The sequence below is a fragment of the Bidens hawaiensis genome, unplaced genomic scaffold, assembly GCF_021521415.1.
Source record: "Bidens hawaiensis isolate Kalapana, Puna unplaced genomic scaffold, B.hawaiensis_p1.1 tig00028741_1, whole genome shotgun sequence".
Taxonomy (NCBI): domain Eukaryota; kingdom Viridiplantae; phylum Streptophyta; class Magnoliopsida; order Asterales; family Asteraceae; genus Bidens; species Bidens hawaiensis.
The window spans coordinates 202848-274936 of NW_027505130.1; the positions used below are offsets into that span (position 1 = coordinate 202848).

The 72089-nt window shown below is 35.5% G+C and overlaps 2 protein-coding genes, 1 long non-coding RNA gene and 2 pseudogenes across 11 annotated transcripts; 3 read left to right on the forward strand and 2 right to left on the reverse strand.

Annotated features, from left to right (window-relative positions):
* The window catches only part of LOC143610932 (pentatricopeptide repeat-containing protein At2g03880, mitochondrial-like), a 5600-nt pseudogene extending 1512 nt beyond the window's left edge, over positions 1-4088 (forward strand).
* Positions 4089-19770: 15682 nt separating this feature from the next.
* On the reverse strand, positions 19771-23700 carry LOC143610927 (uncharacterized). 8 transcript variants are annotated; one of them, XR_013149679.1, is made up of 4 exons: positions 21345-23700; positions 21145-21252; positions 20790-21059; positions 19771-20547 (listed from the first exon to the last, which is right to left on the reverse strand). It is a non-coding gene; the product is annotated as an uncharacterized LOC143610927 (long non-coding RNA). The 8 variants fall into 8 exon arrangements; XR_013149678.1 differs by having other exon boundaries at positions 21123-21252; XR_013149681.1 differs by having other exon boundaries at positions 19771-20151; positions 20262-20363; positions 20466-20547; positions 20790-23700.
* A 9857-nt stretch (positions 23701-33557) lies between these two features.
* LOC143610933 (uncharacterized) lies at positions 33558-34589 on the forward strand. The gene has a single exon (XM_077085275.1). It carries the CDS (start codon positions 33558-33560, stop codon positions 34587-34589), a length of 1032 nt encoding a protein of 343 aa, XP_076941390.1.
* A 2453-nt stretch (positions 34590-37042) lies between these two features.
* LOC143610923 (polyadenylate-binding protein RBP47B'-like) lies at positions 37043-42492 on the forward strand (annotated as a pseudogene). Its single transcript, XR_013149672.1, has 8 exons — positions 37043-37259; positions 38216-38695; positions 39799-39851; positions 39922-40052; positions 40902-40989; positions 41077-41238; positions 42010-42110; positions 42245-42492. The product of XR_013149672.1 is annotated as a polyadenylate-binding protein RBP47B'-like (transcript).
* A 1136-nt stretch (positions 42493-43628) lies between these two features.
* Positions 43629-47824, reverse strand: LOC143610934 (uncharacterized). The gene is made up of 12 exons (XM_077085276.1): positions 47090-47824; positions 46625-46821; positions 46350-46547; positions 46174-46245; positions 45999-46094; positions 45840-45919; positions 45644-45719; positions 45357-45567; positions 45068-45264; positions 44886-44985; positions 44588-44677; positions 43629-44476 (listed from the first exon to the last, which is right to left on the reverse strand). Exons 1-12 carry the CDS (start codon positions 47610-47612, stop codon positions 43776-43778), a joined length of 2541 nt encoding a protein of 846 aa, XP_076941391.1. The 5' UTR covers positions 47613-47824; the 3' UTR covers positions 43629-43775.
* Positions 47825-72089: the final 24265 nt, after the last annotated feature.

The following is a 72089-nucleotide window of genomic DNA, read 5'->3' on the forward strand; positions in this document are numbered from 1 at the left end:
TTATTAAAGAAAAATCAAATTATATTTAAAATGAATTATTAGAAAAGGAAAAGAAAAAAGAAAATAAAAATCAACCAACACACAAGTGACATGTGGAATCCACTTTTTTACAATCTAGTTTGCAACCATGGTTGGTGGAACGACCAGATTGTGAGTTTTTATTGATTATTTATTTATTTTATTTAAATTTAGTAATCCCAATGTACAATCAGGTTGCCAATAGGCATAGTCTAAGCATCCCTTTTCATTTTTGGCATTTTTTTCTAAAAAGTTTCATCATTCGACTTTATTTTATAACACGAGGGAGGGTTACATACAAATTACAAATGGTTAAAATCCTAGTCTCTTTTATCTCGTGGTTCTTGTCCTTGAATCTTCTCTTGGTCTACTTTCTCTTTTGCATGAGTCCCATTCAATAACTCGCATGGGTCTTTATCTCGTGATTAGATGTCTTGTTGAGAGTACTTGTACTTTCTAACTACATTAGTTGCTTCAATCCCTTTACTAGATATTATGGTTACTGAAGGGGTATGCACCCGCCTTAACATCGAGCGGGGCGGGTCAACCCACAAGATATAGACAAGAGGCTTGAAATCAGGATGTCACGAAGACACAAAGCCAAAACCTATGCGCGTGGCTCATATCACATATGCTCACGCATATCACATATGCTCACGCATCACATATGCTCACGCATATCACATCTGCGCTTGGCGCATATCACTTATGCTCACACATATCACATGCTCACGCATATCACATCTGCGCATGAAACATCTGCGCGTGAGAATAAAGAGAAGACCTTGCGCATCCCCGGAATAGGCGCATAAAGGACAACACAACAAATGAGACAATAGTCTAATCCAAATCAGGATAAGGACAACCATGATTGTACTCATCAGACAACCTTCCAGAAGGTATCTTTTAAGGAATAAAGAATGTGCTGATGTTGACAGCTGCCAATGAAGGGTGGACAACTCAGCAAAACCCATGTGCCACCACGTGATGGCACATGGGTCAGGTAAAATACCTTGGTCAGAGAATAATCAATGAAAAAGCACCAGGTGTCCTAAGTACAAGTGGCGCGAAGCAATAGGAGGAGGCCAAAAAGGCCCTAATTGGGTCTGAGCCCAATCATTGGAAACCCTAATACTATAAATACCACACCACCTCCACAGTTGGGGTCAGGGCAAGAAATATATTCTGAATCCTTTACTCATTTTCAGATTCTTATCTTCTCCTGCAATATCTTATTCTCACACTGGAGGGTTACCCCAAAGAGGACCCCTCTGTCCCTTTCTGAGGGGTAAGCTCACGGTGCTGTTCGTTTTGTAGGTGGAAGAACTCGTATCTCGGAAAACCATCGGTGATATAGCGCACTCATACCCGAGGAACGTAGATCGTATACAAGGTAAGTCGATCCACGCTTCTTCAGTTACCCTTTATTAGGCTTTGTCACACATATTTTGTGTCAGCTTATTATTATGGGACTATGACATGTTTCCATAGCATGCTCTATAGTTAAGACTCAAAATTTCAATACGACAATAATATTTGAAAACATGAAGTCATTCTATCAAGTTGTTGAGCTTCTTGTGGATTAATAATAGGTCACAGCTATTTGAGGAGAGTTGGGAGGGGGGGGGGATTATTTAAATTTGCTTTTGTGTTAACTCTTTTTTTGTTTCGATGGTGACGCCTTCGAGCTATCTGGAGATGCCATGCCTCTTTCTGTAGTGTTGTTGGATTGTTAATGAAGTTCTCTTTTCAAATATAAAAAATAAACAACGATTTCGAAACAAATAACATACAAATCTCCTCACAACCTTAAGCTCAATTTTTTTGCTAATTAAATTATTGCCATGTCGTTATTTCTCCTATAACCAAGCCTCGAAGGCCTCACTTAATTTCTCCTATAACCAAGCTTTACCGGTTATTGTGATCCTACCCAACCTGACTCAAAAACTCCTACTTCGGTTTGAACACCGCACAATACTAACATCGTTGAAAAAAATTACGAAATCCACCAATAATAAGAATTCATTTTAGGGGTGCAAACGAGCCGAGCTACTCGAGATCGGCTCGTTAGAAATCTCGATCGAGCCGAGCTTAATCGAGCCCGAGCTTGAGCTTAAAAGTAAGCTCGTTTAATAAACGTGCCCCAGCCTGAGCTTCACTTATCGAGCTAGAGCCGGTCATTTATATAATATTTTAAAATATATATTTATAATTATTAACTAATATGTATAATGTTCATGAAAAAGTAAACATAAATAATTAAGTAATATATATTATTTTATACATAAAATTATAATAAAAAAAATATATAAAAATAATTATAATTAAATAAAAAGTAATTGATAAATAATAAATGAGCCGAGCTCGAGCTTGAAAATCTACTCACGAGCCGAGCTTGAACTTTGAAAATAGAGTTCGAAACAAGCCGAGCATGGGCCAAGCTCGGCTCGGCTAGGCTCGTGTGTAAGTAAACACCTACCAATGCCTTACTACCTAAATTATCAAAGTAAGAAAGTAACCGAAAGCTGAACTCGAATCTAACATGTAGAAAGAGCTGACAGTTTTCTAGTTAAGTCACAATCCACTTCCTTTCCCTCCAAAACATGCGAATAAACCACCCTCTTCTTCCCCAAATCAAAGCCCTGATCCTCACACACCCTCAACACCCTACTCACAAACTCACACCCACAACACGCCTTCACTCTCTACACCCACAACCACTACACCTTCTACCTAGCCCTCACACACTCACTCACCCAACCCCACCTCATCCCACACCCACTTAACCAAAACCGGACATTTTTCCCACACTTACATCCTAAACACATTAATCCATTCCTACATCACCCAAAACGACATCGTTTCAGCTTATAACGTTTTTAATAATATTAATCACCCAAATGTGGTCTCGTGGACCTCGATTGTTTCCGGGTTCTCGAAATGCGGGTTTCATCGTAAGGCGATCGATATGTTTCGGTCCATGAATGCGAATGTAAACCCGAATGGGAATACGATTGTTAGTGTTTTGGCTGCTTGTGGTGGTGTGAATGGGTTAAATTGTGGGAAAGCTGTTCATGGGTATTGGTTGAGGAGGTTTGAGGATGAGAATGTTGTTGTGGATAATGCTTTGTCGTGTTTTTATTTGATAGTCGGGTCGGTGGAGACTGCGCGCCACGTGTTTGATGAAATGCCTAAACGAGACGTGGTGTCGTGGACCGCGATGATTGGTGGGTTTGTAAGAATAGGGGATTGTGGGAAGGCGGTTGAGGTGTTTGATGAGATGGTGAGAGGTGGAGTTAGGCCGAATGAGGCGACGGTGGTTAATGTGGCGATGGCGTGTGCGAGTATACGGGCGTTGAGTTTGTGCGAGTCGGTTGAGTTGTATGTTCGAGAAAGTAGTGATATCCCGGTTGAAGGAAACGTGGGAAAATGCGTTTATTAACATGTATGTGAAATGTGGTAGTGTAAGTAACGCGGTTCGTGTGTTTAAATCACTTAGATTTAAGGATACGATAGCTTGGAGTACGATGATTAACGGACTTGCATTGAACGGGCTTGGACATCGCGTGTTACCATTATTCGGGCTTATGTTGCTTCACGGGGTTGCACCGGATGATGTTACTTTAATAAGTTTGTTAACCGCGTGTAGCCATAGTGGATTAATAGATGAAGGGTTGATGTTGTTCAAAGGCATGGTTAAAAGTTATGGTGTTAGTATTAACGAGAAGCATTGTGCGTGCGTTGTGGACTTGTATGCACGAGCCGGGCAGTTAAAAGAAGCAGAGGAGTTTGTTAGGGGTATGGGTATAGAACTGGATGGGCCGGTTTGGGGTGCGTTGGTTACTGGTTGTAGGGTTCATGGGAACGAGGCGATGGTTAGAACCGTAGGCGAGAGCCTTGTGGACAAAGGTGCAAGTGGTGGGACTTTGAGTCTGGTGTCAAATAGTTATGCAAGTTCAAGTAGATGGGATGAATCAGTGGAGTTTAGAAATAGGATGAGTTGTTTAGGTTTGAAAAAGATGGCTGGTTGTAGTTGGATTGAGCTTGATGTATAGACCAATGCTTGTTATATGTCATCACGTTTCTAATGTATGCTAGTAAAATACTTGTTTTTAGTTTTTTACAGTAGTCCATGATGTTTAAAATTTGAAAGCTTGTCATATGAAATTTGGCTAATGGTTATTTAATAGTAACACACATAGTTTTATAAATAATATTTATACAAAAAGTTATACAAACTTTAAAAGATATAAAAAGTAGACGTATTGTCATCATAAACGACTACGACAAAAACTCCTAGGTTATGAGGTGTGGGAGAGTGGAAACTGGTCCAACATGACGGGAACCTATGCCATTGAACGCCACACTGTGTGTGTGTGGGACCACGAGCATGGTCGGTTGGTGTGCAAACTCCAAGGAAGTGGAGCTTTGTGTCACGGGTCTATATTTTTAACCTTTGTGTGACCTTAGAACTTGGTCTAAGTGAACTTTAGTAGTTGGTGGAGAAGTCTTTGAAAGATGGTGTCGGTTTGCGAGAGTGCAAGTGGTGCTTGAATTGCTATAAGAACAAATGCTTGTATTACTTAATAACTCGTACTCATTAACTTGTTTAAAAAATATTTGGTAATAATATTTGCGGCGCAGTTTGTTGCCCGCTTACCTGCCACTTCATTGTAAACCATTTGGATGTTTCTATGAAATATAAAAGGAGCATTTTTCCTTAATAACTTGTACTAATTAACTTGTTTAAAAAAATCTAAATATACAATGTTGTTTAATTTTATTTTTATTTTTTAAAAAATCCCGTATAAAGTTGTATTAAAAAACCGAATTGGTTTCAAAATTATTTATTTTTTTCTCTCATAAAATTCATCAAAACATACTTTAAATTAAAAAAATCTTTCGGGCCCACGCTGTAATAAAGCCAGTACCAAAGACCAAACCATCATTATCTTCCAACGTTAACATTTTCGACCGTTACACCACCTAGTCTATATAAACACACCACAACTCATCTCCATTTGCACCACACCAATTCTTCTCAATCTCTTAGGCTGAGGGGTGTGGGGGGCTCTAATGGGGGCGCGAGTGGGGGCTCTAGCCAATGATATTGTGACGTGTGGCAGAGAGAGAATTGGATAAGGGGGGTGTTGGAGCCCCCGCTGGAGCCCCTGGCCCTGGTGTGGAGTGGCTCCAGCAGGGGCTCCAGCGGATTTTTTTTTTTATTTTTTTATAAATATATTCAAAAAACGTATTATTAAAAAAACTCATAAATTATTAAAAAAACACACATTAAAAAAAACACATTAATATCTAAAAATAAAATAAAAATTAAAGTACTTAAAAAACATTATTCTTATTCTTCGGCTTGGTCTTCTTCGATCAACCTCTTTCGGATACGTTCCTTTTGCTTTTCCATCAGCATTTGATCGACCGGATTTAGGTTACTGAAGTCTCTTATAAGGAAGTCCAAATCTCTCATTCGACTTTTTTCCTTTTTGTCATTAGAGACCACCTCCATGGTTTTGTTGAATTTATTGAGGGATTCAACAAGATCGACGATGTTTACGGCTCCCCCCTCAGCCGGTTTTTTCCCCTTGGCGTCCCTTCCCAATGGCCGCCTCCTCGGCGGTGAAGACGTTTCCTCCCCCGCAATGTTTAGGTCGAATCCAACGCGGCAATCCGACCCGGCGGAAGTGCTATACGCTCCAGACGAACTAGTTTTAGTCCGTTTCGGCCCTACTTCCGCATCAAGGTCCGGCGCCACCAGCTCAACCCACTTGGAACACCTTTTCAACCTCTCCCACAACTTTAAATCGTCCCACGTCTTCACCATCCCATACCTCCGCAAACACTCCTGCCTCCACTCTTCGACAGTGAAATTGTAAACCGCCAAATCATCACTGCCACTTGGTCTCATACGACCGGCGTTCCTGTTGAAAAGATTAGTAAACAAGCCGACAAATTTTCTGATTTCGGACCACCGACCCGAAATCATATCGGCGTTTCGCTCTGTACTCCCAACGAGCGTATAGAACGTCTCCCTAACCTTTGTCCAAAAAACCTTGCTTTTTTGGTAGTCGGCTGCAAAATGAATAATTAAATTAGATTTCCAGTTAACTTTTTTATTTAACTTTTTTATTAAAAATCATTTTTAAAAACGTTAAAACAATTACCGCAACGCCAATCCTCAGAAATGACTGTCCAAGCCCGACACAAGGCTTCCTTCTCATCCGATGACCACGGAGTGGTTTTCCGTTTCGTCCTCGGAGTCGAAGCCGGTCCCGGCCCGTCCGTTGCAAGTTGTTTTTTCCGGTGGACGCGTCTTCTTGCTCCCGTAGCATCACCGTGTGATTCTTGTGTCTCTGGAACAACAAAGTTAGGAGACGGTTGTATGTTGGATGATTGAAAGCCGGATGTTTCTTGCGGCCCCGAATAATACATCGGTTGGTCTGGTGACGACCATAAATCGTCGTCAATATAATCTGAATCTAGGTTTTGGTACCAATTTCCAGACATTTTTGGGTATTATATAGGAGTTTGGGATATTATATAAGAGTTTGTAAGGTGAAATTGTGTTTTGATATTGTTGAAATGGGAGTAATTTGGGGTATTATAGAGGTTTTAAGGGTTTTTTTTAAAAAAATTCGGAGCTCCAACGGCTCTTTTGGGCGAGCTCAACGGCTCTTTCTCTCTCTTCTCCCGCGACCACACTCACGCCTGCCTGGGGGCTCGCGCTCGCGCCCCGTTCGCGCCCCGGTTCGCGCCCCGGTGGTGTGGGGTTAGCGCCTGGGGGCGCGAGCGGAGGGGCTCTCGCGCCCAGGTTAGCGCCCCACACCCCTCAGCCTTACATTATTATTACCATTCACTTTCTCTATACAAAAAATGGCCTCCACCGGTGCTCTAAGAGTTGCACTCATTGCTCTCATTGTTCTAGCCATCTCCTCCACCTCCGCCTTTGCTCGCGAATACATCGAGTTCTCACCCGTACCCGCTCCTGCCCCGATGGAGGCCGGTTCGGCTGTTTCGGTCACTCTTTCAATGATGTTTGTTGCAGCTTCGATTTTGGTTTCTGTTGTCGGTATTATGTTGCATTAGAGACATTGGACTGATGAAGTGATGAGAGTTGAGAATGATGAGTTGGATTTATAATGGTTTATTTATTTATTTATTTTTACTTTTGGCCCTAATATCTAATCAGGGTTTTTTTTTTTAATTTATTTTTGTGCTACTATTATTTGAAATTATTATGAATCAAATATATTTATTTATTTATTTGTTTGTTTGTCATCCGTGAGTGTGTAATTGAAAAAATTGAATCGACATTCAAATTAACCGACTTGATTAAACTGTAAGACATAACTGTAAACTGAATTTTTACGGTTTGGTTTTGCTTTTGTGTATTAAAGAAAATCGAAAAATAAACTTATTATCTGAAAAAACCATTTACGGTTGTGTATTAAAGGAATTATTTATAGGAAATTAATAAGTGGTGTATAAATATATTTAAACCAAAATACCGGTGATTGCCCGTCGTGTGGTTTATTGGAGGATGACCTTTGGTTATCAGAATCGGTTTGGCAAGCTATCTCATCTTGGTGTAACTCTCGTGATTGTTTGCGTTTTGTGTTCCCAGCATTGTCGAGCTGTATAAAATGTACCAAGTTCCTGGAGTAAAAAGGGTGTATGGTCGATGGTGGCTGTTGGTAGTGTTGTAAATAATGTAAAAATTCACAATTTTCTAGATTAAAAATAGGTCGGGTGGTGTGTCATTCTCGTGAACGGACGGGGGTAGATTTGTTACGTAGGGGTTTTGTGTTGGTTCCAGTTTTGGTGCTGTTTTTTCAGTGGTCGGGTGAGCTACGCCGACGGGTCATATTCGTGGTGGATTTTTAATTTATGCTTTTTTTGCCATTAAAAAAATGATAATTAATTATTCACTAGTTTAGGCTCAAAATTCATTAATACTGGATTCTTATTTTTTTTTTAAATTTAAGTTGAAATTACAAAACCAAAAATTTCAGGTGGAAAGGCTGAAAAAAACCACCGAATGATTTTTAGATACCGAAAATTAAATTTAAAACTGAATATTCGACTTAAATTCAGTTTAACTCAATTACTCAAAACCGACTTTTTGGTGTAAAAACCCCATCTCTTTCATATTATAAACAAGCTAGATTATTTATCATATATATTAGTTACGATAAAAGTAACACACTGTGACTCACTTAAATAATTATAAATATTTAAAAATAAACGAGCTTGAAATATAAAAATGGAGGCCGAAACAAGTTAAACATGTAATGCCCGAAGTTTATGAAAGAGTGGCACGCCCTAAACCCGAGGCGTGTTAGAAGTTGGTTTTACACATGCAAATTAGTTATTAAGCTTCATATTATCATTAATGCAACGAAATCACATACGTAGCCAAACTTGTCGTATACAATGTCTTTAAATGGGTAAACATGTCCAAGTGTTAGTTATTCAAATGAATGAATGTCCAAGTGTTATTGTCATTAATAAAACAGAGTTCAACTCCAATGAATGTCAGTCTTCAGCTAAGATAACATGTTCAAGTGTTAGTTATTCCTTACTCTTGTTTCAAACATACATGTTAACCTGATTTGCATACAAAAGTCAGCATCATTTTGTGAGTTTTAGTTTTACCACACTTATTAATTTTGTAGTTATTATAACGTATGTGGTCAAAATACAAAACATAATCATTAAAAGAAACTAATCACTGCATCTATGGATTCGTCTATAGAAAATAACTTTGAACGTAAACCAATCAATCTAATCCACCAATACTTTTAACTTTATTGTTTGTTTAAAGATATGACAATTTTTAAAAATGAAAATACTAGCTAGGATATTGACATATTGTTATTAAAACGTTTTCTAAATTTTTTAAAGAAAGCATATAAAGTTCTTTGTAAAGTAAGAAAAATGTTTTATTTAGTTTAATAAAACGTTTTTATATTTTTTAAATATAGTGTTTTTGAAATTATTTTTAAAGAAAACAGAGAGGCCAAAATAGCAATATTTACGTTTTGATGCAATATATTTATTTTTTTCTACTAACTTTCATCCATTCATCCATTCGTCTAGTGGAAGTTATACTCCATTATACATGTTAGGTATGTGAGTTGATCAGTTCTTCATGTTGGTAATGGAAAACATAAATAACATGATAAACCTATAACTAAAACATACATGTTACAACAGAGAGAGTAGCCATGGCTGATGAGTCAGATCCAGACGACAAGATTGTCAGCTTGGTCGAGTTCCCCTTTAGGATAATTAGTGATGGGGATTAGGGTTCTTGAGAAACCGAATAATATATGGAGAGAGAGGGTCACGAAAATATTAGGTGAGGTTTAGGGTTATGTTGTGTGATGTTAATTAGTCTCTCCATATATTTATATACACCCAAGAGGAAACCCTTGATTAGCAAGAAAGGGTAATTTGGTCCATCAACAATTACCTAGCTAATATAATTATAAGGTATAATTTAATATATTGATCTAATTATTATATAAATGATAATGATGGCCATATATAAATATAAATATCCATATATTTATTCTTACATTCTCCCACTTGGCCGAGTAATCATTTATTATGAGCATTAGATTAGTCTGCATATTTTTACACTCATTTTAGCTTTAAACTTAAACTGGAGCAGAAAAATATAGTCATTGAATTGAACATTAGCTCAAGACCCCCATTAATCATACTGCAGTCCTTATTTAAAACTTAAGTAGTTATGATCAAAATTTTATAAGTAAGCCCTTCAAATATTTGATTTGTATACTAATTTGTCTATATGTCATTACGCATGCAGAACATATTAAGAGACATACAAAATCAAAATTGATGAGGAAAGTTAATAATTAGTCATTCATCTAACGATATACAGTTACATGGTCATTAATAATCCCGTCTTTATTATAAGCGCTTTCATAAGACTTATGGATGACAGACCTTTGATTACATGATCCTTAAGCATATCATGAATGTATTCAATATGAAAATGTAGTTTCCTCAATTCGTTCATAAACGATTAATATATTTCAAATCTAAATTTAATGCAGCACCTCTCGAACTGTTACTGTTTGAGAAAACAGGGTAGCTGACTTTATCACAACAAGTCTTCAATATATAATTTATATGGAGTTAATAACTTGTGAGTCCAATGATAAATTTTCAACAAAATTTATTGACAATTGCGTTGTGATTTAACCAACATATTATGCCATTAAAATTTAGATTGTTGTTATCAGTTCATTATGACTCCTCCATGAGATAGATTTATCTGTTGACATAAGAATATATCCCGAAAATTGCATTATGTTATATTTGAATATAACAAAGTTTAAGAGTAATCAACCGGTTTGATTTCTCACTTATTCTTCTACATTATAGTCTTTCGTTTATTTTAAAGATATTTTAATACTCTTTTAAATGCTTCACATTAATCTAGACATATCTAGTGTGTTGTAATTTGAGTAATATCTAAACGAGTATAGACTTGAACTTATATAAGGCTTCTACTTGATGAAGCATAAGGAAATAATCTTTGTGATCCTATTATCCTCTAAAGTAGAGCAATAATGTTTGTTACATGTGTAAGGAATATCCCTGAGATCTATAATATCAAAGTATGTGTGAAAAATGCTTTGACTCATGTAACATATACCTGTCAGAAGAATGTCATTTATATAAGGACATGTTTGTTTTTAATTGCTCCCACTCATCTTGAGGTAGGTACATTAATCCACTTGTTTTTGATGAAAATAATTGTATAAAAATTTCATCATATTTTGATGTTTGCATTAACCTATATATAGATTTTATTGACTTATAGACTAAATGTTCTTTGACCTTCAGTTTATAACTTTTAGGTTGTTTTATGAACATATAAATATGTAAGCCGATTGTTAGAGAAAGTTCTTTTGATGTTCATCTAATATAGCTCTTAACTAGAACAACAATGATCCTTAAAGAAATCTTTTGTAATATAGGTAAGAAGATTCTTTGATAATTGGTTTATCCTTGAATATAACTTTTAACAATCAATCGTGCTTTTTATTGTCTTAACGTTTCGTATTGGGATTTAGTTTAGTTATGAACACTCTTAGGTGATTCAACCAAATCTCAAAACATTAGCCTGACTTATGGAGTCAATCATAATTGATGCTAATGGTTTAATTATAAGGGGTAGGATCATTAAACTTTCCAACATCCATTTCAAGTTTAGTTAGGGAGGTTACATAATCATCAGTGTTAGATGGTTTTAAAACCAGATGCCTCCTAAGTTGATTATTGGGTAATTTTAAAAGTCTTGGTTTTATGGATTAGCTCTTGGTTAGGTTGCTATCATTTTTAGGATTCTAAGTATGTAAGAGTTGGTGCAGTATGGTGTACAAGAGGTGCAATTGGAGTTTAAATATAGAGTAAAATCTATTGACTATCTCCCCTCCCCCCCCCCCTCCCCCCGTCTCTTGTACTTCTTACAAGTCAATATAAGGACTTTTATTGCTCCCACTGACCTTAGAAACATTTAGGAAAATTTACATGCTTAGGGTCAATATTTAAAGACCTATAGATTCTAATAGGAAAACGAGTTAATGATGTAAGTCCTCGAAGTTTCTCTTGTGAGGATTATTTCAGTAAGAAATCGGAGTATGCCCACATTTAAGAAACACCGAAACTTTTGTAAGAGTAGTAGTAAATTCTACAAAGATAAGTTTTGATGGAATAGTGTTGTGATGGAGCAGTGTCTTATACAAGATGTGTAATTAAGATAATATCAAGTTTTCACTCCCCCACCTCTTGCAAATATTGTAAGTTATGATTGAGACACTTAAGGCTCCCACTAATATTCGATATCTCTAGGAAAACTACATGAAAAGTTTCAATGATGTACGCGATGTGGGAATTTGTCATACATACGTTAGAGTTAATTTGATTTCCTTTGTGTGTCATAAGAAACTTAGGGACATATTTAGAAGAAATCATATTAAGTATATATGAATGAATCTATTTAAGACCATGAATGATAGAAGACATATTATATACAAGTAAATGGTCTTTTAAATGATACAATATTTATGTCTAAATATTCCTTTGAATAAGTTCCAATAATGTAAGTGAAATATAACTTTTGATAGACCCATACTTATTTCTTAAGTCAAACAATGTTTAGGGCATCTAACACATGATTTAAAATCACTAAGAATGAGATTATATGAAAAATCACCCTCATTAACCATGTCACTATTTCTCATGAAATTTGGTTTTAATGGATGAATTTTATATGTCTCATATGTCTTTTATTAAATTTTTATTTGCATGATAAAAAAAGTGGTGAAAGTATATAGTATCATCTAGTTGTATTTCATAAATGTTTTAATCCAAATATTGATAACAAATCATATGAGAGTTTAAGGTAGTAGTGACTTTATGTTGGCTATGCAAACCTTATAACTGTCATAATGTAGCTTAAATATTGATACTAAATTCTGATTAATCTCCAGAATATTTAAGGTATCATAAAGCGTAATTTGAATGCAGTTTATCATGGTTCCAATAACCTTAACATTTAAATTTGTCACTAACCCTCATGTTAGTTATTTGTTGATTTTGGGGTAAACATATAGAACTAGACTCAACCAATCATGTGTTAATGAGAATACTAAGATTAGCAGACTTAAATATCATTAATATACAACTATCAATTTAGCCGGTTGTTCTTTTGAATTATGGATAGTCTTGATGCTTATGTATAATCTAATTATATATATTTGCAGTGAGACTTCTCCTTAGAGAACTTAAAGCTGAAAGTAATATTTGTATTTTGTCCATGAACTTTAGTATTATTCTCTTTTAGGTTTTATTTAATGGAAGTGAGTTGAATAACATCTTACTTTCTAGTACCATGCATTTCTTTTCTTGTACATATGTCGTTGATCAACGCACTCATTTTCTTTTGGTACTTTTGAGTGGTATAGTTGATTCTTAAAGCATCAACTTGTACCATTGAAAATTTTAGTATATAATGTACTGAAAAATTGTACTTATTTTCATGTGTGAGTCCTTAATTTTGTGGGTCATGAAATTGTATATTATGACGTATTCGGTAATGTCATTTAACCTTATAGTTAGAATTTAGAAGTAATGCACACATCTTATGAGTTATTTTAATTATTTAATAGATATTAGATTAGTTTTAGGAAAAACTAAATCTAGAATAACTCTATTTGATAGCATGAGTTTGTTGATTATCATAAGAGATATTCTGGTTGACTCATCCCATTTTTCATGTTCTAGGTTTCTTCTTTATTACTATTATTAGAATGAGCAATGAGATGATCATGTCTTGAGGATAATAAAAAGATGAGAAGAGCTAAAAGTTAATTAAACTCTTTATGAAGCAAAAACATATTAGGTTTGAGATTATAGTGGATGATTTGAATGAGATGTAATTTATAGGAAAAAAATTATAGTGAGTAATGTAACGAGATATTAAAGCAAGACAGATTAAATTTTATGATCATTAGATTAATGAAGGATCATTAATGTGATGATCATTATATTTTATTGAAGATGTGAAATGTTTATTATTAACATCAAACTAATAGACTATATTAATTAAAAGGTTCTACTTAAATAAAGAATAAATTACCTTTGGACAGGATTAAAATTTATTTAAGTATAGATGTAACACATCACCTTTGGGCAGAAGTGTACATCAAAAAATTCATTCCAGTTAAGCTTAAAATGTTTTATATGTTTACAAAACATTTAATTAGTTAATAGAAAACCAATTGTTAGCACGAACCGAACTTGAGTTTTTTGGTTTGATGTGTTTTCGGGATTTAGTGTTTTAGGAAACTTAGTATTTTCCATAAACTATTTTAACCGTAAACACATACACATAAGTCCATAAACAGTTACGTGACAAGTTTTGACCCAAATTCTTAAAGATTATAAATTTATTCAAGATTTATTTATATTTGAAAATAATTCTTTCAAAAAAATATATGACAAACGTATCAAAATTTAATTTAATGTATATCTATAAATAACTCCATCAACAATCTCGTAAATTTGACTTATTGCCTGTGAGTTAACAAATATTTGTTTCTTGGGGTCTACGTCGTTCCCAATTAAAGAACATACCATATTATTATAATGACATTTACTGTATTCAATTGTTTACAATCTTGTGAAGGCTATATAGATTTAGTTTTCAATATATAAAACTTAATTAATAATAAAATCGAAAATTAACTTTGGGTTTATCAGATTTTATTCCATGTCTTCCGGTTTAGATCCTGAGTTAATGGAAAACATGAAGAACTGATTTATCAGCATCGCTCTTGATACCAGATGTTAATCAGTACTTCACGTTGGTAATGGAAAACATGAATAATATGATAAACCTATAACTAAAACATACATGTTACAACAGAGAGAGTAGCCATGGCTGATGAGTCAGATCCAGACGACAAGATTGTCAGCTTGGTTGAGTTCCCCTTTAGGATGTATATTAGTGATGGGGATTAGGGTTCTTGAGAAACCGAATAATATATGGAGAGAGAGGTTCACGAAAATATTAGGTGAGGTTTAGGGTTATGTTGTGTGATGTTAATTAGCCTCTCCATATATTTATATACACCCAAAGGGAAACCCTTGATTAGCAAGAAAGGATAATTTGGTCCATCAACAATTACAATTATAAGATATAATTTAATATTTTGATCTAATTATTATATAAATGATAATGATGACCATATATAAATATATATATATCCATATATTTATTCTTACACTGTGTTTATATCCTTACAAATATAAGCCTTCTAAATGTTACATCATTTAGGATTATAGAAGTTTAACCTTGACTTTCAATTTTGCATTTCAACAACCTAATTACTTCTTCGAAGTAAGAATGACCAGATGTAAACTAAAGTGAAATTTTGTTGTAAAAAATTGGTCAAAGCTACCTTTTAAAAAAACATGTTTACTTAAACCATGTGTAATAGATGGAGTCCTTATAACTTATAAGGGCGTTATGCGACATGTGACGTCACATCAGCATATGAGTTTTTTGGTTAAAATAAGTGTAATTGATGGAGTCCATTTAAATCATTACCTTATTTTTATTTTATTATTATATTTTATTAACAAAATAAACAAAAAAACAAACCCACTAGTCATATTCGATCGCCCCGCCCCACACCTGGATCTGTGTAGGAAGCGTTCACCCCCTCCAAAGTGTTCATAACGGGGCGGGGGGTGGGGGGGGGGGGTGTTTATGGCGCTTTGGGGCGCCCACTATAGTGGGTCTTACCATGGCATGATGAAGTCTTTAAATTAAGTTACAAATCATTAATTATAATTAAAGCCTTCTTTTTAACATCAATTAAATGCAGCCTATAAAACTAAAACTGAAAGAAGCATTCAATTAATGTATTTAACTTGGTGGAATCTAAGATACTCCTTTATGATTTTTTTTACGGACCAACTAAGTAACGACGTGTACTTTGTACGCGGTTCTCATTAGCTAAAGGTAGCCTGAGCCGACCACTAGTTCGGACGGACGGAGCCACTAGCGGTCCACCTATTGAGGGATTCCCCGGATAAAACCCGACCCCCACACCCGCCAAAGGCACGACGATTAGGGGCCGGTAAAACCGGGTGAGATCAGGACATATCTCCCATATAAATTGGTGATAGTGAGGTATGAACCCCTCATGTGTCACTAACAAAGTAAGTGCTCTACCATTAAGCTACATTCAATTTAAAATAATAGTATTAGAAAAAACTGAAAATATATATTCTTTTTTAATTTTTTATGTGATAATTGATAAGTTATCTAACGTTTAGGTAATAATTAATGATAAAAATCAATTATTTTCTATTTTTTACATTTGCGTTTATTAGATAACTAGGATTTTACCCGACGCGTTGCGTTAGGCAAATCGGTAAAATTTGGATGGTGGTATTGAAACTAAAATTAAAAAGGCGGTGACTTTACGCGAATTTGGTTGGTTTCCTTTTCGTTCGTTACGGTATCGGAACAAAAAGAAAAAGAAAATTGGCATCCGGTCGGTTTTCATTATGGTACTGGAACTAAACAAAAAAAAACAAATGACATCAAAACCCTAACATTGTCAGTTCCGGACGTTGATGTAGTGAGTTTACACGAATCCAGTCTGTATTCGTTACGTAAACAAAAATTGACGTTAGGTCGGTTCTCCTTACGTTCGTTATGCTTACATTCGTTATGCTACCAATACTTAAAAAGAAATCAAAATGGTATGGACATGTTTAGTGCCGCCACTTGGCTAGCGACACCAAACTTCTCTTTTATATTATATAATAATTACTTTTCTAACAAAAAAGTGGTAATGAAGTTATATTATATTTGGTCATAAATATATGGCATGTGGTACATTAATTTTGTAATTATGATTTGACCTTTAGCTCATAAATTTAATTTTGGTTTGTAAATTATGAATAACTAAAAATGATTTGTTACGAAGATTTATTTATTCTAAAAGAATTATACAATGCTTAAACTCTTTGTGATCTTCGTTCTCATCTTCATCTCAACATTTTGTTGTGCAAGTTCAACTAATTTTTCATCACTGGATTGTATTTTGACTCCTGACTGGCATATGTTTGTGAAGAATGGCCTCCCAAATGATGACATCGTAGCTCATATTCGAGATACTGCTCCTTGGCATGAACCGATATGTGACCATTGTAAACTATCACCTGGGATTTCTTTCGATTGGTACTTTTGTCCAGGTGCTGACAGGTATTACGGCGACTTCACTTGGGGTTCAAAACAAAAAAATGTGTCATTGTATAGTAGCCACATTATAAGATTTTGTGGACATAAGTTTCTGTCGGGTACAGAGCATTGTTATTGGTTAGTTAAACCAGACGGATTTTATGTAGCTAAAAAAGACTTGCCGATAGACGATCCAAATTGGAGTTATGAAAGCCCTTGGATCTAAATATTGCATGAGTATTTTGATTGTTTAAAGAGGTTTCATATAAACTTGAATTGTAAGGGTTCTTAATAAAAACATCGATTATAATAAACACATGAAACTTATTTGCAGCAAAGAACTTGTCGATCACTTCCTCACTCCCCACTCATCTCCATTTGCACCACACCAATTCTTCTCAGTTTATTATTATTATTATTATTATTATTATTATTATTATTATTATTATTATTATTATTATTATTAGGGATGTGATCCTCCCACACCACCACCACATGCCTATACGGCTCGTATAGGCCTATACGGCCGTATAGGGTACACATGCCTGACAAGGGGACAAAAAAACAGCTTTTTGCAGCCTATACGACCGTATAGGTATTAAATGTCTCGTATTGCATTCAGAAAAAACCATAAAAGCTATACGGTCGTATAGGGCTATACGACCGTATAAAAAACATTTGCAGAAACATTCAGAGTGCCTTAATCGCTGCCGGAAAACGATTTAAAAAAACCTCAAATTTTGGGGTGCATTTTTATTTTAATGTATGTTGACTAGATGTTAAAAAAACCTCAAATTTTTATTATATGTAAACAACAAATATGCCTTGACAGTCTTGAGCTTTTGACGAGCTAAGCTTGAGCTCAACATTTAAACCCGTTAAGATAAATGAACCAAATACGATCCATATAAATCACATATATTGTATATATGGTCATCATTTTTTTAAAAAAAAAAGTGTCTATAAACGAGCCAAATACGACCCGTATAAATCACATATATTGTATACTAACTTTTAGCTCGCGTGTTACGCAGGTTTATTCAGATTTATATGTATATTATTGTAAATATGTAAATCTTGGCTAATGCTTTGTTTAGGTTTCAACGTAAGCATAAATTTTGAGTTGCAGATTTTGTATCTTAAATGTTTTTGTTTATGCGTTTTTCACGTTATCCATACTCAATGTTCTTAATTTTTTTATGATTTTTGATTCACTGATAATTTGATTTTTCATAGAATTCTATGTTAATATTTGAACTTCCACATAAACTTTGATGTGTTTCTTATTAAAAGTAAAGTGTACATGAACATAACCACTTATGTGTTGTTAATGAAAGTTAAGAGATTACACGTTATAATTTATTAACGAAAGTTTTACGATCATACGCAAAAATGTATTGTTTCTGATGTTATCACCCGTATAAAGTATAAATGGGTCAAAACCGGGCTAAATGAATTAGAGCTCACCATTTAAGAATGAAGCAATCTGGTGACTCAAGAGGGGCTGGGGAGTGACCAGAACGCGACACGTAGGATTTAGAGGTTTCGTTTATATAAATTATAGTTTTTGGCCCATTGTTATGGGGGTTTATTAGGTTTTTGTTTTTAATCATTTTCCTGTTTTTATTTTTTGTAGTGACTTGTTTTACTTTGTTTTGATTTAGTAGAATTAGTTTGCAATGTTCATTATATTTTAATGTTTGAGCTATTTCAATTGTGATAAGTAGTTTCTTTAGATTTTTAACAAACAATCGAACACGAACACGAACACATCCATTTATAAATGAACAAACATGAACACAAATATTTATCTTATGAAATGCATGTCTCGTTTTTGTCCTTAATCACATGCTTTATCATTCGTTTATTAACATAAATGATTCTAGTGTCACGTAATGAGTTGGGAGAGGTGTAATAGGTTTTAGAAAATTGAAATCATGTTCATCCTAAAATGATGAAGATTGTGAATGGTTGGTGAAAGGGGGTCATAAGTGTTGTTGACCCATATGATTGCCTTCAAGCGGATCATAACATAACCATTACATCAATAATGAGATATATCACCATAACTAAAAATTGACCAACCAATCCTTTAACATTTTAATATTCGTTTATCCTCAAACAAACAAACAAAAAACCTGACTAATGAAATGCATACTCTAAGGCTCTAAGTCATGACATCACTTGTTGTTGTACGAATTATTTAAAATAAAGCTGTAGCAAAGCATAGAACACTCAGATACTAACCAATACTTTAGTTCAATTTTTGGTGTCATTTTCATAATTTCATCATATCACGAACTCGAGTCTCATTTGATTTTTCAAACTCTTTTATTCTCTCACTCAGCTCATATCAAAGTCCACTACTTCATATTCATCTCTTCATCCTTGTCTCTCAAGTATGATAATTCCTTTTAGCTTTTTTCTAATTCCTCTTGAAGCCTTTTCATGTTTAGAATCATTTCCACAATTCAGGTTCAATATAATTTCAGTTCAGCGTAACTTTGTTCATTCTGGCTCTCAAATTGTCAAATTAATCATCAAGGATCTAAAACACACATCAAAGTACTCCAATCCCACACTTACTAATAATCATGCAATAATTATCTAGCTTTTATTCATACACGTCATATTCGCATACCTACATATAACGTTTATGTATCTTACGTTTATAGAACAATAATATCTGCAAGCAACAAACTGAATAAGAAACAGAAAAAACGACGCATTTAGGGGTGTTTGGATGCGTCTCAAATCTAATTAGGTAGTAATCAAGTTTTAGTGTTGTTTAAAACTAAAAATGAAACTTAACTGACTCTATGATTTCTAACATAAAATTAGACGAATAGCATATAATAACTTTTAAAGGCATATATCTCCCAATTTTTTATAAACAATTTTTTTAAAAGAACAACTTACTCTATTTTAATATGAGTCTCCCACCTATATTGTCCACCTCAAAATCTCTCAAGCACCTACATGTGCAATGAGTCCCTAACTATATAAAAATTGGGTTTGAAAACATTCTAAAGGAGTGACAAACATAGCATATAAAAAAACTATATACAATTATTTTAATAACTTTATGTCACATGTAGGCAAACCTCCCTAAACAAATTTCCATGTAATTTTGAAAGCTTGTGCCTCGGTATTCTAGAATGTAGATAAAAGCTATCCACATTCTGCATAGAACAATTTCAAAATATATGAAACACAATTACAATTTTCACAAAACAAAAACACAAAATTGATTGTAACTTGGCTAATAACAAACTTCAAAATACCATCCAATTCAACCAAATCGATATGAGTAACACTTGGTGCTACATGATGAAAGGGCAACACGGCTTTAGCCACACTTCTAATCCAACAAAAAAAATCACATAAACATACTATATAAATTCATGATCAAGTGTATAAAGCAGCAGCAAACCTCATGAGACGGAAAGTGTCTAGCATACTCGCTATGCATAAACTCACAAAGTGAGGTCTTCCTTCGTTCCATTGGTGCAGGCGTAGAAACAACTTTATTATCCTATATATGAGGCATACATGCATACATACTTTTAGTATAGTTCTTATTACTACACGAAAAACTATATATAATTACACAATCATCAAATCAAGTGTAACTAACCTCTTCCTCAACCCTTAATCGGAAATCGTTCAATAAGCCTATAGGATACTCGATTTTTGTTTTATCTTCAAACATTTGGAAGCTGCAAATTTTACAAAACTGATTAATTCCTACATCTATCAAGTCAAATAAGTCAAACCTAATTCAATTTTAGGCAACTTGTATACATATAAATCGAGGATAAAATTGCATAGATAGAGTATAATAATCGATATATCAGAGACACGTCTATAAAGCGCATACCTCATATGGAGAGCGGCAAGTACTAACCACATCGTTCTCATTAAATACGGGAATAACCTTATAAGACAATCAAGAATCCACCGTTTCAGTGAGTTATTTTCTAGACTCTAGACTTCGAAAGTCGTTATCAGTCACGAAAAACTGAGCTGATATCACATCCAACTGCAAACACAATATTAAGTGTCTCATTTAAACAAAAGTTAAAGACGTGGTGACATGAATTAAATGAAAATAAAGAAATAAATCGAACCTGACTGAACAATGTGTTGTAAAGTGCCATAAGACCGTTTTGTAGAAACCGCTGCAGCCTTACCGTCAAGCTCAACTTGCGGTTTCTGAAGATTCGCAAAGCTTCAAGACAATAAACAATTATTAATATTTTAAACCAGATAATATAATTTATGATTTAGTTACATCATGTAAATAACGAATAAACCCGCTGTGGACTAATTTTCTGTATCTAAGTCGTTGTCGCACAGCACCAACAACACCTGATGAGACCAAGATAACTTTGAATCCTTGATATTTTAGCGTTTGAAGTTGCCTTTAGAATATAATAACATAACTTAATCATAATAAGAATTCAAGATGTTACATAAATATTTATTTTTTCGAACGGGTTCTGATAAACTATACCTGCTCACAGAGAGCTCCCAGCCGTACAAGCGCGAGTCTTCCGTCCTCTCGGGTGACGACAACTATCCCTACCTTTTAATATATGATTTATCAGTTCATAATTGTCATTATATTTTCCATTTTTATCCAATACTGGAAATTATAACAAATATATCTACCCATTCATTATACCTATTACTACTTGGCATTGCATAAAGAGTAATGGTAATTTTATATTCTTTTTAAAGTAATTTTGTATAAAATTCCCTAATTCATTAAGATTTATAAACATCCAGAAACAATAACAAAAGTAAATTCATTAATATTGCTAATTAAAATTAGAAATTGCATAAATATTAATATTATTTTTCAATCCTCATCATATTGTGATCGCTGTTAACCGACCCATTTCAAAACCAAGCATTTCCCACCAATAGCTATAACATCCTATGGCACCCTGGCACCCTGGGTGAATAAGATGCATATAAGTTAGTGAGTAATCTAAAGGATCAAAATAAATGAAATAATATACAGCAATAGAGCCCAACAATAATTAGCAAAAGTGAACCATCACATTTGATTTGTATAATTAATTGTTTATGGCAATTGGATCTCCGTTACAATCGATCACAAAAGTGTCTTTGCTTCGATTCTCCTTTGTTCCATCATCTCTTTATTTCACCAGGTATTTATTAGATTTCTTTCTAGATTATATGTTATTATTCATCATCACTAGCACCTGAGACATAAAATTAGATGCAAATTCAGTTATTAACTGAATATAAAACAAATTAATAATCAATCAATATGAGAGACCATTTAATAATCAGTAAGTGGTTAATGAGGGTGCAAATAAGAAAACTTAAATGTACCGTTTAATGGGGTAAATATGAACCATTTATATGAAATTAAAAGTTGACCCGTTAACTGGGTAGTTGTGACTTGTTTATGCAGGAATGCAACCATTTACCAGTCGTTAATTATGAACATTATTTTGACCCGTAACACATTAACAATAAAAAAAATTAACCCGTTTTCGGGATAACTTTGACCTATTAATAACAAATTGTGTTTCCATCAGTAGTTTTATTGTTAGTTTATACCATTATTTATTATCTTACGCATTTACATACTTGAATAATGGACCAGAAAAGTTAACATCTTGTTGCTGCAAAGAATATTAACCAACGGCCCATTTATGTACATATGAATTTTCATGAAAACTCATAATACAGTTAGACATTCTATTCAAAGGCCAGGACAAATAAAACATATATTGTTCAATGCTAAAAGGAAACTTTCACAGATGCATTTCATCGAGCACTTTATTTTTAAAATTGTGATTTGTTCGACTTTAAACCCACAGATTTGTTCTAATTTTGTTTCATGATACATAATGACTTTTAATTTTCAGATTTTGATTTTGTTGAAATGAATATGAAATCTCATGCTCATGTGTTCACGTCTACATGTGATTCCAGTCATGGTTTAGGTCTTATTTTCTTCAATTCGAATTGATTCAGTCTACCACGAAAGAAAAGTTTGTGTTGCATGTAAATGAACGAACGAAAAATAGCGTTCATGGTTGTTTGTTTAACCCATCCACCGTACATGAATTTGGAAATTTGACACGAAGTCGAACAAATTTATACTAAATAATTGATCTTAAATAATTTGACTAAATAATATAATGATAATGGTAAATCATGATGATGATCCCGTCCCGACCTGAACACGTACATAGGCATAAACATACAGAGCTCAGTTCGTGTTTGGGTTGGTTGTCGAGTATATGTCGGGTTGGACCTGCAAACATTAGGCCATATCTATCACTTGATAGACAAAACAAAAGCTACGAACAAAGAACAAAAATTTAACTCGCTTCAAACAAAAACACTAACAAAACAAAACGAACTCAGACATTTCCTAAAAGCCACCTAAGTATGAAGAATATAACACAACTGAAACATCCAAACACAACTCAAGTAATAAGAAATACATTCACACCGAAGGTTTAAAAATAGATAATTAAATAATGCATTACCTAAGTATGAAGAATCTTATAGTAGGTGAAAGACAATGGACATCATATGGCATGCAAAAATAAAACCAAATTCAAAACAGAAAAAAAAAAAAAAAAAAAAAACTGGACGTGGTTTACTCGAATTGTCTAAACTGTCTGAAACAAAAACGATGAAAGTCAATAATCAATTACTTGGTATCTACATAAGTATAAAATTACACATCCTTAAATAAAACAGGTTATCTATTTGACCATCTTAACAATTACAAAGATTTTTGAGTGTCTAATGGGTACTTGCAACTAACAATCGATAATCAATAATCAATTACTTGATAAAACCAGAACAATAATTAAAATAGGTTCTGACCTCAACACACCGATCGAAGCTAGTTACCATTCAATCACCATCTATTTTGAAGGACCAGCTGTGCGATAAAATGAGTGGCTAGGGTTTTGAGAGATGGGGGATTTGAAACACGAATTAGTATGGGGAAAAGGATGAACGGGCTATATGTTATTTGATAGCAGTTGGTTATCCTATTTGAGATGTTATCACCCGACACATGCCATCGATGGTTGCCTTTTAATTGATACAAAGTTTGGAGAGAGGATGGTTTTTGAGAGTGGGAAGAGATGAACGTAGTTTGGTTTAAAATTTTATAGATAGATAGATAGATATGGTCATCATTTTTTTTTTTTAAAAATGTCTATATACGAGGCACAATAAACGGTGGCAGACAACCTCTGACACGATTCAGGTCCTATACGACCGTATAGCCCTATACGAACCGTATAGGACAAAAAATGGGGGTGTTGTGGGAGGATCCCTTGCCTATTATTATTATTATACTCACTTTCTCTATACAAAAATGGCCTCAAACGGTGCTCTAAGAGTTGCACTCGTTGCTCTTTGTGTTCTAGCCATCTCCTCCACCTCCGCCTTTGCTCGCGAATATATCGAGTTCTCACCCGCACCCGCTCCTGCCCCGATGGAGGCCGGTTCGGCTGTTTCAGTTACTCTTTCAATAGTGTTTGTTGCAGCTTCGATTTTGGTTTCTGTTGCTGGTATTATGCTGCATTAGAGAAAGTGAACTGATAAGAGTTGAGAATGATGATTTGGTTTTTTAATGGCTTATTTATTTATTTACTTTTGGCCCTAATATCTAATCAGGGTTTTTTTTTCTTTAATTTATTTTTGTGCTACTATTATTGAAATTATTATGGATCAAATATATTTATTTGTTTGTTTGTCATCGGTGTGTGCAATTGAAAAAATTGAATTAAATTCAAATTAAGCGACTTAATCGAATTGAAAAGACGTAATTGTACCAAAAAAAACCGACGGTTGGGTTTTGTAATATATGTAAGCTGAAATTTTACGGTTTGGTTTTGCTTTTTTGTTTTAAAGAAAATCGAAAAATAAACTTATTAAGTGTAAAAACAAACCATTTATAATGTTGGTTTGGTTGTTAAAAGGAATTATTTTTAGGAAAGTAATAAGTGGTGTAGAAATATTTAACCAAAATACCGGTGATTGCCCGGCATGTGGTTTATTGGAGGACGACCTCATATTTTTGCTTCGTGCGGGTTATCACAATCGGTTTGGCAAGCTATCTCAACTTGGAGTAAAGTCTCGCGATTGTTTGCGTTTTGTGTTCACAACATTGTCGAGCTTTATAAATGTAAGGCCCCGTTCCTGGTAGCCCTATTTTAGCGTCGGATTTACTCATAAACACAGTTCTACAAATAAGAGTTTATTAAAACTTTCGCGGAATATAAACTTTAACCGTTTATTAGATAACATTTAATCTTTTCTTTAAAACCATAACATAAATCATCATATTAAAACATCATTTCTTCCATCTTCAAATGCCAGCCGTTCGATCCATGTCATGTGCCAACCTCATGCCAGCTCTTTAATCATATTCACCTGCGTGCATACTAAAAGTCAGCTACGCTAAGTGAGTTCTAGTTAATCAGACGACATACAATACATACACATATCTTACATACATACATATCTTATCCTTGTATAAATATCCATAAGAGAACGTCACATAATATCTATTAAAAGAACTATTACTATTTCCCCTACTATTTGTATTCTCCATAGAAGGACACACACTCTCTCTCTCTCTCTCTCTCTCTATATATATATATATATATATTCTCCATAGAAGGAGCATCCTATATACTTCCATAGAATGAACACTATGCTTTCCATTAAAGAAACGCCAGGCTTTCCATCAAAGAAACGCTGGGCTTTCCATTAAAGGAACACTATGCTTTCCATTAAAGGAACACTGGGCTTTCCATTAAAGGAACACTATACTTTCCATTTAAGGAACACTCTATATATTATCCGTAGAGGGAACTCTATATATAAGCTATCGTTTAATATCCATATAAGGAGACAATCATCGCTATTCTTGGCAATATATGCAATATCCGAAGATCGTTCACGTATCAACAAGTAATCATCCCTGCATTACATACAATATCCATATCTTTATTTATAACCTAACGGTTCATGCAATATCCGAAGATCGTTCACGTACCGACAAGCAATCAATCGTATCTAACACATATATCATACATGGCATACACTTATCATTTAAGTTAAGTGTATTAACTGTCACATCGAGTATGCACACAGCCCCGAAAACATAACAAGGAAGTGGAGCTAGAAACTCACCTGAACTCGGTTACTTCTTCCGTTAATGGTTACTCCTTTCTTGACTGTGCACGGCTAGCTGTATAACAATTATGCGTATTGATTAGTATCACTTTCCATATCGCGTTTCTAGTTTAATTATTACCCTCAACGTATGGGGGTCCGGGGGCAGCGCCCCTGGCAGCGGGGTCTAGGGGCGGCAGCCCCTAGCAGGGTCCAAGGGGCAGAGCCCCTGGCTGGGGTCGAGCTGTCTTAACACATTTTCCATTAGAAAATTAAATTATTATTTAATTCGCTAACTAAATCTCTATAACGAATTAAGCCTAATTCGCTATTCTGATTCGTTATCTCATCATAACTTGATTCGCCGTCTGGTTCGTTATCCTCACATAACGAATTGGCAAGTAACGAATCACCTGATTCGTTACTTGATTCGTTATGCTAATTCGTTATCTGAACATCATCTGATTCGTTACTGAAGAGGTAGGTCCCAGCAGAGCCCAGTTGGACCCGCAGGACTCACCTTAAAGAGAGACGTCTGCGCAGAAACCAACTGGATCCGCAGGACCCACCATGCTCAGAGACGTGACGTCCTTACGCGCAGTACGCAAGCTGTTCCCGCAGGAAATGCCTCCCAATGGTGAAGTACTCCGCCTGTTCCCGCAGCTACGGATACAAGCCATCAGGGAAGGCCACCCGCGCAGCAAGGCTACACGCACAAGGCACTTAGCTCTCAATAATTCAGTAGTCACCTGAAGGAATGAGCAAAGCCGGGAACAATCCCGCACAAAGGCGGGAGGGGGAATACTCCCGCCCAAATAAGCCAGTCCGTACTATACTGTAAGATCTTTTGTACCGTACCTGACGAGGTATGGGCAAAAGATCTGACCAGAGATACGACAGCCCATTGACAACAGTATGGCGAGCAGCATGCTCTTGTACTGTATGTCACTATTAGCCGCTACCTACTCACCAACTCTTGTCATAACACGTGCATAGCCTGCAGTTGGTGGAAAAGGAATAGTACACAGCAGGCCTGGTCATTGTCAGCCGCTGCCTACCCACCAACTGCCAGCATGGCACGTGCGTAGGCCACAGTTGGTAGAACAGGAATACTATTCAGCCGGCTATACCCTCTTGGAAACCTACCTTCGGCTATAAATACCCCAAATGGTATGATCATCTCATCTTATCTTGTATCTTACATCATATACTTGATATCTGCTCTAGCAATCTCTTAATATACATTTATATTCAAGAGCAATCTAGTCTGATTCTCACGCCGGAGGGTGGTCACAAGGAGGAACCCCCCCTTCTCAGTGACGAGCTTACGGTGTCTGTTTTGCAGGTTATCAGAAGAACCATCTTTGCCGGATCTAACCCCTCGTGGGAAACATCTATTTAACCTCCAGATTATCCGTAATCTGCCCGGGGTCGATTAGTGTTTCTTCAGTTACCTTAGCATAGCGATTGAGCATATAACGAATTACCAGATTCGTTATCTTATCTAACGAATGGATAGATAACGAACTAAGAGCTCATTCGTTATCAAGTCTCACGAATTGGATCCCATTCGTTATGAACGCGTAACGAATTAGTCAATCATAACGAATCACCTCTGTTCTTATCCAGACTTTGACTACAGGGTCAAAGTCAAAATCACCAAGAACGTAAACATTCAACCTATCTCAAATCTGTAATTAAATCTTCGTTTCTTAACGAAATAACATGATTTAGGTACCGTTGGAATCGCCTATGCAACGCCTACAAACCCCAAGGGTCCAATCATCCAGATATTCGTGTTTGTAGGGTGCGATTTAAGCATCTATAATACGGGTTATTTAGGTTAACAATTAACCTATCAAACGTTAATCAATTTCAGTAAGTTTGGCTTTGTTGGATTATTTTTTACCATACTAAAACAGATCTATGATTTCTAGACTAAAACCGAACTTTACGCACAAGTTCTTGATATAAACATACCTTAAACGAGTCGGTTAAACGAACACGGTCTAGTCTTGATGTTGTTTTGGTTCTTCACGACGATCTAGCACCAAAGGGTTCGGGTTTCCACCTTAGAATCTTGGCTCGGGTCATAGGATGGTGTTTGTGTGTGTTTATCAAGGTGCAGGCTATGGTGTGGATTTGGATAAAAATGGAAAGGATTAGGGTTTAAGGGGTATTTATACTCCCTTAAGCTCATGGACCTAAGGCCCATCTTTCCCTTTTGGTCCATAATTAATTCCATCTAAAAGTCTTCTTATCCTATCATATTTTATTATTCTTATTATTAACCGAACGGAAAAATTGAGATGTTACAATAAATGTACCAAGTTCCCGAAAAAAAAGGCGACGTTGTTCCATATCATGGTGCTTGTGAAAGCTTAAAAATGATAAGGTGCATGGTCAATGGTGGCTGTTGGTAGTGCTGTGGAGAACGTACAAATTCTCATATTCTTTGATTAACAATAGGTTGGGTGGTGTGTCATTCTCGTGGACGGGCTGGGGTAGATTTGTTATGTAGTGGTTTTGTGTTGGTTTCAGTTTTGGTGCATTTTTCTTTAGTGGTCGGGTGAGCTGCTTGCTACGCCGACGAGTCGTATTATTGGTGAATTTTTTAATTTATACTTTTGTTTGGCATTAAAAAAATAATAATTACTTAATTTATCATTAACTAACAAAAGCGCTTAGGCTCAAAGCCTCAAAATTCATTAATATTGAATTCTTATTTTTTAATTTATTTTAAGTTGAAATGACAAAACCAAAAAAATTAAGTAGAAAAGCTGGAAAAAAAAACCGAGTGATTTTTAGAAACCAAAAATTTAATTTAAAACTGAATATTCGACTTTGTTTCAGTTCAACTCAAAGCCGACTTTTTGGTGTAACAACCCCACCTCTTTCATCTATACTATATATAAAGCATGAGTTAAGAATCTTTTAAATTTTAGGAGGTCCATAGCACAAGGTATAACATACAATGCATAAATCTATGAGATTTTAGGGGTAATATGGACTTTTCAATATTTTCTACGATTGACAAACGACAAACGGCATATGATACAAAAATATTTATAAGTATAATCCTTTAATTTCAATCACATTTTGTTAATATATATAATAGTTACACATTTACCCTTTATTTTAAATTAATTACCCCTACGACTTTTAAACGACCATAACTTTTTTCACGTTAATATTTTTCAAAAAAATAATACACCATAAAAACGAGCATTTTATGCTCTTTAATTTGAGTATCATATTGCTATATTTTTTTAATTTTAACAGCTTAACATGTTATATGATTACCATTTAGACCGGGAAATGGGCCCCGTCGAGGGGGTTCGGGTCATGGGTCAAAAATGGTTATGAACAAAACACGTGATACCCCGCGATATCGTAGGGGCGCCCGGTTACTTATAAATCACATAGTATAAGCTTAAAGAGGGGTAAAAGGATCATTGATATACGTGTCTTTCCATTTTATATAAATTAGTTACAATTTTTACCATTTAACTTTTACAACCTTATATAAATTTATAAAATTATTACGTGATTGCCCCCCATCATCTTTAACCCACTATTTGACAACTGTTTTTAAAGTTCTTGTTATATCCATATTTTATAATACATTACGATATATAAAAAAACCGACTTACCATTGCGACGCACATGTTTTTTGTCAACGTTATGTTGAGTCTGACTTGCTATACATGTACCACATGGTCTCTTGTACGAACTAATATTGTTCGCTTTGCTAATTTTCACCCAACACAAAAAAGATAGAAAAACTCGTATCTTGTACAAGATTATGGAGGTCATTTGATGCTTACTGTGAAATCCGAGTCGGGATTTGTTGTCGTGCTGACATGTGCCTAGTGTTTCTTAGCTGTTCCCGAGCTTAGATTCGAGCCCTAACACATAAATAAACCCGTTAGAAGATGACCCAAGGAGTGAAGCCTTGAGAGCACTGTCCAGTGCTCAAGTCAACGAGTTATAGCGACATACACATTTACATAAATCCACAATATATAAACTTGTAATGTACAAACAGACTAGACAAATTGTTCTATTGTCTCGTGATGTAAAACTTTCAGTTTGAATATGTAGAGTTCTGTTTTATTAGTGGCTTTGGATTGGATTTGGATTCACATCACATAGTCGACTCCAACGACTTCATACGACTCCTTAGGAAGTATTTAATAATATAAATAAATTGAAATAAATAAAAAGAAAAAATACAACATGAGTCCTTGGTGTTGCAGAATGCAGATTGAAATGTTTGTAGAAACGAATCTTGTTAAACTAGTGGATGATTTCCATACATGGAAAGCAATAAACGATGAATAAGTGAAGAAACACTAAGTGACCCGGTGCAGATTATAGATAATCTGGGGGTTAAGTAATGTTTCCCACGAGAATGAGGTCCAACAGAGACGGTTGTTCTTCAGGGGACCTGCAAAACAAACACCGTAAGCTCGTCACTGAGAAGGGGGGGGTTCCTCCTTGTGACCACCCTCCGGCGTGAGAATCAGACTAGATTGCTCTGAATATAAGTGTATATTAAGAGATTGCTAGATAACAGGATCGCAGATGATCTTACCATTCCAAGATGTTGGAGTATTTATAGCCGAAGGTAGGTTTCCTAGAAGGTACAGCCGGCTGAATAGTATTCCTGTTCTACCAACAGTGGACTATGCACAGGCCATACTGGTTGGTGGATAGGTTACGACCAACAGTAACAAAGTCGGCTGCACTATTCCACCAACTGTAGATTATGCACGTCCCACCTACTGTGGATTATACGCAGGCCATGCTGGTTGGTGAATAGGTTACGGCCAACAGTAACACTATTCTACCAACTGTAGGCTGCGGACGCCCCTCAGTAAGAGTTGGTGAGTAGGCAGCGGCTAACAGTGACAAACAGTACTAGAGGGTGCTCCTCCTCGTACTGTTGTCGGTGAGCTGTCACCCTGTGATTGGCTCATGGGCTGTTCTGGTCAGATTGTCTGTCCTATCCATACCTTGGTAGGTATAGTACAAAAGATCTTTCAGAATCATACGGACTGGCTCATTTTGGCGGGATTGTTCCCGCCTTGCTCATTCCTTCATGTGACTACTGAAGTAGCTATTGTCTTGTGCGTGTAGCCCTGCTGTCTGCGGGTAGCCTTCCCTGATGGCTTGTATCCGCAACTGCGGGAACAGGCGGGGTACTTCACCATTGGGAGGCTTTCCCTGCGTGTACAGCTTGCGTACTGCGCGTAAGGTTCTCTGAGCATGGTGGGTCCTGCGGGAGCAGATGGCCTTTGCGCAGACGTCCCTGTTCAAGGTGAGTCTTGCGGGACCAACTGGGCTCTGCTGGGACCTACCTCTTCAATAAGAAAGCTATGAGAGTTGAAATAGGAAAGCAAAAGATATAGAAGAAGAAAGAATTTTAGACTAAATTTGTTATACAAAATATGCAAACATTAAAATAATTTAAAATCATGAATGGTTACCCCTAAAATTTTACATCTTCGCGTAACGTGTCAAGTTTTTGTTTAAATATGAAATGTTCGCCTTCGTGTTAACACGTCACAAAGGACTTCCTAAACATGGAATGACGTAAAAAGACACTTTCGTATCCATGTCATGCATTAATTTATCGGTTACATTTACTAAGGAGCCGTTTATTGTTAGAAAAATGAATTCCTCATATTTATGTCATGTGTCAATCTTTCTACACGTTACATTTATTTAGAAATCGTTTATTTTCAAATAAATTTTAATGTGTTAATGTGACAAATCCATAGTGGGGAGGGGGAAATCGCCTCCTTCTGAACCCATCACCTTCCAACTTCAACGTCTTCTCCACATAGCTTGGAGACATTTTGGGACTCAAAACGCCCCCAAAACTCTAGGGGGTGGTATTCCCGATGTTTTGGGTGTGCTTTCCCTTCCGAAACGGCCCACTACGGGTGGCCTAAGTTAAAAGTGTTTATTAGGGTGATTGATTATAGAATAGTCAAAAAGTTAATAAATTAATTTATTAATTCACATTTTTATTCACCTAGACTAGACTAGGCGCGGTCTTGGGGGGGGGGGGGGGGCAACACTGAGGAGGAGAGGTGGGCCATGTGCTTCTCTCTCTCTCTCACACACACACACAAATACACAATATGTATGTATATAATGAGCGGTAATGGAGCTTTAAACCGCGACACGACTTTATGGAGAGGGGTTTTGAAGCCTCGTTTTCAACGTGGCAGTGACGTGTTGGAATATGATTTTCTCTCGAATATCTGTACGTCTATTCGTTACGACTACCTAGATTTACTGATTTTAGGCACGGGTACTTTCGAGTACATGTACGGTATTACGGGTTCACGGTACCTGTTTGAAATATATATGGTTTTTTATTGAGATTTCCAAAACTCATAACCCTAACGTGTTTTTTTTTAAGATATTCTCAATGCTTCAAGCGGAAATTTCAAAACCATTGATAATAATATTAAGTAATCAATAACAATTCTAATCAAACCAATTAAACCCTAGTTCTCTCCTTCTTCTTCAAACCAATTCCAATTAAACCAACAATCAATAACTGTTAACAATCACCATCAAACATGTGGCTACACAATTTTTTTTAGTTTTGGTATTATGTTTTGGTTGTGCTATTACGGGTTTGGTATTATAGATAACTAATTGTTGATAAGGTACCAGTATCAATACCAAGTTAAATAGAGATTTAAAAAAATTAACAAAGTGGTACCAACGAGTACCGTATCTAAAGTACCCATGCTCATACCAAGGGCCGACCTCAGGGTATGGCAGGGTAGTCGATGCTAGGCCTGAATTTTTTTTATTTTTTTTTTAAAATTATATGTATTCTTATGAACAAAATATGTATAATCAATATTTCAACACAATTACATAACCACTAGCTTGGTCTATTGGCAAAGTGGTATGACAACTAAAATATTGTGGGTTCTAGTCTTATTTAAGACATTTTTAAGCTTATTATTATAAATAAATTTTTTATACAACTTAAATCATAATCAAATAAGTTCATTTAGAATTAAATTGTTTAAACCTAACAAAATGTTTATTCTAATTAAGGCTCAAAAAAGTTTTTGCAATTGGCCTATAGAAATTTTCGTCTTTTCAAAACCGGCCCTACTTATACCCGTACTATAAAATTCGGTACCCATGTTTAGTGATTTTCAGTACTAAGCACTTCCGTATACACATGCAGTAAATATTAGCCCCTAGTTACCTGGACGGGCAACGAAGCCGTTCCACAAAAGAATGGTCTAATTGACATTTTTGTCGTCCTTAAACCTGATACTAGATTACGTCAACGACATTCAGACCGACCGAACCTCTTCAGATTTGCTTCCAACTACTTCAGACCAAAACCCCCTTCCACTTTTAGGTAATAATCTTTCACTCTTTCCTCTATGTAATTGATAATCATTTAGCTTTACCAGTACCAATTTCAGATCCATTTAATTGCATATTCATCTCTATTAATTGTAACCCAATGAATTTAACCAATCGAATGGATGAAGAACACCAATCTCTAACCTTTATGGAAACCGAAATCCTAAACCCTAACCCCAATTCATCCTTTCTAACCTTCGGCAAAGCCGGAGAAACCGACGAAGAAGACGAACCCGCTTTCGACGAAAACTCGAACACCAGACCCAAGGGCAGAAAGGTCAATTCACCCTGGCCCCGAATGAAATGGTCCGATACCCGAGTCCGGTTGTTAATTCAGGTTGTAGCCTGTGTCGGAGACGATGATGTTAATAATGTCGGTGATGCTGCGGGTTCGAGTCGAAAATGTATACATAAGAAGGGGAAATGGAAGACGGTGTCGAAGATCATGGTAACGAAAGGTTGTAAAGTGTCGCCGCAGCAGTGCGAGGATAAGTTTAATGATTTGAATAAGCGGTTTAAGCGGTTGAATGATATTTTGGGCCGAGGGGTGTCGTGTCGAGTGGTGGAGAATCCGGTGTTGATGGATTCGATGCCGAGGTTAACGGTTAAGATGAAGGAAGATGTGAAGAAGATTTTGAGTTCGAAGCATTTGTTTTATCCGGAGATGTGTGCGTATCATAACGGCCAACGGATCCCGAATTGTGACGAGGTGGATGTTAGTATTGGTCAACGCGGGTTGAAAGAGAGCGTCGTGGTTCATAGCTCGGATACTGATGATGATGATCATGATCATGATGATCATGACCACGATGACGACGACGATGATGATGATCATGATGACGGTGAACGGGTGACGGTGAAGAATAGGTTTCGTGATGAGATGAATGAGTTTTTTGAGGATGTTAATAACTCGAAGGCGCAGAAGAAAGAGTGGGTTAGGAAACGAATGTTGGAGTTATGTGAGCAGCGAGTCGGGATTGAGAGTGAAGGGTTTGAGATGGAGCAACGGAGGTTTAAGTGGGAAAGGTTTTGTGACCGGAAGGATCGAGAGCTTGAGGTTGCGAGGTTGGAGAATGAACGGTCGATGTTGGAGAACGAGCGGACGGTGTTGCAGCTAAAGCATAGGAATCAGGTTGTTGAGTGTGATTGATATAAACATGTATTATGAAATGCTTATAAGTTTGTATCATTTTTGTTGTTCACTTAACTATAGCTTATATGAACCTTTAATACTAATGGGACTGTTTTTGTATGATGTATAATATATCTCATTCATGTATTGTATTTGTGGTGACAACCTGCATTTGGAGATCTCTATTTACCTTAATGAAATCACAGACCAACTCGCCAGGATGGCAAGAAACAAGTACAAGTTATCGGATTGACCAAGAAACCATTCACAAGATTGCAGTTGCGGGTTGTAAAAACAAGAGATCAGAAAACCAAGAAACCTATAAATTAGAGACCAATTGAATTTCCAAGAAATAGCGGATTGCGAAAGCATGTATTTGAATGACCAAGACTTGTAATAGGGGAATGATTACGACGTCCGGTTTGTGGGGGAGTTTGAATAGAATAGGCAAACTAAGGTGTCTGGTTTGTGGGGGAGTTTGTCGAAACCATTGATCATGTTTTTGTGTCGTGCAGACTTGCTCAAGCCACTTGGCATGCTATTTCCACTTGGTGTAAGATCCCTTCGGTGTATCCGTCAGTGTTTGGGATCTAATAGAGCTTTATAAATATATATTATTTTCGAAGAAGAAAGCTAAGGTGTTTCACGCCATTTGTCTCATTACGTTTTGGTTTTGGTGCATATGGAAGGAGAGAAATGATATGGTTTAAATAGTAAGCCGGTTGTGGCAGCTAGTGTGATGTGTGATATTAAGGCTTTCGGGTTTTTGTGGGTTAAGAACCGATCTAATATGCATAATTTGTCTTGGAAGGATTGACGAGGGTTTAAGGTGTAAGCGTGGGTGTGGTGTCGGTTTTATGTTTTTGGGTGTAGATTGTTGTAAGTATTTTGGCAGACTTTGTCCTCGCGGGTGTTTATAATACCTTTTTGGTTGGTTGTTCAAAAGAAATAGGATGACAAACGAAAATTTGAAAATGAACCCAAAGAAATACCATATGTTCAAAACATCTAGAACACGTAATGAAACATGCAATAAACATCTACCCGGACCATACCCGTAAACATTTAAAAAGTGCTAACTTGTAACTTGTACACATACATATATATTCTGAAGCTGAAAAGACAAAGACAAAGATAATAATGTATAATTTGTCTCGGGAGGATTGACGAGGTTTAAGGTGTAAGTGTGTGTGTGGTGTCGGTTTTATCTTTTGGGTGTAGATGGTTGTTAGTATTTCAGCGGACTTCTCCTTGCCGGTGTTTAGACCATCCTCTATGATGGGGGGCATTGAAGCCCCTTCATAGTGCCAAGTAAGCACCCGGGGGGGGGGGGGGGATCGAAACCCCAGCCAATAATGCCCCGCTATGGTTTAAAGCCTATTGGCGCCCCTATATATACATATATATACACACACACACACACACACACATATGGTTGGGAGAGAAAGGCGCCCGACGTTGGTGGTGTTGAGTGTGGAGCCCCTTGGTGGTGTTGAGCGCCCAACGGCGCCGACCAACCCTCTTTTTAGCGCCCCATAGCATGTTGTTTTATAAAAAAAGGATGGCAAACGAAAACGAACCCAAAGAAAATACCATACGTTCGAAACATCCCGAACACGTAATTAAACATGTAACAAACATCTACCCAAACCATACCCGTAAACATTTTAAACAACGCTTACGCCTTGTTCTTGAGTTTTTTAACTAATGAAAGAAAAGGAAAGGAGATGGAAGGATAAGAAAGGAAAGAGAACGGAGGAATTTATTTTTAATTAGGTGTGTCCTTGAGTTGGAAGGAAATTAGATGAAAGGAAAGGATAACTATGTTAAAAAATAGTTATCCTTAGTAATCATCCCATTTTTGAGAGGATTAACTTCTTCTACTATTTTCCTTTCCATCATAAAAAAACTCAAAAACACCCGTTTTTAACTATCCTTGGTTTTCTTTACCTCCTTTAAAAAAAGGAATATCTCATAGAATAGTAACCAACTTTCAAAAGTGTTTCAATTAGGTCACTCATGCATATTTTTCTCAAATCGGGTCACTAAATCTTCAAATCGAGTCTCACCAATTTTTTTGTTTGTTAAAAAAGAAATGGAAGATAAGATGTGGGTGTCGGAATTTGCAATATATGTAGTTATATTTTTAAAAAATTGAAAAACGTTAATTATATTAAAATTCAAAAATAAAAAAATATAATCCACGTCGCCATTCAACGTCAACATAAAAAAAAGATAAAAAGATTTCCTATGTGAAACAAAAAATAAAAACGTTAAAAAAACATGTTAAAACCTTTAATTTAATCAAATATGAAAATTGAATGACTTAATTGAAACAATTTTTAAAGTTAAATGGCTTTAATTGAAACACTTTTAAAACTTGTTAAATAATATATGAAATTGACGCTTTCAAAAAAAACTCAAACTTGTACACATGCATAAACTTCTTAAGCTGCAAAAACAACAACAATAATAATAATAACAATGGAAGCTCAAGGTGTGCAACAGCAATGGATGATGACCGCACAACCCCAACCACAGTACGCCTACGGTGCGCCGCCGCCGCCACCGTCACAACCCTACCACCAGCCTACAATTCACGAAGAAATCCGTACGCTATGGATCGGTGACTTACCTTACTGGGCCGACCAGTCTTACCTTCATTCATGGTTCGCAGCCACTAATGAGGTTACTAATTGCACAAATTATAGCTTATGTTTATTTCTATTGTATGTATATTTGTATCATCTAGGGTTTCCTACTCACAGAAATTATTAATAATAATAATAACATGATACTGGAAAAATTGGAAGAATTAGGGTTTGGAATCAAATGTACCAAAATTTGAAATTTAGGGTTTTAAAATATTGTAAACGAGCTAGGCTTGTTTAACTTATCGAGAGCTTCAGCTTGGCTCGTTTCGAGCTCTATTTCTAAAGCTCAAGCTCGGCTCGTGAGTAGTTCTTAAAGCTTGGTTTTGGCTCGGCTCGTTTTTAACCTGTATATTTTTTTAAAATTATTTGTTACATAATATATAATATTTGAACATAGTAAATTATTAAAAAATTGTTTTCAGGAACTAATATAATGCCAAAGTTGATCAAGTTGGCCGACTAGATCGATTCTGGCTGAGGTTGACTGATTATGAGTAATATTGACCTGATTGACCAAGTTTTACAAAACTGCTATATATTAATATTCATTTTTTAATCATAATTTTTATATAACGATAGTTAATAAATTAATAGACATTAAATTAAAATTATATAAATAAAAGGCTTGTTTAGGCTCGCGAGCAGGCTCGAGCTCAAGAGCTCAGACTCCTATATTGAACAAACTTATTTTTAGGCTCGAGCTCCTTTAAGCTCGGCTCGATTCGAGCTTTTTGTGAGCCAATCTCGAGTAGCTCGCGAGCAGCTTGGCTTTTTAAAACCCCTATTCGTTACTCAGTTATTGCAGAAATTAACCACGGAAACACGCTACTGAAAACGTCAATTATAAGGATCTCATAATTAGCAGTATAAATTGCTCTTATTGTTTAAAACCATATTAGTTTTGAATTTCGAAAGAATTAGGGTTTGAAATCAAATGTAGCAAAGTTTGAAAATCCAGTCTTGATTATGGCATTTATGATGCAATTACAGGTGCTTTCAATAAAGGTAATTCGTAACAAAGCAACAGGGCTTCCAGAAGGTTATGGATTTGTAGAATTTGCTTCACATGCAACAGCAGAAACTGTTCTTCAAACATACAACGGAACACAAGTTCCTGGAACCGAGTTAACATTTAGGTTAAATTGGGCATCTTCAGGGATTGGAGAAAGACGACCTGATGCTCCGGACCATTCTATATTTGTAGGCGATTTAGCACCCGATGTTACAGATCATTTATTGCAAGAACTTTTAGGACTCAATATCCATCTGTTAGAGGTGCCAAAGTTGTGACTGATGCAAACACGGGTCGTTCAAAAGGGTATGGGTTTGTTAAGTTTGCGGATGAGATGGAAAGAAATCGAGCAATGACTGAAATGAACGGGATTTATTGCTCGACTCGACCTATGAGAATTAGTGCAGCTACACCAAAGAAGCCTACTGCTTTTCAACCGCAATATGTTGCACCAAAAGGTATGTATTATCATTTGAATGTGTTTTATTGTAGGTTAGAATATGTTACATAAAATGATAAAGAGAGAGGATGAGTTGCTTAGGTAGAATGGGATTGGAGTAAATGTGTGTGTTAACAACTTAACATATGACCCGTAGGCCCAAGTTAGGTTTCTCTAGGGTTCTGGTTTCTTTACTGTATGGATTGAGGATTCACCTAAGGGTATGGATAGGCTGGTTTTTTGGCTCAAACTGAACCAAAAACTGAGAATTTTGTTTTTATGTTTTTCAAAGTCGTTCATGTTCAGCATGGTTTGGTTTTTTCGGTTTTTCCAGTTTGGCTTGAAAATTTTGGGCCGAAAAAATTGTCCCAAAATATTGAATTTGGTTTTAAACATTTTTTGTTAATTAGTAATTAATTGATTTTGGTTAAAGTATTTGGGTAATATTTTTTATTAAATTTTTATAAACTATTTAAAATTAAAAAATGAAAATCCATATGTTCGGTTTGGCGTTTTTGGGTTTAGTTATGTTACTTACATGCAAAATGGAAACCGAACCAAATGTTTGGTTTTTTCTAAAACATAAAACCAAACCATCCGTTTTTAGTTGGGTTCGGTTTTTTCTATATTTTGGTTCCGTCTTTCAGTTTCCTGTACACCTTCACTTTTCTTCGTCCTAATTGATTCAGTTAAACATGTACTAACGTTTACACTTTATAACTTTACTATAATTTACTGGGATATTTAAAGTCACATTATTTTAAATGTTTGAATATAATGACTTTGTATGTCTGGTTATTTAGGGGTCAAATAATTGGTATGAATGATCAGCTTCACACTTAGGAAGAACCATGATTACTTGTTACCCTATATGCTATTCATTTTAAAGACTTTCCACCACATTTTCATTTTTAGTATTGCTAGCAAGAAAAAAACTATAATCGTTGAAATTATATATGCTTAGCTTTTTTGATGTATTAAATTAGTTATAAAAAGTATTAGATAGTTGATCATATAGAGAATATTTTGGTCACTCTTTTACACCTTAATGGATGCTAAAATCTGCAAATTTGAGTTGAAGATGATGATTAATACACAATGCATTGTTGTATTTATTGGCAGGGTTATATCCAGCTTCTAGTATTCCTATGGACACTGATCCAACTAACACAACAGTAAGTTATCTGTATTAAAATATGGTTTTGTATCTATTTGTGTTCTTTATTTGCATTGTTTTTATTGCAGGTTTATATCGGCAATCTTGACCCTGCTATTACAGAGGATGAATTGAGGCCGATATTCTTGCAGTTTGGGGAAATAGTTTATGTCAAGATCCCTGCAGCCAAAGGATGCGGTTTTGTGCAGTTTACAAATAGGTCAGTCTTTAATGTCAAAAAAACTGTTTTCGCTCATGTGTCGGCCTGTTTACCTGTATTTGGGCTGAAATGGGTTATCTTTTATCTTCAATGTGCCAAATTAAAATTTTATTTATAAGGGATATGGGTGAAATGGGTCTAATAGGCTTGTAAACGAACCGAACAAACATGAATGGCGCATGTTCTTTCTTTTGACTTTAACCTAACAAATGATTGAACACGAACAATAAATGAATAAGGTTTTCTTGTTTGTGTTAGTTCATTAAGAAAACAAATGTGTTCACGTAAACGAAGAAACATAACTGAACATTGATTAACAAACATAAACGAACATAATTGAGTGAAAACCATGTAAAAGTAAACTTGACTAATTGTAATGAAAATAAAAATGTGGAAAAATACATAAGTGAACATAAACAAACGTGAACTAGCGAACATAAATGAACATGGATTTAAATGAGTGAACGTAAACGAACGTTCATGAACATAAATGAACGAACAATGTGTTTATGTTAGTTCGTTTAACTAAATGAGCAAACATTGTTGTTCGTGGTCGTTCATTTATTAAACATATGAACATAAACAGACTTCTTGTCAAATGGTTCACAAACAGTTCATTGAATGTTCGGTTCGTTTACCGGCCTAGGTCAAAGTTGGCCAATGTTTAATTCAAATGCATAAAACCTTGTAAATAGTTTAGTTTGAAAATTTTGATCAATATAATAATAAAAAACTCTGTAACCATGAATTATTCAATCTTTTTGTAACTATCTCTTTATGATTAATAAGATTATATCTGTCTCATTCCATGTTGGATATCGTGTCATTGTATATTTGTATGGTATGCAGGACATCTGCTGAAGAAGCAATTCAAAAGATGCATGGAAGTCAGATTGGTCAACTTGTTGTCCACCTTTCTTGGGGAAAAAGCAAGCAGGTCAAACATTATGGTCAACAAAATTTAAAATTTCAAAGCCTATAGGATTTAATATGCACTTTTACCCAAAAATATTTTATGCTGTAGGACCCAGCTGGAATGTGGGCCCCATAACCCGATCCAACTCAATGGAGCAGTGCATATTATGGTTATGGACAAGGTTATGATGCTTATGCTTATGGAGCAACTCAAGATCCATCATTATATACATGTGGTGCTTATGGTGGTTATGTGCAGTATCCTCAACAGGCAAGCCATTTTTTCTATTGTTATTGTATATCATTTCGCATTTCCTTAAAAATAAGTTAAAAACTTCAATATAACTTTTATTCGATATGATATGATATTTAATTATTTATAAGATGTGATTGATTTCGCGATTAAGAAACGTTGTGTTTCGCGAGAGATTAGGGGTGGCGAACATAGCAGACAAGATAAGAGAGGGGAGATTGAGATGGTTTGGACATGTAAAGAGAAGACAGACGACGAATTCTATTAGATCCGTAGAAAACATTACTATAGAGGGGAGGAGGGGTAGAGGACGACCGAAATTGACTTGGGATGAGAGGATTAGGCATGATTTGATAGACCTGAACCTCTCCGAGGACATGGTTGAGGATAGGAATTCGTGGAGAAGTAGAATTAAAGTTAAGGATTTTTAGAGAGAATTGAATACCTTAGGGCTTAGACTTAACTTATTATGGTCACATACCATAATGGTATTTCCCTTACATATATTATTATTATTATTATAATTATTATTAGCTTTTATATAGCTGTTAAACTGTGATCTTATTATTAATATTATTATAATTAGTAGTAGTTTTTATATAACTGTTAAACTTTGATTTCCTTTATTTTGCTTCATACACATGTACTTAGAGCCGAGGGTCTCTCTGGAAGCCACCTCTTTATTCCTTTGGATAGAGGTACGGTGTGCCTACATTCCACCCTCCCCAGACCCTACTTATAGCTTTGCTGTCGGTGGGATTTTACTGGGCATGATTGATTGATTTCCAGGGTGAAGGTGAACAGGATATGGGTGCAGTGGCGGGAGTTGCACCGCCTGTGGAACATAGGGAGGAAATATATGATCCCTTGGCCATACCAGATGTTGACAAGTGAGTTTCTTCTTACTAATTTTATTATTATTATTATTATTATTATTATTATTATTATTATTATTATTACTGTCATCGTCATCATTAATATTCTTATTCAAATAAACTCATTTTTGTGCATTTAATTTTTGTAGGTTGAATTCTATGTATCTTGCTACACATGGAAGCGCGATCTTGGGTCGTCCTATGTGGCAGAAAACATCATCTTTCTCGTTACAATCGTAATTATGATTTTGTTCAATGAAAGAAAACCGAGCTAGTTGCTAGTTCATAAGAGTTTGACAATACTAATGCTGCAATTATGTAGTGGAGATTGTAGATTCAAGCTGATTTATAAAATTCGGATTTTTATAGATATGGGGTTTGGTTTACTTGCTAATGTGTTATGAAATGTTTAATTCATTCAAGACATTTAGGGATTTACATATTTGAAGATCAAAACACTTTTTTGACATTTAAAAATAATCTAAAATTATAATATATTTTGTTACCGTTGGGATTTAAACCCTTACCTCAACCTCTTTATTATCAAATAAGTAAAAAAAGATAATGACAAAATCAATCGGGTCAATTTTGTTGGGTCGGATTATCGGGTCATGTTATGCTCCTACATCACATTTTTTTTTATGAAAATGTAGAAAGCAAACCTTCAAATAACCTACCTGAAAAAAACGCAACATATTTTTCGTTTTCACTTAAAAATATTATTTAAAAGACAGTTCGTATGAGGTTATTTTATTTATCTTAGCGGAAACAAAAACCCCGATCATAAAGCCAATAATTTAGAAAAAAACAAATGACTTCAAATTGTTGGATATATTATTACTACAAACATAAATTTAAGTTGGTTTGTTTAGTTAGTATAGCTGTATAGGATCAAACTAATTGTCACTCCAAGTCTCCAACACCTATAAAAGCCCTTTTCAGGAAATTATAACATTTAAGCATAGTTGGTATAATTTATTGTGAGCTAACTTAATCATATTTTGAGCAAGCATAATTAATTTACTTAGTAACTTAGAAAGCTAGAACAAAATATTGATGACACCCGAAAAGCCCATTTAATGTTTGGCCCATGTGTCCGGATATCTAAATATATCAGCAGTTATCTATAACTAATTTCATACTAATATTACCAAATCAGAGTGGCGCAGCGGAAGCGTGGTGGGCCCATAACCCACAGGTCCCAGGATCGAAACCTGGCTCTGATATCTTAGAAAAGGCTTCGGATTATTTTTTTATTTTTATATATAACATAAAAATATGATAAAATACAATATTAATACAAAGTGGGCATAAAACAACATATCCCAAATACTTTTTTACACTTGTTAACAGGGGTGTTCAAAACTGTTTGAACAGTCTAAACCGAATCAAAATAACCCATTCTACCAGGTCAAGAGCACTGCGGTTTTGTTTACATGTTGAAAAACCAGTTTCCATGATTCGTCCCATGGTTTCGGCTTGGAATAGGTCATATAAACCGAACCGACCAAAAATAATATATACTTTAGACAATTTGCTTTGTAACAACCAAAATAGAAACTATAACATTTATTTCGAACCACAAACACTATTCAATAACAAATCATATTCGAAATAGTCACCGTGTAAAACAACCATAAATGCACAGAGTACAACTATATACTGCACGAAGACAATTCTTTAGTGAAGTTTAAAATAAACTGTATAGTGTTCATCTCTCAGACTAAACAAAGGCTGCAGAAGATAATTCATATTCAACCCTTTAGCCACAAAGCTAATCGGATGGTAACTGCTGATTCCATCATTCACCTTGAAGCTAGTCGCTGAATCCGAACCAGCCGAGTCACAGCTGAGCTTGACTGTTCCATTAAAACTATGCACAAAACAACCCTTCTGGCTTTCAGACTCCAGTCTAACCATCCCTTCATTTCCATCCACAAACCGGAACACCGCATTCTTGGAATCGAATGAACCGCTTATTCTGAGATTCTGTTCCTTTCCTTGCTCTATGATCACCATTCCAGGGAGGCTGTACGGCTCTAGCATGACTGTTTTATTGATAACGTCATTGCGTGATGACACTCGGGTTTTGGGATCGGCTGGGACAATTCTGAACGTCGAAAAGACGGAGTAGCTGGTTCCAGGGTCCGGGTATTCGACAGTAGTGAGGTAGTTTGATGTGTGGGCAATTGCAAGTGTTGTTTCTCCGGTTTGTTGGGAAAGAGAGATTAAGTGGGAGTTGTAATCCGAAGGGATCGGAGTGATCCACTCTGAAAGGGAATCGGAGTCTGGTTTTAAGTCGGAATCGCCTGTGATTATGGCGACCAGAAGATAGGGTCCGAATAATATTGCATGAAGAGATGAATATTCAGAACGTTCATCTGCAATGTTAATATTTTTGTTTAGTCACTAAAAGTAAACATAAAGAGTCATTAGCATATTTGTCACAAAAGAGTAACTAATATTTATTTATTTCAGTCAGAAAAGGGTACCTTGAATAGCCTCAGTTCTAAGTGTGATTGGTAGTTCAAGGGTAATAACGTCCGACGAGCTCCATTTTTTTGTGACGGATAAGAAATTACCTGCATCAAGAAACTTGATAAAGCTTCATTATCAAAATATGACTTTATTTTCTTAAAACTTTTTATTTTTTTATAAATCAAAGTAAAAGAATGTTACTGTAACACCCGATTTCAAGCAAGATTTAGAGCTACCATAAATTCTTGTTACGAAATAAGTGTTGTTTTAATATAACATATTCAATACTTAGATGACATATAAGATTTATACCTGTAGATGTTAGAGGGACAGTGCGACCGTTAAGTGTTACTTTTGCATTTGATGTTGTCCAAAATGGTATTCTAAAATACAAAGTAGATGACGATCCTTCCTGAATAAACCACACAATCAGTTTCGTAAACAATAAATCAAAACCTCATGTAACTTTTTTCAGGATATTCACAAATTTTTACCTTCTTTGGAGAGACTGTAGTTGTTACACGAAGACGAGGGTCCCACGACACAACGGGTGCAACTTTCTGGTCAACAACAATCTGTCCAAGTTTCCAGTTAACCGAGCTTGATATGTATTGGATGATGTACAGTCCGGTATCCTTTCCCGCTTCTTCAAAGTAAATCGAATCACCCAATTTCGAGAACGATTCAATCCCTAAAAAATGTTTGGAAAAAATAAAGTTGTAGTCATACATTTACATTTTTGCATTATTTACACAAGTAAATGTACTAAATAAATGTATAAACCTGTCCCATAACAACACCAAAAATCATTAAACTGTGTTCCCCATTTATGAATTCCTGTGGCTTTCGACATGCCTGCGCCTAATGGCAACATGTATATCATAATTCCAGGTTCTTTCCCTCTTTGGATACTCAAGACACCATTAGTCAACGCGCGTTCATAGTAATCAGCATACGCGATCTCTTTGGTCCATCTAAACAAGTTCCTAGAAACCTAAAACACAAATGCAGGATTAATCATTAAATATGACATCAAGACGATTAACTTGTTTATGAAATACAAAACACACCTTTAACATATTATAGGTAGTACATGATTCCTCGTTCTCAGTCTGCAAGGTGGTCGCTAGTCGTTTTGGGTCCGACCTGATACCAAACATGTTTATCCACATTGAAGCTAACATATTTATATAATATATTATACAAATTTAAATGAAAAGGTAATAGTCTGAGATCATCAAGACCAAACTTTTTTACTATCCATACCAGAACTCACCAACTGATGTCCCTCCTGTAGCATACATGTGAGAAGAGTTCACAATATTCATGAAGAATGTACTGAGTTCCTGTAAAATTGAAAATGCAAAAATTAATTCTTTTATATAATACTGGAGTTAAATCGGACGGGATTTCTATAAAAATTACCTTGTAGAGAGGATCGCCCGTAACTTCATACCGCATTTGTGATCCAACAACAATTGGAATATGCGTGTTGGCATGAAAGCCAGATAATTGATCGGCCTGCAAGCACATTTATTTTTGTACAGGTTACTAATAGTATGATATTATTCTATATAACTCAAAATTGTATATAAGTTACCTTTATAGCCAGCAGCCCTAGAAAACACGGTTTGTCAAACAGATGAGCCAACACCAAGTGCTTATTATCTCCCTAGTAACGACAAAAAAGTCCGTTAATAAATTATTAATACCAATATAACATATTATCAGGCTGACCCGTTGCATAATTTGAGCAGACTCAAATTGACAACATACTGTTATGGTATAGAGCCGATACATGACGTCATTCATTCCACCTGTCTCTTCATTCAAAGATCGCCAGTGTCGTTCAATGGTGTACTGTTTGATCACGTTTTGTACGCGTTTGCTAAAATAATCCGCCATTTGAATCGCCATTTTTAGAGCTTGATCATTTCCAGCCAAAACATACTGATCAACTAAACCTGCCATTATCTGATATTTACAAGAAACTAACGAATTAATATTTGGTAAAATAGTAAAAATTTATATCTAAAAAATGTCATTTTAACCTTGTGAATGGTGTAATATGGAGCCCACACGGGTTTAATTGCTTCAAATCGATCAAAAAACTCAGATGGGAAAGCCGAGAGGTAGCCATCGCTTGTCTGACACTCACCAAGTGCAGATACCACCGCAGTCATCTTTTGTTTTAGAGCATCGTTCCCGGTGCTTGCCCACATTTGAGCTGTGGCACTCAAGTAATGCCCTGATAATATTTAGTAGTGCATAACTTTAGTGTTACAAAACTACAAATAACGTGTAGATCGGATAATTATAGTCACTCTATCAGGGTGCTGATGTTGTAATACACAAAAATAATTAACTTTTTTGTGTGTGTTAAATAACATATATATTATCTCCATGGCAGGTAAACCGGTAACAAGCTGCACTTTATGTAACCATGATGCACTTTAATATAATAGTCATGTTACATATACTAAATAAAGTAACACATAGGAAGACAAGACACAAACCTACAAAATGACCGCGAAGCTCTTGATCCTTGGACTCCCAACCGCCATAAGGTTCACCAGGCGTCGGCAGCCCTGCATTTTTCCTAAAGCTCCAAACCAACCGATCAACATCCAACATTAACAAGTACTTCAAATTAGTTTGTTGAGCTTGACCATGTATCGAATCCGGGTCCAACCTCACATCACTTAAACTAATCTCATTCAAAAAATTCCCATTTGCATAAGACTTACCCCCTTGATTCTTCATCTGTCTATACATCATCATCCACCTGAATTCATCTTCCTGTTTCAACACCTTTCTAGGCAACAAACTCGCCCAAGCCGAATCGTCGGTTGGAGTCAAATGAGTTGAATGATCATGTGACATCAACAACACTTCATTTTTCCATGTTTTGTTATGTGAATTCAACAACTCGTATCGATAAGTATGCGACGATAACTCAGTTGGAGTATTGGTACATTCCTTACCAAGAACAACATCACATAATAACACAACCAATATCACAACCACAAACATCTTCATACTAGTTTCAAGTAACACAAGACAACACTTGTATAGTTGTATTAAAATAAGTCACTTATATTAGCAAATACGACGAGTCGTGGACGGCAAATAATTCGTTACCTGCCGCCACTAAAACGAAACAAGTGATTACTGAAATGGGAGTGTGATAATTAATGGATATGAATAATGGCGTTGAAGTTAAGAAAATAATAAAAATGGTAACAAGTAAGTTATAAGTATAAGTAGAAAACAAGGGTAACTCACGGATGGGGTGTCGTTATCTAAGGATTTGGATAGGTGTGAATAAGATGACAAATGAATGAATAATAATGATATTATTGTGGGAATATTTTGATCAGAAACATGACAAAATGTTTAGGTTTTGGTGATGACATTGTTGGTCCTCAAGATTTGTTAGCATGGACATGGAAGTGGTCAGAAAGTAAAGACTTTAGCAGTTCACTCTATGAATATGGGTGCCACTATCTTCTTTATGTACACTAGTGTTTTCTTAACTTTATATAAAGGTTACCTTGACTACTAAAACTCTTGTTTTTACGAGTCGAGTCGAATCGGGTCAGGGTCAGCTTGAACTCAACTCGGTTCAAATTTGAAACCTAGGCGAGCTACGGAGTCTGGCCGAGGCAATTAAGCCTGACTTTATGAGAGTCTCGACTCTCGAGCCTCAAATTTTTTATATATCTTTAGACGTGAAATTTGGTGAAATCATGTTGTTTTGGTAAAATTATATTGTTTTAGTTCCATATTTATTGTTTAGTTTTCTAGTTCTACTCTTAGTATTAAAATTTATTTGGTTTATAATATTTATTTTATCACGTCACTATCTTCTGTAAGGATGGATAAAACTTTTCAAGTCATAGAGAAAGAAATCTAAACATCAAGAGTAAAGTGTCATAATATTAAAATAGATAATGTTTTACAGTTATAGTGGGTAACATTATCTATTCACAAGTCATCTTTTTATATTAGTTTTTTTTAACCTATATTTGTTTGTTTTAAAACAAAAAAAGGGGTGTTGGAATGTCAACATTTCGAATACTACATACGTCTTTTACATTTTCATTTTTTGTTTTATTATTTTTTGTGGCAAAAGAAAACGGTGAAATAGTTGAAAAGCCAAGGTTCTAGAGTGGTGTTAACTATTTGTAAAAGATGTTGCATCTAACAAAACAGACAAAATACCACGTCATCTATCGATGAACCTACAAAGTTTCTCCCCGAACATAAACCAACTCCTTCGACGAAGTATGTAACATCTAGTGCAAGCCAGATCAATTATGTGCAAGGCGCGATTTACTAGACCATAAAGATCATCCTTAGTTCATGAATTTATAAAATAATGAATCTCAACTTTAACAAACTATGTCACCGCTCATTTGCAAGTGAGACCTAACAGTGACTTGTCTGGAAGAGAACCACAATAGTAAATACCCCAAACAAGTTAAATATGATGAGGTAATCATTAGCTACATATCAAGTATTTGCACTCACTTTTAGTCTCTCCCTTGTACTTCACTGGGTGATTGGAGAAAAGAGCTTCTCTCTCAGGTAAAGTCATAATCATGATCGAGCTAATTTGATCCGATCTCAATCACTTAAGCGATCTTTGAAGCTTCAATTTGGATATTAGGAAATCTTATAATTGGATAACTTGGTTCAACAAATTCTTCAATTCCGGTAAACTCCGTTTGGTTTGATTCAAATTCATTTTGAAATGTTTGTTTTTATTTTAGCTAGGGATTATTGAATGGGAATGCAAATAACACGTTACTTTTTTAGTTTCTTATATGGCGAAACAATTAAAAAAAATCCAAGCACCTACTTATATTTAGTTACTTCCATGAACCAAAACTAACATGTTGCCAAGTTTATAATAAATAAGACAGGTGCGAGAGGAAAGCAACCATTGATACTAACACAAGAAATGCATCTTTTTGGATCAATATTGATAAACACAAGCCCCACATACCCAATTATTATGAATAAGCCTTTCAAGTCTCTTTCACAATTCATGATACCAAGCCTTTAGTTATACTTTGATGGGAAGTTTGCATTTAAAACCACGTTAAGTGTTGCTTCTTTGTCGTACTTAATCTTTTGTCTCATACATTGAATAACGGATTAAAATATTATAACATGTCCGAGAGAATTTAAAAATGCATGAATAACGGACAAAAACACATCCTTCCCCCCATTGTCGCCCCTCTTATCGGCCCCGGTGGGGGTGGGAGTTCCTTCCTCTTCTCGCCCCATTTTACCACATAGTACTTACAACCTTAAAAGGGTGAGTGTGGATTGGAAAACTCGGTAACTTTAATTTAAATGTCCCGTTGTAATTTGATAGTGTCGCTTATTTTCTACTTTTTTCTTAGACTTATGTATGCTTGGATCTCTTGCCATTTGATTGAGGCAAATTTTTTTATTTTCTTTGTAATAATTTTTAATAGTCAATGAAAGCATGATCCGGTAAATGGAAGGAATTTATAATTATACTTTATGTGTTTAAATATTAACATCTAACTTACAAAGTTACACTAGAAACATCATTGTTTATAAATAAACGTGATATACTGTACCTATCTCTTAACAATATCAATAAAAACAAAATATAAGGAATTTGGAAACTATTAACATAGTGAAATATACAAAAACTTCCTTTAATAAACACAAAAGCAAATATATTAATCAGTTTAAAACAAATGTCTCGTCTTTTATTGTGTCTTTATAATTGTTTAGCTAAAGTGATGTAATAAACCAAAAAATATATATATAAAATATACACTCCAGAGGCAGAATATACTCATGTGAAGAGTCAGAGAGAACATGATTATATATAAAAAATATTAGGGTTTAGCATAAAACCCGAATAATGGAACCACAATTGAAATAATCCAATCGGTTGGGAAATCGTGGTTCTGTTAAAATTGGTCTGTAATCAATTTATATGGTTAGATTAGGGTTGTACATTTAGACTAACTTTATTCACAACTCAATCCAAGCCAATCCAATTTTTAGTAAAAAGAAACTAATTTCTCTTCCTTCTACCTACATAACCCGACTTAACATAACTTTTCACTTTAATTCACAATCCAACCAAACCAATTTTTTATTACATATATCTTATTTAGGTTTTCATCTATTCTATAAAACTTATTATAACTAATAACCCAAACCCTATATTTACAAGTTTTAACAAAACAAAACAAAACATCCAAACTCGTTTAAAAAAATATATATTTTTAAAAATACTTCGCTTTTAATAAAATTTATATTGAAGTGTTCATAAAAATAAACTAAACAATACTATGTTTTAAGATTTAATAAAAAAATAATATGAAATATTAAACAAAAATCAAATCTGCCTACACTATTAAAACATTATGTTTTTTTAAACAAATGACATATTCCTATTGGTCTATCACTATAGTTTTCATACATACTGAGGCTTCTAACTTTTCTTTGCAATTAAATAATTCATAAGTAAATAATTATTACATGTTAAATGGATTTATGGTATATTCTTTAATTTTTCTAATTTCATTATTCAAACTATTTTAAATGGTATATATGATATATTCTTTAATTGCTCTAATTCCATTCAGTCATTTCAGTTTTAAATATGTAAATATATATTTTAAATCAAATAATATGAAATCAATTGTCACATTCAAAACCGTTTGATAATTAATTACATATATTATATCTTAAATCAAATCAATATCAAATAAATTTCAACATTTAAAATAGTTTGATAATTCAACTTTGCTATTTTTGTTCCATATTTCAATATGTTCAAATCTCAAAATTATATTAAACGGATTACCGTGATTGTAATTTAGGTTAATATTCACTTTTTATTCAATGACCAAAAATATTTATCCTATTACCTTCCTATATATACTTTAATTTTAACACAAGAACTTTCACCCCACGTTCTTTATGCAAATTTCACATTTATTTGTAAGGTTGATTTCTTGTGCTCTTCTTATTATGTTCTTTCATATTCTTACGCTGTGATGTTAATATTAAAATGTACATGAACTTTATAGGGTGTAGTTATAATAAGAAGTGTAAGAAGTAATATGGTGTGTTAGATATGTTGATCTGACGGTGGATATGCAAAGTGTGTTTGTTGTGCAATGTGTTTTATTATATCTAACGGTGAAAACATACTTCCTACACTTATTATGAAAAAACTATTTCTTATTATAACATTGATCTCTCTCTCTCTCTCTATATATATATGAGATGGTTAAGGAGAGAAGTCATTTTATTGCGAGAAATGTGAGAAATGAATCTGAACCATTCATTTTGTTTAATCGATGGTCCATAACAACAATGGCAAACTTGTAATAAAAAGGAGAAAATATATGGAAGGTTTTTAATAAAAGGGCAATATGGTCTTAATGTTTATAAGAAACACATGCTTTCAATCAATGTCTGCCATTTTAGTCAATAATTCCTAAAAAAATTTGTCTCTCTTTAATTTTCTCCAAAGTTTTTTCCAAATCTTCTACATTTCTACACTACATGTCGTTACGATATTTTTAGCTCTATAACTTTTACCTACACATATAAAGTTTCAACCTACACTGTGAATGTTTTATGCCTAAAACTGTGTAGGAAAAATTCTAGCTTACGTGTGTATCCTTAATTTTGTCAATGAAAAACATATTGTGTGTAGAAAACGCTATACCTTGTAGGAAAGAATTCTAATGCTTATGTAGTTGAACGAATGCAAATATTATTAAAGACAATAGCCCTACAAAGATCGTTAATAAAGCTGATAATCCTACACAAATGTATGAGACGACTGTGTAGGTACTAAACGTAACTACACTTGTGTGACTATCATTTATATTATGTAGGATATATATTCCATGTGTAGGGATCCATTATGAATACTTATAGATGACATAAATTAGTTGTGTAGGTATAAGTTAGTTGTCTATGTTTTATATAATGACATTGTTTATGACATCCTATGTATGTAGGTTTAGTTTGTTGTGTAGGTAGTAACTATGAAACCGCGTAGCAATGCTTTTTATATTTTTAATGTGTATGGAAGCTCATTTCTTGTTTAGGATGCGGTGATTCTATTTTATTAAAGCTGATTAGTATGCTGTTGTGTAGGATGTCGTGTCATAGTGTATGAAGAATGTTAAGTTTGTTTCGGAGGACATATATGGAGACACTCGTGGGGAAAATAAATTTAGATTATGGTTTAGGAGAGGAGTCAACAAGACGACATTATGGATATTATAAGTTTGTAATATCATTTTGGTATATAAACTATAAAGGGGACGTAAAAAAATGGCATACTTTTTGTCCCTGTGTGTTTTAGCGAGTTTTGTTTGACCCGTGTGGTGAGCCAACATACAATTTATTATTTACATTGAAGTATTTACTTATCGAAAAAAAAATTTGTTTAATCTGATGGGTTTTTAATCAATGCTAGTACGTTTAATTTTGAACTAGATAGTCTGTGTGGGATTGTGGTTTGTATTTAAATAATCGTGCAACAATTTGGTTGAAACCAAAAAAGATCAAATTGGGAAATAGATTAAAAAAAAAACCAAAAGAGTCAGCTTGAATCATGAATGCATGGTTAATCGATAAGAAAAAAAAATTATAATATGCTTAATAAGTGAATATGGCAGTATAGTAAAAACAATATCTAAGAATTTGTATCATCCAACTAGATTTATGATCAACGATGAGAATTTGGATTAAAATAAAAATATATTAAAAACGTAACAAACTAAATATATATTAATATGTAACTTGTCATTTATTATTACATACTTACCAAAAAAAAATGACAAATGCATATTTTACTAACATACCCTTTTAATTAAATAATAAGAAAATAAACAGAAATTACATGTTTGGCTAGAACCTCTTCTCGCATTAAGATGACTTCTCTCTTGAACTTAATCATATATATATATATATATATATATATATGTGTTAGCAAGAAACTAAAAGAGTCACCAACCATTACCTCAGTCAATAGAATGAAACTCCCACTCTTGATGATCCAAAAATAACTAAAAACTATAACTTCATCCAAAATTTTGTATAAGGCATTGAAGATTAAATTATTCTACGCCTTCTATAGACTCTAAAAGAAACCAAGCTAATAACATGATGAAGTTTGCACAAACGGGATGATGTAGAAGGAGGGGTAGAGCAATTAAGGATTTCACCTGTAGTGACAAAGAATGTCAGAGAAAACTTGCACCAATGAAGAAGTTAAGCCCAAACTATAAAAGCTATGCAAGGCCGACCTTGGAGATGGGCGATGTGAGCGACCAACCAGCTCCTAGTTTCCAAGGGGCCTAAAATATCAAATTTATATATATATATATATAAGTTTTCTTTTAATTTTATATATAACCAAATTTAGAAAACCGACTATACCCATGACACATCTCAATTAAACCATTAATGATTTAATCCATTTCAATCAAATCCAGCTATACAACGATGTTTATTTATTTTAGGTTCATCTTTTTAAGACAAGACCATAACCGATTTGTTTTATTTTAAGCTCTGTACACTATTGATTAAACCAGTTAAATCAGAATTTCAAAATAAGTTTATAACCAAATATTATAGAGACCCATCTTTTTACTCGTTCTGAGCCCCTAGTTTTTACTGGATTCTCAAGGATGGCTGCGAAACCAATGTTTTAAAAACCGGTATTTTACTTGTACCGGATTAGACTAAAAAATGACACAACCGGTTGAATCGGGTTATACCGGGAGGTTCAACCGGTTGAATAGTTTACCTTATAATTGCCTATAGATGTAACTTTAATCCAAAAATAACCTAAAACTAAATAATTTCTATAACAAAAAATTATCCAAAAGTTAATCCACATTAAAAAATAATGTAAAAGCACTCAATTTTAAAAAGATAGTCCTTAAGTTTGCACGTTTGAATGTTAATTGTTGGATTAAAAATAATTTTGAAAATATATGGGCCACACGTATCATAAATTTCTCGGGCTTAAAACCGGTTTACCGGTAAAAACCGGTATTTTGGACAAAAACCGCCGATACGATGTTATAGCAAACTGGTAAAAAATACCGGACTCAAAATACCGGCCTACCGTGCGAAATCCGATTTAACCAGTTCAACCGGCCGGTTTGAACCGGTTTTTAAAACATTGTGCGAAACAATGACACAACAAACAAAGAGGTGGTCGATCGATCCATTAAATAAACCACATGTGGGGTACTATTGACGAGAAGGTAAGGCGATACCTTGTTTGGCCTAAGAATCCCATAGGTCCTATTTGAACCAACCTTTTCACTTGTTGAATCAAGTGATTTAACATTATTAATAGTATGTACTTTTTTTTATATAATCATTCCATATATAATGTATTGTATAATACGATTATGGTGTGGAAATTTGTTAATTATTATATCTTCATCAACATTTCGATACAAATTTAATAAAAAAACACGACTTCGTAGAAAAAAAAGTTATATGTTAAACATATTTATCCGAAACATGACCCGACTTTATGTCTAACCAACACATTACAAATAGTATATAGGTCAGGTTTGGGTTCACATTAAAGTGGTTTATTGGTGAATGCAAAAAGGAGATATCCCTTCACTAAAGTGAACATGACGAACAATCTAAAGACGCTCGGCATATAATTCAAGAAATTAGTAGCCATGATGTAGAGGTATGTAGTCAAGAAAGATGCATGTGCTAACCGAAAAATCCAATTTGAACCGGTTGTATGAAACATAGTGGATGAAAACATTTAATACGAAAACAAAGAAAGATATAATCAAAAGACTTTTGGAAGAAATGTTCATAAAGAGACCTCTTGGTGGTTGTGCAAGATGGCATGCGATTATGTAGATAAATAGTTGTATGAACGCATAGTGCCAAACACGTCGATTACAATGAATGCACCTTACATGGTGATTATGACGCTCGACAAAGCCACTTTGCTCACTGATGTAAGGATATGACCTCCAATGAACAATCCCATATCCCAGCCTAAGGATTCCACATTAGCAATAGCAAGGGACTCCCTAATCTAGATGGCTTTGTCAAGCGTGAAAAAAAAAATTTAAAAACCAAAGAGAAAAAGAGAATATACGCATATAGCAACCCTAAAACTATCAAATAATATAATATAATCCCGTATGCAATTATATACAATTCACCAATTATTTACATGAGTACAATTAACTAATTAAGATGATTACAAAATAAATATAATAAAATAATACGGTAATTATATAACAATAAACCTTAACTTATATTATCTCCAACAATCATTGCAACTAATATAATCTCTAATAATTATTGCATTGAGATAGATAAATAGTTTAATAAAAACCAAATCCCTAGTTCATTAACTCTAACACTGTGCTCTCGAGTTTCATTTAACTGAGGAAATGAAATGTAAAGGAGGGATAGAAAAAATATGTTGTGTTTCCGAGTTTCATTTAAGAAAGGAAAAGAAAGGAAAATTTAAAAGAGGTGTTCCCGAGTTTAATTTAAAGAAAGAAAAGGAGGGGAGGGAAGAGAAAATGATGAGTAAAATAAAAGAATTTGTATATTTCCAAATTGGAAAGATTAGAAAGGAAAATAAGTTGAAGCAAAAGAGGAGATACCAAAAGAAAAGATAAGAAGAGAAAACATTTTTTTCCTTGCCTTTCTTTTCTTAAATAAACTCGGGAACACAGCAAACACTAACTAGCCAAACCGTCTAGCTTTCAATTCATGGCTATACCTACTACTTTTAAAAAAAGGCAATTTACTATTTAATTTTTGTTAGGGATTTAAACCCATGTAATCAGACATTTAGCCTACATTTAATACCTAATTTTATGGTTTCCTTGTTAAGTTGTGAGATCTCTATGTATTGGGATCTCTAATATGGAGATTGAGTGAGATCTCACAACTCAATAAGGGAATCATACAATTAGAAATCAAACAATATATTCAAATTAATTAAAAAAGATAATGATAAAATCAGTCCGGTAGGATTATTGTGTCGGATGCTATGCTCCTGCATTGAATTGATTTGCAAGTTAAAATCATTGTCGTTTTCCTTCTTTTCAGTTAGTGGTATCTAAAACTGATATAAATGAAAAGGAAAAAAAATCAAAAAGAAAATAATTTTGATGGTCCCTTCTTTTCAGTTTTGTGTTTAAAAAGAAATTACAGATTATTTCATTATGATGTTTGTAACATATAAGTATATAACGTATAAGAAAATTAAGTTTCTATAGAAAATTTATTATGGTGTTAATTTGTGATATGTAACCAACAAGAAAATAATGTATATAGACTATCTAAATTTTCTAATTAAGGAAAACCGCAATCATGAAGACGAATGTGACGAAGAACCGGAAATCCTTGAATTTACTCCTTGGTATTACGATGAGAACATAAGACAAAATCAAGATAGTAGTCACAAGCAAAATGAAGAAGTAAACAGAATGCATATGGAAATAATGATGTGCATAGAATGCATGAGAATAATAATGTGCAAGGAGTGGATGAACAGATGCAAGAAGAACATATTGAGCAGCAAACAAATACCCAAAGCTCCAATCAGCTCAATACTGAAACAAGTGAAACCCAACTCAATAGTGAAATCAAACAATGATGGGCCTTAGCCCATTTATGAAACTAGTGACAGTATGACCTCAAGAGAAAAGAGAGAACGAACTCGATCCAAACGGCTTGACAGTTACCAGGTGGAGCTCCCACCATCCATCGACCGTGCATTACCCACTTCTAACCAAAACTCCTCAACGGTACATTCTATGGCAAATTATATTTCTTATAATAAATTCACAAATCCCACAAAGCTTTTCTAACGGCTATCAATGCGCATGATGAGCCAAAAACTTTTAACCAGGTTGTGCAAGACAAAAGTTGGATAGAAGCCATGCACAGAGTAATAAAGGCTCTTGAGTTATATGGCACTTGGACTCTTGAGGAGTTACCCAAGGGAAAAAGAGCCATAGATTCAAAATAGATCTATAAAGTGAAGTACAAACTAAATGGAGAAGTGGAAAGGTACAAAGCAAGATTGGTGGCTAAGGGGTTCACCAAATTGGAAGGTTGGACAATCCATCAACTTGATTGTTGTCAAGAAAGGTTGGACAATCCATCAACTTGATGTCAATAATGTCTTCTTACATAAAGATTTGAACGAAGAGATTTATATGAAGCTTCCTAAGGTATTTGAAAAGGGAAAAGAAAACAAAGTTTGTAGGCTCCGAAAGTCACTTTATGGCCTAAAACTAGCTTCTAGGAACTGGTATAAATAATTCACCTTAGCACTTCTTGAAATTAGTTTCACACAATCGAAGGATGATCATTCTATTTCCATCTTTCAAAGGGGGAGACATGTTCTAGCAGCTCTAATATATGTCGACGATGTCATTGTTGTCGGTAATGACACCATCAAAATAGAAGAAACGAAGGGTTTTATTAATGACAGGTTTGACATAAAAGATCTTGGAGTGTTTATTATTTGGGCATTGAGGTAGCACGAACTCGAGAAAGTTTGGTTCTTAGTCAAAGAAAGTATGTTCTTGATATTCTAGAAAATAATGGGATGCAAGGTTATCGCCCTAGTGCATTTCCAATGTAACACTTTTTGAAGCTTAGCAAAGGGGATGTGGAGGAACGGGTTGATGTCGACGAGGACCGTCGCTTGGTAGAGAGACTACTTTACCTATAAGCGACCAGGGGCGGACATACTAGTAAGTGGGGTGTGTCCCCCCGTCCCCTGTGAAAAAAAAATTAGTGTTAATATACCGAAAAATTCCCGACCGACCCCTGTAAAATTTTGACCCTGACCCCTGTGAAATTTTGAAGCCGAACCCTGTATAATTTCAAGACGACCCCCATGAGATTTTGAGACTAACTATACTAAAAAATACAATGAAAATTTTATAAATATAATTATATAAACGTTATATAAACAATTTTTTCTATTAATATCAATAAGTCCATAAGTCTAGTATCCAATCCAATTTTAAGCCCAAGACCCAACTCAATTTTCAACCCAATACCCAAACCCATTCTAAAATAATATTTTGTGTTACCAAATCAGTTTACCGCCTCTCAAGTCTCACCCTCTGAATTCTGAAACATTACATGTCGCAACCGCAACCGTTGAAAGATCCTTTTCGGCAATGAAGTATGTGAAGTCCGATTTGCGTAATCGAATGGGTGATGAAAATTTAAGCGACAGTTGTATTTGTTACATTGAGAAAGACTTGCTTATCAATGTTAAAGTAGATAATGTAATGGTTAGATTTCAAAAAATGAAAACTCGTGGAGAACAACTTTAATGTATTTGTTATCTAATATTTTGTTTGGTAATCCTTTTATATATATATATATATATATATATATATATATATATGACCCGATTCGACCTGACAGTTGTATTAGTACCGACCATAAAAATTCCCGACCCATGTGAGAAAAATTCCTGGATCCGCCACTGCAAGTGACCAGACCTGAAATTTCCTACTCAGAAAACATTCTAAGTCAATTTGTGGCAGACCGATGGCAAAGTTACATGGATGCAGTCACGGGGGTATTACGTTACTTGAAAGCTACCCCGGGGCAAGGTATCCTTCTACCAAAATCAGGTAGAATGAATCTTATGGCATACTCTGATTTAGACTGGGTTGGGTGTCTCGACATTAGGAGATCCGAGACCATTTACTTGCTACTGATAGGGGGCTCCGGTCTCTTGGAAATCAATGAAACAATTAGTTGTATCATGATGTTCCGTCAGGGCCGGCCCAACTTTTTCAGGGGGCTAAAGCAATTTTCTATGTTGGGGTCCTTTCATAAATTTTTTATTATTTAAATAAACACTAAGCTATGATAAAATTAGCCATACATGCATTTAAAAATATTTTAAGTTAACTGATATTGAAACAACTAATACAATTTTCAACCCATACAATTTATAACGTGTGATTAAACTAGTGTAGGAAAAAAATGGGAAAAAAAGAAAATTACAAGTCGAACTAGATTCTAGAAAAGTTGAAATTAATTTTGGTTTCCATTGTAATGCATAAATAAAAACTTCAAAAAATGAGGCTCTAATGGAATGGTGGCCCTAAGCCTTTGCTTGGGTTGCTTGACCTCTTGGGCCGGCACTGTGTTACGGAGAAGCTGAATATAGAGCAATGGAAACACAGTAAGTGAAGTTTTTATGGATGCGTTGGCTCTTACGAGAATTGGGAGTTAACCAAACCAACCCGACTACCTTTTTTTGTGACAATCTAGCGGTCAAGCACATCGCTAACAATCCAGTCTTATATGAATGAACGAAACACGGGGAAATGAATTGTTACTTCGTTAGAGAACGAGTAGAGTCTAAAGATATTGAGCCAACATACATTGACACAAACTACAAGTAGCCGACTTATTCACTAAAGTATTGGGATCTACACGGTTGCAACTCCTACTTGGCAAGCTAGGAATTTGTGACCTTCATACTCCAACTTGAGACGGAATAAAGAAGGAAACAGTTTATATTAATTAATAGAATATTGCTTTTCCTTTTATTTTTGGTTTTCCTATTTTAAGTCTTTCAACTTTTTGATCCCTGTAACAATCACGTTAAATATTGCAATACACAAACAAAATTGATTCCAATTTCTTTAGCGTTAGGTTGGCTTACTTAATGAACTGGTCATGTTAGTTGACCCAAAACTATTTTTCATGTCATGCTTCAAATCGTGTATGGAATTGTTGTGTCCAACTTAAACTATTATCAAACAATAAAAACAATTATTGTATTGGGCCAATATAGTAGAGGTCTGTTGGGTTTCAACGGTGGTTCGGAACGGAACGGTCAAAACAATTTTACCCGTTTTAAATATTAGATCCGTTTAAATAAATACTAATCATATTAATATATAAAACGAACCAAAAACGCAGCGGGAAAAATAAATGATTAAAGCGAACCGGAAACCCGAACTCGGATCCGGTTACAACATATACGAGCACGATAATAAATTAATCAACCAAAGATCTAGTTTAGAAGTTTATACCTCGGTTATAGAAATCGGGTGAGACACCGAGAGGCAATGAACTGAGCTAGAGAGCGACACACAAGGAAACCAAGATCTCCGGCGACTCGGCGGCGGACGGCGGCGCAGCAGCTGACGGCGGCGGCGGACGGTGGCTGTGAGGTGCGGACAGCAGCAGTCACGTTCGGCAGCAGCTTGGGACAACAACAGAGGTGTGGGGCAGCTGCAACTGGCGGAAAACTGAAGGTGGCGGAGCTCCGGCGACGGTAAGGGTCGGCAGAGGTGGTCCAGCGGCTATGGGTGGCTGCTAGGGTTTTTTTAATATATTATATTCTCTTATTCACTATAAACAATAATTAGTTTATATATTAATAGATTAGGGTAAAACCCAATCTTAAAACCCATTGGGCTTTTAGCCCAAATCCCAACTAAAGCCATGTCCACTAAAAAAATCCTTGACTAACCATGTCTAGCCCACTTAACGATTAAGTAGGCTCGGTGTTCGTTATTCTCGGTGTAACTCTTACCGGGTCACAATCAGGTCGGTCCGCGTTGACTTGACCCGAACCGACCATAATATCCAACAGTCTCCCACTTGGACGGATTTGGGTCAAATATCACAACGCTAACACTTAGAGGCGTTCTAGGTACACATAAATGTCCCCAACCGATTATGACATTTTTAAATCCATAACCAAAATATCTTGGAATACCTTATTGCAAGATAATGAATTTATAGTAATCGTTGTCATCTATCCTTTCTGTATAAGACATCAATTGAACAATGAGACATGGATCAAATCAATCTCATATAGTGTTCAATTATTGTAGTTCTCGATATAGAGTCAAAATGATCCAATCAAACACACAGTAAGTTTGGGTGAGGCCTCACACTTTACCAGTTTGAATCAACGAGGGCGCCAATATGTCTAACTGTTACATTTTAGTGTAAGAGTACAGAATCTCATCATGACTACATACAACTCCCACTGAACTTCAGAATACTCCCAACCAATGCCTTTATGACCGGCAGTTACGCGACAACGGTTGACACTGATCAAAGAATACCTTTAGTAAACGAAAGTTCTAATATGTATCTCAGGTCTAAGGATACTAAATGAGCATACCAATATCAAATGCATCTTATGACTAAGATTCATGAAGATGATTTGATGCGAGTTACATCCAACATCATTCATAATGAGGTCTGTGAGTTTGGAAGTCAACTGTTTGAGTCCAAAGTCAGAATAGTCTTAATTCAGAATCGTTCCCACGAGTCTGACCGACTACGGATAATTTAGAATACAATATTCACGGATTAAACGTATTAAAAAGAACACAGTTGTATTATTCAACGTTTGCATTTAACCATTAAATTAAAAGTGAACTGAAAAGTACAACCGTTTAAATGTTCATACATCCAAATACTAAATCAAATAAATCACTAGCAAGTCTAAGCCCGATAGCATCTCTATGCTGATCATGTTTGTCCTGAGTCATCGGCTTAGTGAACAGGTTAGTGAACGGGTCTAAGCCCGATAGCATCTCTATGTTGATTATGTTTGTCCTGTGTCATCGGCTTAGTGAACGGGTCAGCTAGATTTTGATCTGTGTCAACTTTGCTTATCACGATGTCACCTCGTTCCAGTATTTCCCGAATAAGATGGAACTTGTGATGAGACCTTGGCTCTTTGGCTTGAGCAATAGCACCTTTGTTATCACATAACACCTCGATTGGTTTGCGAACACTCGGAACCACATCGAGATAAGTGATGAACTTCTTCATCCAAGCAGCCTTCTTAGCAGCATATGATGCAGCTATATATTCGGATTCGATCGTAGAATCTGCCACTACACTCTGGTTGGAGCTCTTCCAATAAATATCTCCTCCATTGAGAGTGAAAACGAAACCCGACTGTGAGCGAGAATCATCTCGGTCATTCTGGAAGCTAGCATCAGTGGAACACTTTACAGTGAGCTCCTCTTCCACTCCCCCAAACACCAAGAACATATCTTTGGTCCTATTCAAGTACCTTAGAATGTTCTTCACAGCAGTCCAATGGGTAATGCCAGGACTCTGTTGAAAGCGACTGGTCATGCTCAGGGCATACGAGACGTCAGGTCTAGTACATAACATAGCATACATGATAGAGCCAACCGCAGAAGCATATGGAATTGCTTGCATACGCTTAGATTCAATGTCCGTTGCTGGAGATTGCGATTTGCTCAACACGTTCCTTTAGTCATTGGAACGGCTCATTTCTTGGAGTTTTCCATTGAGAAGCGTGCCATTACTTTGTCTATGTAAGTACTTTGACTTAGCCCTAGAATCCGCTTAGATCTATCTCTATAGATCTTTATTCCTAGAATATAAGCGGCTTCTCCAAGATTTTTCATTGCAATACAAGATTCCAACCAGTGTTTAACTTCCTTAAGCATAGGAATGTTATTTCCAATGATCAGTATATCATCCACATACAATATGAGGAATGATATAGTGCTCCCGCTAGCCTTTCTGTAAACACAAGGCTCATCTTCATTTTTGACAAAACCAAACTCTTTGATTTTCTCATCAAAGTGAAGATTCCAGCTTCGAGATGCTTGCTTAAGTCCATAAATGGACTTATTCAATTTGCAAACCCTATTAGGATATTTTGGATCGACAAAACCTTCAGGCTGAACCATATAGACATCTTCAGAAAGATGCCCATTAAGAAAAGTGGTTTTAACATCCATTTGCCATATCTCGTAGTCATAGTACGCGGCTATGGCAAGTAATATTCTTATTGACTTAGTCATAGCAACGGGCGAGAAGGTTTCATCATAGTCAACACCTTGAGTTTGAGTAAAACCTTTCGCGACTAGCCGTGCCTTATAGGTTTGCACATTTCCATGCATGTCGGTTTTTCTCTTGAAATCCATTTGCTCCCTACTGCCCAACTATCGGGGGGTAGCTCAACCAAGTTCCAAACTTGGTTATACTGCATGGATTGCATCTCGGCGTTCATGGCATCTTGCCATTTCTCAAATTCCGGATCCAAGATAGCAGATTTGTAGTTAGTAGGCTCTTCGCCAGACTCGGCTACTAATAAGACTTCGGGGCCATCTAGATGCCATAAGTATCTAGAATTTGGTACGGGAGTCCTACTACTTCTGCGAACGCTCGTGTTCACGTCTGATGTGTCAGCAACAACAACTTGTTGATCAGACGCTCCAACTTCCTCAACGGTTGTTTGTGGTTCTTGAATTTCTTCAAGATCGACAATGTTATCTCCAGTTCCTCGATTGAGAAATTTCTCCTCAAGGAAGTGGCCTTTCCTCTTGATAGAAATCGTATTTGTATCAGGATGAAAGAAGTAATAACCGCTTTGGTTATAGTATCCGACGAAAACAACTTTTACGCCGCGGGGATCAAGTTTGTCATCAGATTCACTTGAGATGTAAGCATCACATCCCCATACTCTAAGGCAAGAAAATTTGGGCTTCTTTCCCTTGTGCCATATCTCATATGGGGTTTTGTGTTGGGTTTCTATGGATATTTTAAAGTTAGTTAACCATTTAACTAGTCACAATTAAGGCGGAAGCGTGATATAAACAAACTAAACATATGTATCCATGTGTTTATATATGTATATATTACAAGTTTATAGGAAATGTGTACATGAACAACCTAATTTATTCATGTTATAAGATTACCAATAATCTATTTATTAGAAACCCGAAGCAAGGATCAAATGATACGGGAAAACTAAACTATCAAAGCTATAAACACTTACATTCTTAACCTTTTAAGAGTGTAGTTGATGTTGAAGAAGATGATGATATTGATGCTAGACTTTCAAAGGGAAGATCCTCAAACGGAAGATACCCCGAGCCTCCAACACACACCGAGCTATGTTAGGGAGCTTGAACACGAGAAAAATGAGACCCGAACCTCTTCTTTTCTTGTCTTCGGCCGAACCAAAAGCAAGAGAGAAAAGGTATTGTATATATCACTCCTTACTTGAAAGTATGTTGATGCTATTTAAAATGAGATCATATCTCAATCAAATCCTTGGTTAGGTCTTGGTCAAGTAAGTCTTACTCAACCTACATCAACTCTTTACCAACTTTGACCAAGTGTATGGAGTGTATGTGACTCATGTTTTAAATGATATATATATTTTATACCTTATAAAATATATAAACACCCCTTCTTTTATAAACCATTTTATAAAAGAACACATGTTTAAATAATCATTCCAATAATAATTATTTGAATAAATAAATTAACCAATTAATTTATTTAACATTTTCAAGTAATTATTCAGAAACCCGATTTCTGAATGTGTCGTGTTCTGTATTTGTTTTATAGATCATATCTCAACAAATACATAATTGGTGTGTGTCTAACTCGTTATTGGGTATGACCCGACTTGGATCAAACACGACTAGCCACATTAACCTAATTATGTGTCTCGGGCATACGGTATTCCAACAATCTCCCACTTGCACGAGACTCATAGGAAGTTAATGCTAATGGTGAATACCGCCTAACAACAGGTCACCATCCCTAGTGTGTTTGACTAAGTGCCATTCAATAACATCATCCCCTTCAAGTCCATACTTGATATGATATAGGTAAGTCTTATCACTACATCCCTTTGTTACTAGATGTCCTGTCAAATCGAAGAGACACAGAGTGATCATTCTCTCAATGATTTAACTTAACAGGCCTTAGACATCTAAACTCTCAACACATAAGAGGAACAAATCCCATCTTGACTGCATACATCCTCGTTGAAATCTCGTATGATATCTGAGCTCTTTCTTTTACGTCATCGTGTTACCGAAATAACAAAGAAGAGAGTCAAGTTATCAGACTTGATGAAAAACCAGATCCAATATGCATCTTAGGTCAAAGGACACAATGATACTCGCCTTTACTCAAGGATTACTTATGATTAGTTACACTAACTCCATGCAGTGATCCTTGAGAGCGGGTCAGTCCAATATTTGTATCCCACAAATATCTATGAACTTTGGTGGCAAACCTATGCCCTATATTCATCACATGAATATCAACCAATACGGGTTCATAATAGTCTTACCTTCATACTTGTTCCCACAAGTATGATCGACTACGGACGTTTAGAACAACATAAGTTATTCATGGATTAAACATGCAAATATAGAACATAACTCATTGAATAATTAAAACATAATTAATTTTCATGAGATACCCATTACATTCGTTCTTATATAAACACTAAACACAGATTAAATCCACTCACTAGAATACCGAAGTCCTAATGCACAAACATGACCCTCATGCTTTGGCCTATCGAGGAGCTTCGTGAGTGGGTCCGCAATATTTTGATCGGTATGAACTTTATGAATACATATCTTTCCCTTTTCAACTTCATCCCTTATGTAGTTGAATCTGCGCTCAATGTGCCTCGTTTTCTGATGAGCACGAGGCTCCTTGATCTGTGCAATAGCACCCTCATTGTCACAGAATATCTCTAGGGGCTCCTGAATGGTAGAGATAATCCCTAGATCCATGATGAACTTTTTCATCCATGCAGCCTCTTGGGCTGCCATTGAAGCGGCGATGTACTCAGATTCTGTAGTGGATAACGCGACAACATCCTGCTTCGAACTCTTCCAAGAGACAGCGCCTCCATTCAAAATGAAGACATATCCCGACTGTGACCGAGAATCATCTCGGTCAGTTTGGAAACTCGCATCCACGTAACCCTTTACGACGAGTTCCTCCTCACTAGACCCATATATTAAAAACACATCCTTAGTCCTTCTAAGGTATTTTAATATATTCTTGACAGCCATCCAATGACTGTCACCTGGGTTGTGCTGGTATCTACTCGTTATGCTTAAAGCATACGAGACGTCCGGTCTGGTGCACATCATTGCATACATAATAGATCCTATTGCCGAAGCATAAGGAACATGCTTCATCCTATCCTGCTCTTCCTTAGAGCTAGGACTTTGGGATGAGCTTAACACGGTTCCTCTAGGAATAGGTACCAAACCTTTCTTAGAGTTTTCCATCTTGAACCTTTTCAGGATTTTATCAATGTACGCACTTTGATTGAGTCCGATCAATTTCCTTTGTCTATCCCTATAGACCTTTATTCCCAAGATATATGTCGCTTCTCCAAGATCCTTAATTGAGAAACGACTACTCAACCATGCTTTAACGCTCTCCATACTTGGTATATCATTTCCAAATAAAAGTATATCATCGACATACAAAATAAGGAACATGATTATACTCCCACTAGCCCATTTATACACACACGCCTCATCACCGTTTTGGACGAAACCAAACGCTTTGATTTCTTCATTAAAACGATGATTCCACATCCGTGATGCTTGTTTCAACCCGTAGATTAATTTCCTTAACTTACATACTTTATCAGGATTAGATGGATCGACAAAACCTTCAGGTTGAACCATATGGACATCTTCCTCAAGATATCCATTAAGAAAAGCGGTCTTGACATCCATTTGCCATATCTCATAATCAAAATGAGCTGCAATGGCAAATAATATCCTGATCGACTTAAGCATCGCGACCGGCGAGAAGGTTTCATCATAATCAATCCCTTGAGTTTGCGTGAAACCTTTTGCTACAAGTCGTGCTTTGTAAGTATCTAAATTTCCATGCATATCGGTCTTCTTCTTGAAGACCCACTTACATCCAACCATTTTGGAGTTAAGTGGACGATCAACCAATTCCCAAACTTGGTTATCGTGCATGGATTGCATCTCGGCGCTCATGGCTTCAAGCCACTTGTCACAATCAGGTTGTGACATAGCATCTTTGTAGGAGATCGGTTCATCCGAATCGACCAAGTAGCAATCATCCACAAGAAATCCATATTTCTTGGGAGGTCGACTAATCCTACTAGATCTGCGAGCAACGTGTGTATGATCAACCATTTGATCACCTTCAACATCCTCGTGTTGAAAACTAGTATCGACCAACTGTGTATCATCCAGTGATTCTTGAACCTCTTCAAGTTCCACTCTCTTTTCACTAGGTCCTTCCATAAGGAACTTAGTTTCTAAGAAGTATCATTTGCGTGAAACAAACACCTTTTGTTCACTAGGATCATAGAATATATATCCTATATCATCCTTTGGGTATCCTATGAAGATACACCTGATGGATCGAGCCTCAAGCTTATTTGGGGTGTCACGTTTAACATAAACTATGCATCCCCATACCCTTAAATATGAAAAGGATGGAACCTTTCCATGCCACACTTCATAGGGTATTCGATCCACCTTTTTGGTCGGGGCCATATTCAAAATACGAGCCGCTGTAAGTAGCGCATATCCCCAAAATGATGGCGGTAGTGAGCTTCTTGCCATCATTGATCGAACCATGTCCAATAGTGTTCTATTCCTCCTCTCGGATACTCCGTTATGTTGAGGAGTTCCAGGAGGAGTGAACTGTGAAATAATTCCACAATCTCTAAGATGACATTGAAAAGCATCACTTAGGTATTCGCCTCCTCTATCGGAGCGGAGTACCTTGATTGTTCGGTCGAGCTGATTTTGTACTTCATTTTGAAATTCCTTGAACATTTCAAAGGCTTCATGTTTGTGTTTCATTAGATACACATACCCATATCGACTAAAATCGTCGGTAAAGGTAATGAAGTACCTTTCACTATTCCTACTAGTGGGCTTGAGAGGTCCGCATACATCCGTATGTATGATACCTAACAAGTCCTTAGCCCTTTCATTTGTACCTTTAAAAGGTTCTTTGGTCATCTTGCCTTGAATACAAGATTCACACTCATCAAACGAACCTAACTCATTTGTTTTCAAAAGACCATTCTTTTGGAGATTATTTACACGATTCTTGTTTATGTGTCCAAGACGACAATGCCAAATGTAGGAATCACTCAAATCCTTTTTGAGTCTTTTAGTGGAAGTTTGATATAATGAGCTATTTGAGGTATTGTCATGAACCAATTCATAAATACCGTTGTTTGGTACAGCTTTAAAATAAAAGATACCATTAGATGATACATGCATTTCTGATTTTACAAATTTAAAGTCAAAGTTACATTGTCTAAGAAGGTGCACGGAAATAATGTTCCTAGTCAAACTAGGAGCATACAAAACATTTCTCAAAACAACTTCCAAACCACTTGGAAGCGATAAAGTGAAGTCTCCTCTAGCGACCACGTGCACCCTTGCACCGTTGCCCATGAAAAGACTCACTTCGCCCTTCTTTAAGTCTTCATTCCTTTTGAACCCCTGCAACCAATTGCAAATATGAGTTCCACATCCGGTATCCAATACCCATGTGTTAGAAGAAATAAGATTTAGCTCAATATTAATCATAAAGACATTACCCGAGGCATGCCCCGCATTCCTCTTGTCTCTTAGCTCTTTTAGGTAGACCGGGCAATTGCGTTTCCAATGTCCGGTCTCCCCACAACCAAAACAAGGATCATCCTTATGACCCCTCGGTTCCACAACCTTTTGTTTCTTTGCCATAACCGGTGATTTGCCCTTACCCTTAAGATGCACAGGAGGACCCTTTCTTTTTGCTACCTTAGCCTTAGAATTGGGTTGAGATCGGTTCTTGGATTTACCTTCATTGATCGCAAACACGGGTAAAACCCTTTTACCCATGCTCGCCTCGGCTGTTTTAAGCATTGAGTGAAGTTCTCCAATGTTTTTGTTGTGACATCTGCCCCGATCCGACCCGACCCAGGTACCCGTTTCTCTGGTCCGATCTCTTTCTTTCATGATTAATATTTATTTTTACTTATATTTTACTTTTAATAATAATAATATATTTTCCTTCCCGCCTCTTTCTCTCTTTTCCTTCCCGCCGTCCCGTCCCTCTTTTTCTTTCCGCCTTCTTTTCCCTCTTGTCGCCGTCCCGCCCTTAAGCCTTGAACCTCTGTCCTTTGTTCCTTCCCGCCTAAGGTTGTCTGCGCAGCTCCACGCGCCAGACTCTTTACAAGGAAGCCTGTGTGAAGACCACCTGTTACTGCGATACGCGAGACGAACTGTCCCCGCAGCGCGCTAAGGATTTTAGTTCTTCCCGCGGCGCGCTATGGATACTGTTCTTCCCGCGACGCGCTAAGGAATATAGTTCTTCTCGCGACGCACTTAGAATTGAAGTTCTTCCCGCGGCGCGCTTAGAAATATAATTCTTCCCGCGACGGGTTAAGGTTGGTTCTGTCTGCCTTCGCGCTCGCGCACTTTTGCCTTCGCGCTCGATGCCTTCTCGCGCTGAACCCTTGTCTTTTCTCCTGTTTAATCTAGCCGTTTGCTTTTGTGATGTCTTATCTTCTGTGCTGTTGACCTAACCTATCTTATGTCTGAAAAGTTACTTTCGGCGCAGCATGCGCACCAACCCCATTGGTTGGCAGAAAAAGTAACTGACATTATCTTTTGGAGATCTGCTTTTTCCATGCTTGACCAGTACCTTTATCTGACCCTCCCATGCCTGTTTACTGTTACCTGTCAGCTTTTCCCTTGTCCCCTGCAGCTGCCATATCTTTCCATATCTTTTGCTTTTGTTTTCTTATGCTTTTTGATATCTTTTGCTTTTGGAATCTTTTACTTTTTGGAGATCTTTTCCCCTTTTCTAGGGATTGTGTTCCCTAGGGTTTCTCTATAAATAATAATATTATTTTTCCTAACACTACACACACAAAGCACTTAAACTCTCCTGTTCTCTCTTCTCCTTGCCGTTGTCCTTGTCCTCTGCCGTCTCCTCTCTTTGCCTCCGTCTTCCTCCCTGTTCTACCCTGCTTTTCCGGTAATATATATTATATAATAATTTACTTATTAATTATGCTAACTTATAATCAAGACATTAAAACAAATCGTTAAAACAATAATCTTTAATTATAGGTTAACTTTGCTTGTTTGGTTCTTGCTTTACCTATCTTCACACCGATTATCCTGTGAGTAATCTCGTACCTAATCCCTTTTATTTTTAATGTTTTGGGATGTTCATGTGTTCATAAAAACTTAGAGTCTTAAACTGTTTATGAACTTTAGTCGCGCAGTATCCCATGTGTTGAGGACGTAGACTTGGCTGTTTATTTGTATGTGTGGATCATTAACCGTCTTGTCGGTCTATTCCGCAGTTCTCATGGTACCATTAGATGAACACGGGAGAACTATCGTTTATGATTTTCTCTTTTGTTTACACATGCACAGTTTGTCTTGTTTGTGAGCTCAATTGTGAGCACTGGCAGTCTATGAATCTTAGACTTGATCCCGATCTGATTACACCCTTGTTGAAAACCAGACATACACATGTTGCGCGCAGATTTATTGTTATCTATGTATTAACTATTAAACTTGATTTCTCACCAACACGCAAGTGTTTGACGTTTTATTTTAACACATGTTCAGGTTTGCAGTAGCTGTTTTGGAGCTCGAGATAACCTAGGAAGTTTTCTTTATTTTGGACCTAGATTAAAATGTATCAAGACAAGTTATTGATGTTCGAATATTATGATTTATAATATATTGATTTATGTTGCTTTATGTTATCTTATGTATACCTTGTGCGTGCGCGAATGAATGTATTTATTAAATATTGACACCCAATAGTGTCACGAGTAATGAAACAATATGTGGCGCCCCGATGTATAATCCGCCTTTGGTCGGGGTGTTACAGATTGGTATCAGAGCTCGTTGACTTTAGGATAGGTGGTTAGACGTAACGGCCTAGAATACCTAAGAGTCCCTCCTCGCGCATGAGAGAAATCTCATGTTTGCGCGCTTATTGTTAAATACTCGTTATTTATAAATATGCTTGCGCAGACGCAGTATATGATTTTATGTTTTATTCCGCGATATTTCGATTTTTATTGATTTTACTTACATATTCGTTTGTTGGGATTGAAAATCCGAAAAGTCATGGTGATACATGAATAGTTGATTTTCAATTTTCAATTACGATTATGTTCTGAGGTTGGAGACTTGAAAAGTCATGGTGATACATGAATTGTCAACCTCCAATACTCATTTTCTTGTATATTTTATATTGAGGATTGAAAAGTCATGGTGATACATGAATCGTCAATCTCCAATACTCGTTTACTCGTCATTTTAAATTGAGAATTTGGAAGGTCATGGTGATACATGAATTGTCGATTCTCGATTCGAATTTGTTACCTTTATTAAGTCTGCCTTTAAAGTCATTTATTTTACTTTAACTTTTGATAGTATCTAACTCTGCGAAACCAAGCTTTATAAAGTTATACTTTGCGATAAAACCAAGATATTAACTAAAATTAAAACTTTTATAGAATGCCTCCACTATCAGCTCGCCATCTTAGGAAGAAAGAAGCCGCGCGCAGACGATCGCTGCAACGTTCCCAGGAAATGGCCACCGCAATAGCCCAAGCTTTGAGCCAAA

Excerpts from the sequence above, each read along its gene's own strand:
- LOC143610933 (XM_077085275.1), top strand. The coding sequence starts at position 33,558 with ATGGATGAAGAACACCAATCTCTAACCTTTATGGAAACCGAAATCCTA.
- LOC143610934 (XM_077085276.1), bottom strand. The coding sequence starts at position 47,612 with ATGAAGATGTTTGTGGTTGTGATATTGGTTGTGTTATTATGTGATGTT. Across the intron at positions 46,095-46,173 it reads TAGGGCTGCTGGCTATAAAG|GCCGATCAATTATCTGGCTT; the intron begins GTAACTTATATA and ends ATGTGCTTGCAG. Across the intron at positions 44,678-44,885 it reads TGTCCCTCTAACATCTACAG|GTAATTTCTTATCCGTCACA; the intron begins GTATAAATCTTA and ends TTCTTGATGCAG.